The sequence below is a fragment of the Peromyscus eremicus genome, chromosome 7, assembly GCF_949786415.1.
Source record: "Peromyscus eremicus chromosome 7, PerEre_H2_v1, whole genome shotgun sequence".
Lineage (NCBI taxonomy): Eukaryota > Metazoa > Chordata > Mammalia > Rodentia > Cricetidae > Peromyscus > Peromyscus eremicus.
Genome location: NC_081422.1, coordinates 85,527,475 through 85,599,563, shown reverse-complemented (window position 1 = coordinate 85,599,563; position 72,089 = coordinate 85,527,475).

Genomic DNA, 72,089 nt, shown 5'->3' with positions numbered 1-72,089 from the left:
CCTTGAGCCAGGAGGTGGCGGCGTATGCCTTTAATCTCAGTACTTGGGAGGCAGAGGCAAGCTGATCTCTGTGAGTTCAAGGCCAGCCTGGTCTACAGAGTGAATTCCAGACAGGCTCCAAAGTTACACAAGGAAACCCTGTCGGGGAAAACAAAACAAAACAAAAAAGTCCTTGATTTCTTTGTTCGGTGTATGGCATCAATATCTCTGAGTGGATACTGAAAGAAGGAAATGATTTAATATATTGTTGTGATTAGAGATTTTGCTGTTTGATACTAGTTGAGCATATTTTTGCTCTACTCCATTTTTACTTTCAGTTTCTCTGTGACTGTCATTTAGAGAGAGTTGAGCAATGGTTCTGCATCTGGAACTCTAGCAGCAGAGGGATTTTTTTTTAAGTTAGTGAGTTTATTTGTTAATGTGCATCCTCTCCCTTCACGGATATCACATTACATTTTTTCAGGGGCAGGAAACACTATTTTTTCACAAATATTTATTTAAAAATAAGTAAGTTCATTGCCTGTGTTGTAAATCAGTATGCTATTGTTCAGAAGCAAGCTATCTTAGCTACCAAGCCTGCGTTGAATTATGCAGCTCCTTGAAACTGTTGCGTTTTTTGTTTGTTTGTTTGTTTTGTTTTTTCCTGAATGTTGGATGAAATAGAAGAAAACCTGAGAGGCAAAAATGACCATTATCATGTTCTTGGCAACTAAGACGGTATGGGAATGAATATGGGACAGAAAAAGGAGGAAATTGTCTTTAAAATAGTATTCCACTTCCCAAAATCTTGTACTTATCACACACACACACACACACACACACACACACACACACACACACACGTGAGCTAACATAGGCACATGCACAGAACAAGGAAAGGAATAACAAGGAATTTACCCAGCGAACGTATTCCAGTTTTAGCTTGCATTTGGAGCTCGGGGAACTCCTTGCAACAGGGGGAAGAGAGATTGTAGGAGTAAGAAGGAATGCAGACATCAGGAGAATATGGCCCACTGTATCAACCAAGCAGGGCTCACATAGACTCCGAGGCTGAAGATGCAAGCACAGGGCCTTCTTTTCATTGCACAAGATTGGCTATCCGCAACTGGCCACTGGAGCTGATGAGTGAATACATTTCTTCTCCTCTAAGGTGTGTATCAGTAAAATTCCTAATTTCATTTATTAATGACCATGTCAAGAATTAGAGGAAACTATTTTATCTGTTTGTATAAAATTTGACTTATTTAAGGTGTAAACAATATGTGTTTTCTAAACTCTTAGACTGGCTTTTCAGCTTTGCAAATATTTTAGCCTGCTTACTCCTTTCCTGGTCTGTCATTAGCATTGCTGTGTCTTATTAGAAAGAGGGGCTTTGTCCTCAGGAGTCACAAGGTAATATCATCTGGCACTATGGTGTCCTCACCATATGTAGAGGAGGTAAAAAATATGTTAGTTAAACTTTGTAGAATTTTTAAATTAAATTTATTTATTTATTTTACATCCTGGCCACAATTTCCCCTCCTTCGTCTCCTCCCATTCCTTTCCCCAACTGCCCCTCTATACCCCCCCCAAATCCACTCCTCCTCTGTTTCTGTTCAGAAAGGGGCAGCCTTCCCATGTATCAACGAAGTATGTTATACCAAGCTGTGGTAAGACTAAGCACCCCCCACTCCTGCACCGCCTTGTATTAATGCTGGACAAGGCAATCCAGTGTGAGAAATAGGTTCCCAAGAGCCAGGCAAAGCATTAGGGACAGCCCCTGCTCCCATTGTTAGGAGTCCCACAAACAGACCAAGCTACACAACTGTCACATATATGTAGAGTTTGTAGATCAGATCCGTGCAGCCTCGCTGATTGTTGCTTCAAACTCTGTGAGATCCTATGAGCCAAGTTAGCTGTTTCTGTGGATTTTCTTATGATGTCTTGACCCCTTTGGCTCCTAAAAACCTTCTTCCTTCTCTTCAGCAGGATTTCCTGAGCTTGGACTAATGTTTGGCTATGGGTCTCTGAATCTGTTTCCACCAGTTACTGGATGAAAGCTCTCTGATGACAATTGGGGTAGTCACCAATCTGATCATAGGAGATGACCAGTTAATGCTACATATCCATTATTGTTAGGAGTATAGAATTTTAAATTCAGCCTTCTTTTCCCTCCTGCCTGTCTCAAGTCTTATACATTGATTTTCAGATTAAGTTAGCATATTTTTATCTTTGTTGGATTAATTAAAGTAGTATGTTCTTCAGATCAAGCTGAGAGGTTATTTATGATGGTTTTATCTTTTTCCCATAAAGTATGCCATATTTTATTTCCTATCATTTAATATGACCAAAACCAGCATACGTTCCAAGCAGACAATGGGTTATGTAACACATTTAAACTGTCTTTTGTTTATAGGCACAAAAATTTAGTAACTTTGGTTTATGCCATAGGACTTAGAGAGCATTGTCAAAAGTTTTAGAGAGTTAATAAGACCAAAATTAAGGAAGTCTTACCAAATCAACTGGTCCCTGAATCCTTATTTCAGCATTTAAAAAGTAACAACATTGAAACAGATGCAGCTACAAACCCTCCACAATGAAGTAGCAATGGGCTCTTCTTGAGGCCTGGGCTTCCTTGACTTGCTTGAAACTCTGTAATTGAAACTGAAGGAAAGATGGACTTGTGACTGAAGTACTTTATGTGACATAAAGCACCATGCATAAAGGACCCCAGCTATGAAATAAACCGGAAAACCATAGTTTTGATGAAGACTCCAATAATATGTCTGTTTGTTAAACTTTAGTCTGTAGGCTGATGTCTCCAATGAGACCTCTTGCAGAGCAGTCATAAATCAACATGCTTCTGGAAACATTTTTAAGGTTCAGGTATGTTAAAATCACTGCCATGTCCTTCAACTTCACTGAAATTAGAAACAAAACCTATTTTATACCTTTTTGACATAGTTGAAAAGTACTTAGAAATTCAGTGATTTTTGAAAATAACAAAATTTTGTAGTCTAAATGCCATCTAGTTCTCGTAGTCAGTATTTGATTAGTTACTTAACTATTTCCTCTCATGCTAACTGAAATTATTTTCTTAATTCAACCAAGTCACCTTAATGCAGTTGTCTGATTTTTGAGTCTTTCAGTCAGCTGTGAAGCTAAGTTTCTTGGTTGTCAGAATGAGCACCATATTGTCGCCATAAATAACAATGCACTGGGAAGCATGCATGTCACAAACATAAAAGTATGATACAAAAGACAGTTTCAAACACATGTTGTTTCATTTCTGTTCAAATAGTCTGGATATCCTGTTAAGATGCTCCAACTTCCTGTGATAGAGATTGAAATCATTTTTCTAAAAAAATGTGTCCCTCTTGGTTATTTAATGTAGCAGAACAATAGCAAAACAAAATACCAGTTGAATATTTGATAATTTTTTATTGAGGAAACAGGGAAGTTAGGATGAAATATAGTACTCTTCAAGTTAACAGGAAAATACACTTTCAGCTTTCAAACCCGCCTAAAGATCTTCTACCATTTATCAAAAAAAAAAAAAATCTTCAATTTTCAAAAGCCTTCTAAAGACCTCCTGGGACTGTAAACAAAGGCTGTATTATATCCTTGGCTGAAGCTTGTTAAGTGGCTCATGAATAACACTAAATGCATCCTTCCCATAAATCTCCTTGATGTAGGACTCCTGTTACCAGCCACAGACTTCACTGGCATCCATCATAAACTAGGAGATGGGAGATTTGCAACCTGCATCTCAATAACCAATCCCAACATAGTCTCCATGTGATTCTCTAACACTGCAAGACAGAGATGGAGAAATGCTGGCACTTTTATTATTATTATTATTGCAATGAGTTGGACACACATTTAATGTACTTTGGGAAGTAACCAGGACTTACATTTGCAGCACTTCATTCAAATAAACTGAAAAGAATGAGACCATGGAAGTTATTGCAGAGATTATATTCTCTAGTTCTCTCTTAAAAAATCTTCTCTAATTTTTAACAGTAATTTTTATTTTTTGAAGTTACAATACAATTACATGGATTCTCCCTTTCCTTTCTCCAGGCCCTCCAGGCACCCTTTTATCTCTCACAGATTCATAGCTTCTTTTACTTTGTGTGTGTGTGTGTGTGTGTGTGTGTGTGTGTGTGTGTGTGTGTGTTCCAAAATATATGCAATAGGCCCATTCCAGATAATGTTTGTTACCTGTAGGCATATGATCTCAGATCTGACTACTTGGTATTGTAACCTCTTCCCTGGAGAAGACCATTTTCCCCCACTCTCAGTATTCCCCAGTTGTCCGTAGTTATTTGACTAGGAAATCACAAATGATGTCCTTAAATGTCTACTTAAACAGACAACAATTTGAAGGTGTCCCTTCTAATGAATTTTTAGGTCTTAAATTATTAATGCTTTATATGTGCTAAACAGATCAGGCCCTCTGGATAAGTGAGGCAGTTGATTAGCTTGGTCTGTTTGGGAGGCATCCAGGCAGTGGGACCGGGACCTGTCCTCAGTGCATGTGCTGGCTGTTTGGAACCTGGGACTTATACAGGGACACTTGGCTCAGCCTGGGAGGAGGGGACTGGACCTGCCTGGACTGAATCTACCAAGTTGAACTCAATCTTCAGGGGAGTCTTGCCATGGAGGAGATGGGAATGGGGGGTGGGCTGGAGAGTAGGCGGGGGAGGGTGGCGGGAGGGGTGAGAACAAGGGAATCCATGGCTGATATGTAAAATTAAATTAAGTTATAAAATAAAATTTAAAAAAGAGATGAATGGCAAACAATACTGAAATCTCTCAATGATATTTTCAGAGAGAGGAAAATGGAGACATTACTTACAAAAGTCCCTCTGTGATTATCAAACCTATGTGATAGTTTTACTGACACTTGCATGAAATATTGCTCATGTCTCCTTGAAACAGTTTATCATGTAATCTACAGTTGTATGAAATAAATTTGTTAATATCTTAAACTTTTAATTTTCAAACTAAGATTGAGCAACATATGAAACTTTTAGTAAGAGGAAGGAATGAAAGACCATTATTGCTTTTCATCCACTGTCCTGTGATTTAGATCTAGTATGGAAACTTTTTAATAAGAAAATAGTATTTCAATTCCATCCTTATTTTTTCCAAGAACTGTGGATAAAGCTGAAACTACTTTGAAGTATGTTAATGTTTGTATATACAATGGGGCTCACTGAGTGAATCTTCCCCGCTTTCCTTCTCCCCCAGATCCACTCTTCCTCCTTTCCCTTCAGAAAAGGGCAGGCCTCCCAGAGATATCAACCAAACATGGTCTATCAAGTTACAATAAGACTAGGGTCAAGTGTCCACAGCAGTAATGGGTGGAGTTGGCTGGGGTAGACAGATTTTTGTGTGGCAGTTTAGGTTCTCTGCCTGAGCATGGGAGGTAAGGGATCTCAGAGGTACTGAATGGGATTTCACTACCTGAAAACAGGATGATGGAAAGAGTTGGGTGGTGGGTTGCTAGTGTTAGTCTTGTGCCTAGGAGAAGAGTGGTTTATGTGGAGGGTATATGTGGAGTTGTTATTGGTGGGTAGACTTGGTATTGGGAATCTCAGCTCCCTGCTTGGAAATGTGGGGCCAAGTGTGCTCCATGGGGTGGATGGGGTTGGTGGTCCTAATTGAGCCTTTTTATCTGTAAAAGATGTGCTGTAAGGGCACATGTGGAACACATGGTCAATAGACTGGCTTTCTTTTTTCTTTTGAGACAGCTGGAGTTGTATATGCATATAATTTTTATAATTTTTTGAGATTATATTATAGTTACATCATTTCCCCTTTCTTCTCCCCTCATTTAAATGCTCCCATGTACCCCCTCTCCTTTCTCTCTTTTAAATTCATGGCCTATTTTTCTTTAATTGTTGTTATACAGGTATATATATATATATATATATATATATATATATATATATATATATACACACACACACACATACACGTACATATATACAGTATAAGGTTGCTTGTAGATACATGTGATATATGTTCTCAGGGCTGACCATATAGTATTGGATAACCAATTGGTGTGCTCTTCCCTAGGGAGGATTATTTCTTCTACTCTCTGCATTACTTAGTTGCCTGTAATTCTTTGTCAAGAGTTGAGGCCCCAAGAGCTTTCCCTCGTCCACCTTAGCATGTCTATTGGTCTTGTCCTTGTTTAGCTCATTTTAGGCAGCCATGTTGGTGAGACTTCATGCCTGTAGCTTCTGACATTACTAGGGGTCATAACCTCACAATAAACTTCTTGTTCTGGCTCTTACAATCTTTCCTCCCACTCTTCTTCAATGATCCCTGATCCTTAGGTGCAGGAGTTGTATTATAGATGTATCATTGGGACTAGGATTCACAATTCCACATTCTGACTGGTTGTGGTTTTCTGTAATGACCTCTATCAGTTGTAAAGATTAGTTTCCTTAATGGAGGGTAAGGACTGTCTTATTTGTGGGTATTAAGATAATCTTTTAGAATGCAGTTAGAGATTATGCTGGTTTAGCAAAGTGGCAGTTGTAGGTTCTCTACCAAGATCCATGACTTCACTAGCCTTGGGTAGTTGGCTAGGTCTCCAGTACCCAGCATGATTTCCCACTTGTTGAGCAAGCCTTAAGTTCTATTAGAGAACTATTAGTTACTGCCAAAGTATGCTTACCACTATTGTACCCTTATGCATAGAATCATAAGTGCCTTAAGCAGGTTAATTTTATTTAATTCTTCTATAACTTAAAAAATATGGGTGCCGGGTGGTGGTGGCGCACACCTTTAATCCCAGTACTCGGGAGGCAGAGCCAGGCGGATCTCTGTGAGTTCGAGGCCGGCTTGGGCTACCAAGTGAGTTCCAGGAAAGGTGCAAAGCTACACAGAGAAACCCTGTCTCGGAAAAAAAAAATTATGAGTTTTCTTCTTGTTTCTATCTTATATAATAATTGTGATATTTTTGATTAAAAGAAACTATCAAAGTTTAGAATGTTCTTATCAAATTAACTTAAAATGATAATTAAAGTACTTGCTGGGATAGACCAAGAATATTATGATCATTGAAGATTATTTTTATTAGCACTTAGAGAATCAGGTTCAGAAGGAATTATGTATGAACACATTTGTAATATGATAATGTTTTTGTTTATTCACTAAGATACTTTCTAAATGCTAGAGAATGATATAATATTTATTTTAATAACTTACTATAAAGAAGTACGTTCTTTGTTTAACAGGAGACAGCTCTCCAGTATTTTTTTCTTATACTGATTATGGCTAATTTAGTATTTATTTTGAGTTCCAAATCTTTTCTACTTACATAAATACATACATACATGGAAGAAAATTACATTTAGAAAACTGAACACACTTCTATATGTTCAAATATTCTATAGAATCATAAGTTAGGGAAACATAATTATACTTTTAGCTCAGAGGGATATTTTCAAGCTATGCTCATGTATGTTGGAGGTCATATTGTGCAACATTAACTGAGTATGTCAAACTTGATATGCAATGTCAGCTGCATTCCAAAATAAAAGAAGATTCGGTTGATACAGCTGTGGAAGGATATGATTTTCCTTATACAGAAGCAATTGCTTCTTTATTGAACAAAATCAAACCGTGAGGGATAATGTAATCTATATGCACAAATTTACCACATCTCCAGAATACATCTAGATGCTAGCAATATGCACTAAACTATTTTCTTCCTGCATGTTAAAAAAATGTGAGAATGAATACAAATTTGTTTGTGAGTATGTGGCAAAGGTAGCTATTTACCTAAAACCTGAGGTGATAATACTGATGGTGTTATTAATAGGACAGTGTTTATTTTCCACTAATGATACCTATTAATTGACACTTAGAAAGTTTCCCTTGTAAAGCAGTAGATGGGAAGTTTTCCCTCAAGAGGTCTAGAGAGCAAATGCTGTAGTCTTTGACAGTCATTTAGTTTCCTTGCAACTGTAGCTCTGGTATTGAAACAGAAAACATTATTAGACTACTACACAAATGGGAGAGTGTGGGCTTGTCTTAGTTAGGGTTACTGTTGCTATGATGAAACACCATGGGTAAAAGCAAGTTGAGGAGGAAAGGGTTTATTTGGCCTATACTTCCACATCACTGTTCATCATCAAAGGAAGTCAGAACAGGAACTCAAGCAGGGCAGGAATCTGGGGGCAATAACTAATGCAGAGGCCATGGAGGAATGCTGCTTGCTGGCTTGTTCCTCATGGCTTACTCAGCCAGCTCTTTTATAGAACCCAGGACTGCCAGCCCAGGGGTAGCACCACCCACAATGTGTTGGACCCTCCAAATCGATCACTAATTAAGAAAATTCCCTACAGGCTTGCATACAGCCAGATCTAATAAAGACTTTTTTTTTTTTTTTTTCCATTTGAGGCTCCCTCCTCTCTGACTGCTGTAGCTTGTGTCAAGCTGACATAAAATTAACCAGCACAGGGCTCAATTTCAACAAAATTTTATCAACTTTGTAAAGAGTTTTGCACAGAATATTATCTCTTTCAACAATTTGGAAACTATTCTTAGTTTGTGGGACTTACAAAAGTGTGCTTGGTGGGATTTGGCCAGCAGACAGTGGTTTGCCAGCTCTTGTCCTAGGGCAGTGTATGATTTTGCTAAGATTTCCTTTTGTTCTGTTAGTGAAGAGTGTGATATTTCTTAATTGATTCAAAAAAGAAAACTAAGCTAATGTGTTTGATTCAGTTATCACAGATTTTATTTTTTATTTTTACTTTTTTTTTTTTTCCGAGACAGGGTTTTTCTGTGTAGTTTTGGTGCCTGTCCTGGATCTCACTCTGTAGGCCAGGCTGGCCTCGAACTCATAGAGACCCGCCTGGCTCTGCCTCCTGAGTGCTGGGATTAAAGGCGTGCGCCACCACCGCCCAGCTCCACAGATTTTTTTTTTTTCAATGCAGGGTGTCTTAGATTTCTTTTGTTGTAATAAAATACCATGACCTTAAGTTGGGGAATAAAGAGTTTTATTGGACAGCTTGAAACCCGTCATCCAAGGGAAGTCAGGGGAGGAACTCAAGGCAGGAACCTGAAGGTTAAATCTGATGCAGAGGCTATGGAAAAGCGATGCTTACTGGCTTGTTCGCAACTGCCTAGGGGTTGGACCACTCACGCCAATCATTAATCAAAAAACTGCCCTAAAGACTTGCCTACAGGATGATCCTATTGAGACCATTTCTAGATTAAGATTCCTTCTTCCTAGATGAGTCTAGCCTGTGAAGGTGACGTAAAAACTAGCCAGCACACCATGTCTTGTTGTCAGCCCAGGCTAGTCTTGAACTCACAGTTCTGCCTCAGCTCTTCTTGAAAGATGTTAAGGTTACAGGCATGTGCATCATTTTTCCTGGCATACAGTTAGATAACAGCTACAGGGAAGTTAAATGACAAATATTTTATTTATACATTGAATTGATTGATATATACTGTATGTACAGACTTATTAATTATTATTTTTCTTCAGTGGAGTTTGTCAAAGTGATTAAGAGTTTGGGCTTGAGGCTTGGGGTTAGATATTTCTATCTCTTTTCAGTTCCGTAATTAGTGGCTTTGATGAAAACAGCTTGACAATCCTATTCACAAGGCACACCCACAGCTCTCACAAGCCTCAAATCTCTTGGCAGGTTTTGATTATATAGTGACTCCTCTAGCAGATGGGTCAGTATTGGATAGGAATTTCAGTTCACTTTTTAATAATATGTAACTTGGAGGACAAGGACTGGGTACCATCTCAAGAGAGTACTTATTGTTTAAATGTGAGCTACTTAGAGGACCTGAGAACTGGGAATAGCCACAAGTCAGGGAGTCCAAATTGGAATGGTTACAGCCTATAAGAGACACACTAGGGGCACAGTTGTGCAAATCAGATAGGCAAGATGCTGACAAGTCCCAAAATACAAGAATTAAGAGGCTCAATGCAGACAATGAAGTATGTAAGGACCTTTAGCTCCACCCTTGGTGGCTGGGAGCAGATCTCATGAACTGAGAATAATTCTGGAGTCTTATAATCTCAAGTTGAGTCTGAGGTTAATGTGTGTGAAGATCTCGATCCCTGGAGCCACCCATTGCTGTTCACTGCTGTAGAATCTGAAAGTTCTGAAGTGCCAGCTGTTTACCTGGCATCTACAACTGCATCCCTCTAGCATGGTCTTTAATACTTAGGAGGTTTTCAAAGTCCAAAGACATCCTTCAGCTTTATCTCAGTTGTTTGGGTACTGAGCACATTCCCAGGGCACTTAAGAGATATTGCCTCAGTTATACAATTACCCAACTTAGGGAGTATTATCTGGGGAGTCTCAGAAGGGTGAGAGAACTATCCCAGGCCACAGACTGCAAAGTTAAATGTGGCCAGAAGAGGTTCACAGGTGAACAAAGAAGGGAAACGATTAAAGTAAAGACATCTTTGGTAAACAATAGATACATGTTCAGTACAGACCCAGCAACAGCCTAAACCATAGAAAAGAACAGATGTTTGTAAGTTTAACTAACTTATTCTTGCCCCTATAAACATAATCGGTAGTTTTCAGTTTTCAAAGACCTGGAAAGAAGCCATTTCCACTTCCATTTGTTCTACCAAATACTCTTAAGCAGTACTTTTACCTTACCATACATTAAAAAAATGCTTGAATTTTTTATTCCCACTTAGACATTCAAGTAATTAGCTTACATTATGTTCATCTCCTAGCACAGCCCCTCCCAGGAGACCCACCCCTTCATCCCTACCCTCCTCCATTTCCTGCTTTCTACACTATCTCTCAACATGTCCTCTGTCTACTACAATCTTTCCAACCCCTCTTCCATGATGTTCCCCTAGTCTTAGGTGTAGGGATTGTGTAATAAGTCTATCAGACATACATCCCATAGTCCCTTGTTCCCTGTATTTTGTTCAGTTGTGGCTTTCTGTAATGGTCTCTGTCTGCTGCGAAAAGAAGCTTCTTTGACAAGAAAGTGAACTCTGCACTTATCTCTTAGAAAATCTTGCTACTTGGCAGTTGGTCATTGCTGTGGTTCATAGCTATTAGGTATATAGGACTGGTGATTGTTATTCCCACTAGGAAGCTTGCATAGCTCCTTCTTATACTATGAGAGGAGGAGGCTTCCAGGTCACAACAGCTTCTTCAAGTCCTGGATGCAAACTGTGAGGTATCTTCAGCAATCAGCTCTTACCTTCCCTTTCTGAGAGGCAGTCAAGGGCTATAGCAATAGCCTTCATTGTGTTTGGAGTCTCTTGGACTCCCCTAACCAACAATTCTAGAGGAAATCTCCCATGCCTGGAGTTTCTGCCAGATAGTCTATGGCTCTTGACTAGATCGTTATCTTCCCATGTGGCACAACTTCACTGAAATGTATGTATAAATATATTTATGCATTGATCCACAAACACATATAATATATAATATATATTTTTAAGTAAACACAAAATGTATGACCCTAAGAGATTTTTCAGACATTTTTTAGTGTCATTTATTCCATCACCCTTCCTGCCCTTCTGCATTGACTTACTAGCCCTGTCCTCCACTAAAACCACCACCACGTTTTTGCCGTTTCTCCTTTCATGTCACATTTTCCTCTAGTCTAGCACTCTCACCTCTTCCCCACACCATCCATACCTTCCCTTGTTTCTGAAGTTACTTCAGGATATATACTCACATCTGAAGATTTGGAGTTAGGAGTTAAGAAAGAGAATGTGTGGCATTTGTCTTTCTGGGTCTGAGTTTTATCATTTATTATAATATTTTCTAGTTCCATCCATTGTGCTGAAAATGTAATGGTTTCATTTGCCTTAGGAGCTGAATAGTATTCCATTGGTATATGTAACACACAGTCATTATTCATTTATAAGTTGAAGGACATTGAGGCTTTGTTTATTTTCTAGTTATTGTGAATGAAACAGGAATAAACATGGTTGAGATAGTATCCATAGAGTAGGATATTGAGTTCTTTGAACATGTGTCAAACAAAAGAATAGCTGGGCAATAAGGTAGACTTTTTAGTTTTTAGAATTCTCCACACTGGTTTCCACAGAGAGTGTACCAGTTTGTAATCCCACCAACAGTGAATGGAGGTGGGTGGTTCTTATTTTATCACATCCTCACCAGCATTTATTGTCAGTTGTTTTCTTGATCTTAGACATTCTGACTTATATAAAATGAAATATCAAGGTTCTTAGAGTTTGCATTTCCCTAATTGCTAAGGATGACAAATACTTTTTGGGATAGTTCTTAGCCATTTGTATTTATTCTTTTGAGAATTATTTTTAGACCCATAGCCCCCTTTTTAAAGTTGAGTCATTTGCTTTCTTAAGTATTTTTTAATTCTTCATATATTCTGGAGATTAATCCTCTGTTATATGGAAAAAATTCTCTTCTACTCTATGGGTTTCTTATTCACTTGGCTGTTTTCCTGGATGTGCAAAAGTCTTGTAGTTTTATGGGGTCCCCTTGTCAATTGTTGGCCTTAATTCCTGAGCAAATGAATTCTATTCAGAAAGTCCATTTCTACACCTATATCTTGTAGAGTACTGCCTTTGTTTTCTTCTAGAAGTTTCAGTGTTTTTAGATTTCCCATTTAGATCTTTGATTTATTTGTAGTTAATTTTTGTTCAAGGTGATAGACACAGTTCTGATTTCATTCTTCTACATATGGACATCCAGTTTTTGAAGCACAGTTTTCAAAGATGCTGTCTTTTCTTCATTGTAGGCTTTTAACATCTTTGTCAGTATCAAATGACTGGAGGTACTTGTACTCATGTTTGGGTCTTCCATTTTGTTCCATTAGTCTGCATATTTGTATCTGTCACAGTACCATACTGTTTTTATTTATATAATTTTGTTACATTTATTCATGTCTAGGATGGTAATCCCTCCCACATTATTATTATTACTATTATTATTATTATTATTAGTAGTAGTAGTAGTAGTAGTAGTAATAGTAGTAGTAGTCAAGACTACTTTAGCACTCTGGGGTATTTTGTGATTCCACATGATTTTAGAATGATGTCCCTCTCTTTATTGTGGAATATTAGTTGAAGATGTGTTATATTTATTTATGCTGTGGAACATTTGTTTAATGATACAAAGATGTGTTGCATTCTTTTATGTTGCATTTGTTTAACTCTGTGAAAATGTGTTACTTTGCCTGTCTAAAACACCTGATTGGTCTAATAAAGAGCTGAAAATCCAATAGCTAAGCAGGAGAGGGATAGGTGGGGCTGCTACTCAGAGAGAATAAATAGAAGGAGAAAAAGAGAAGAAGGAAGAGCATGAAAGGGAGAAGGAGAGGAAGATGCCAGGGGCCAGCCACACAGCCAGACATGGAAAGAAAAGATATATAGAAATAGAGAAAAAATAAAAGCCCCAAAGGCAAAAGGTAGATGGGATAATTTAAGGTAAATTTAAGAAAAGCTGGCTAGAAACAAGCCATGCTAAGGCCAGGCATTAATAAGTAAGAATAAGTCTCCTTGAATTTTTTGGGAGCTGGGTGGCAGGCTCCCCAAAAAGCCAAGGAGTAAAAGCAACCAACAACATTTTGGTGTACCAACTTGGGGCATGAATATCCCTAGGGCCTGAGAAAGCTTTCTTTTTAAAAAAGGATAAATCTCCTTTAAAAAAAAAAACTCTGCCTTATAGCAGAGCACTTAAACAGTCCCTTTTACATTAAATAGAAACAAAAAACTAAGTAAAAAAAAAACACAAACAACAACAAAAAATCTCTCGCCACAGTGCAGGGCACTGGCATTCCAGAGCTGGGAGGAATGTGGTTCCAGGTCAAACAAACCTCCAACCAGGCTGTGCAAACTTAAGGCTTAAGGCCTTGACTGATGACAGTGTGCTGTATGAACTGGACATGTAGGACCCACAGGAAAGCGACTGTTGAACTTTGCCAAAACAAGGCAGGACAGTCCTTTGAGATTCTTGCTTCACATAAGAGTCTGCCAGACATTCTACAGGACATAGTGGAAAGTGACTGATGAACTTTGCAATACAAGGCAGAACAGTCCTTTAAATTTCCTGTTTCACTGAAAAGTCTGCCAGATACTCTAGGCCTGTTTACCAAAGATGGGTGCCCCAACATTGTAGAGGAACTTTGGATAACTGTTTAGGCAGCCAAATGTCTCTGTTGTTACATAATATTACATCTTTCTGGGTCTTTGATGAAGTAGAAGATTAGATAGTTATAATTACAATTTTCCTTAGTTATGACAGAAAGTAAATTAGGAATAAAACTTGGACTCACTATGATAGGCTAGATAATGGAGTATTTTCTTTACATTTGCCAGACACGAATGGACTGAAGATTATGAATGTAATCCTTACTTGATAATTTTTCTTACTGTGTATAGTTTTACTAAGTTAAAGTTAAAACCTTTCATTTTTATTTAGAAAAAAAATGGAGCAATGTTGTGGAATATTAGTTGTAGATGTGTTACATTTGTTTATGTTGTGGAACATTTGTTTGATGATGCAAAGATGTGTTGCATTCTTTTTTTGTTGCATTTGCTTAACTCTGTGAAGCTATGTTACTTCTGATTGGTCTAATAAAGAGCTGAACATCCAATAGCTAGGTATGAAATAGATAGGTGGGACAGTTAGGCCCATAGAATGGGAAAAAATTGTAATTTCCAAAGAATATTGAGCAGGAAAAGGGAATTTGAAAGTTCTGTTACTTTAAGTAGGTTGTCCATTATAGATCATATTGAATGTGTTATGCTTGAGTTTGTACATTCTTGGCAGAAATAACACAATTATTACTCTGCTCTTTGGAAGAGAGCTGTTGTAGGTAAAGGTGAAGTCCATGCGAAGACGTTGAGGAGGACAGTTAGCTGTGTTCCAGAGACAGCAAAGGAGACAGGGATAAAGCAGAGTGAGCAAAGGGAGGAGAATTTGCTGGAGAAGTCTGAGAGACCATGTTGTGTGAGACCTCAAGAAGTATAAAAAGCTTGGGTTTTTCTATCACTAAACTGGAGAATTATTATAGGACTTTGAGGATAGAAAAGCAAAATCTGACATATAATGTAAAGCATCACCCTTGACTCAATGTGCTGTGTAGTTGGTACAAGAAAAAGGACAGAGAGCCTGGAGAGAGGAAAACTTAGTTAACTGCGATGCAAGGAGGTGTTTTGTTGACTTTAAATGAAAAACTATGATTGCCTCCAATAGAATCTATCTTAACTCGCAGAGGATTATTGTTGGTCATATTGACATGGAATTGAATAATTCTAGTTGATTAATGCTTGGGGTCAGTGAATGAATCTATATCAAGAAAAAGGATAAGCAAGCAGGGGAGTGATTCAGTTTGCAGCTGTCCACTGTCCTGGAGTCCATTAATGTTCTCCTGTCAGAGGTGCCAGAGAGTTTGTAAGAAAAACAACACAACAGTTCCTTCAGCCCAAACTGAGCTAATTAAGTCAGAGTTCTGTGGTTGAGGCTTTGTCATATTTTAGAAGCTCTCCAAGCAAAAACCATAAATCCGAAAAAGCAGAGAAATGGAAACATTTGAATTGTGGAAGACTTTCCTTTTTCAGTCTCTCTATATCAAAATAGCATTTGGAGAGATCTTAGTTAACTATGATAACAAAACAAAATCAATAGAATTCTTACCTCTATGTCCTGCTAAAGTTATAATCTTGGCTTGTTAAATAGACAATCTTGTTATCTGCCACTTTCCTCTACTAGAGATCCACTGCTACCTTCTGTTATCCCCCTTAGTTTCTCTCTGAACTCCTTCTTTCTAAATAGTCCTCAAATGGCTACAGCATTACAGAAAATCTGCCCCCAACCTCTCTCTCACACATACACATGCACATGCATGTACACACACACGCACACGCACACACACACACACACACACACACACACACGCACGCACACGCACACACACACATACAATATAGAAACCATTAATAGTCAAGAGCTTCTCTGAAATGGGTAGATCCTCAGTGGGCACTTCCTCTAGCCACCATGGGATGTTAAAGTACCCAATCTTGTACAGATATCTATTGCTGTTATGTGCTCATAATTTCTGCATGGCAGCATTTCATGGTAATCTTGGATGAGTGGTTGGTATAAATATCCTGTTTAGTTCTGAGTGCTCATCAATCACTTGTTCTTAGCACTTTGGATAGATGTGAGTCTCTGAATAATATCACCCTGTTCAAAACGAACTTCTCTGCCCTAGACTGAGAACAGCATTAATCTATGAATCTATGCTATAAACGTAAGTACCGAGAAAGAAGATTAACAACAGATTTATTTACAGAGACAATGATAGTATGTTCTTCTCTGGGTCCATGACCTCACATCATAGGCTTTTGACCAGATTCATAGTTCAACGTGAATATCCTTTTGCATGAAATATGCTCCAATCCAATCACAAAATAATTGGTTATCCTCAATATAGACATACCACTATTACATCAGTGGGCACATCTTGTCTGACAGTTGTTCTTATAGCAAACATGGTCTGCAGCTGCATGAGACTGTTGATGAGATTTTCTTTCCTAACAACCTGCATAATACATAGTGTTCCTATGAACTCTAGTGAACAGAAAGGGAGTTTTCAGTTCAGTTTTAACTTCACTTTTCTGTGTTCTGTAACTAAAATCTGTGATGTCATGAAAAACGTTTTCTTACCATGTAGTTCTGGTGGATATCCATGTAGGATGGAAATAGTCTGTATTGTTTTGGGAGGGTATCTGGTAACTTTCTGATCAGTAACTTACAATAAAGTATCCCACTGGCACTGAGTTCTTATCTAGAGGTCTATTACTCTTGGAAGCAACAGTAGCTACACATTAAGGGTAACTCCATTCCAAGATGTTATTGTTTTGTTATAGGTTGTAGTTATAAATCAGTAGGTTTCTAATCCGTTTCCCAACATTCCTCCATCCCTCCAGCCTAACCCAGCTTAAACCTTATCATGTCTCTTCCTACTTTTCTATCTGCCATGTTTTATTGTATCTCCCTCATTGTCTCCCTACCTACCCATGATTCCTTTCTGACTTCCTGGTCTCTATAGCCACTCTCATTTAACATAGATGTCTATAAATTTGAAGCTAGGATCTGCCTATGATTTGAAAGAGAACATATATGATTTGTATTTCTGAGTCTTAGCTACTCACTCAACACAATATTTGCCATGTCTGTCTGCTTTCCTGCAAATTTCATTTTCGTGGTTGGATAAATGTAATTGTCTGTGTCACATTTTTCATTGTCCATTCATCAGTTGATGAGTATATTAGTTGGGGTTCTCTGGAGGATTTTCTGGGGGAACAGAATGTTTAGAATGAATCTTTCTGTGTGTGACACACACAGAGATAAAAAGAGAGAGAGAGAGAGAAAGATGGAGGATTTATTAAAATGGCTTGCAGGCTGTGGTCCAGCTATTCCAACAATGGCTGTTTGACAATGAAAGGTTCAAGAATGCAGTGGTTGTTTAGTCCATGAGGCTGGAAGTGTCAGCCAGTCTTGAGTATATGAGTCTATATTAAATAGGTTCTAATGCCAGTGAAGGAATGGAATTTTCAGAGAGAGCAAGAGCAAGCAGGAAAATAAGAGAACAAACTTCCTTCTTCCCTGTCCTTTATATTGGCTGCCAGCAGAAGGTGTATCCCAGGTTAAAGTTGGATCTTCCCACCTCAAAAGATATGGATTAAAAAATGTATCTTTCAACCTCAAAAGATCCAGATTAAAAGAGATCTTCCCACTTCAAAATATTTAATTAAGAAAAAAAATCGCCGGGCAGTGGTGGCACACAACTTTAATCCCAGCATTTGGGAGGCAGAGGCAGGTAGATCTCTGTGAGTTAGAGGTCAGCCTGGTCTACAAATTGAGCTCCAGGACAGTCAGTACTGTTACACTGAGAAACCCTGTCTTGAAAAACAAATGAACAAACAAAAATGCCTCACAGATGTGCCCAGCTTCTTGAGTGTTAGTTAATTCCAGATGCAGTACAGTTGACAACTAAGAATAGGTATCACAATGAGCATGTGGATTATATTTTTCTAACTTCTTTGAATGAAACCACATCGAACATTATGCACAGGTATCTCTGACATAAGGTATAAAGTACTTTGGATATTTGCTCAAGAATGACGTAGTATGAAAGTTCTGTCTTTAGCTTTTTGGGAGTAGTTTCATTATACTTGCTCAAAATTGAATAAGGATCCCTCTTCCCCTTACAACCTCATAATACTTATTGTCATTCTTTTTTTGATAAGTCATTCTTACTGGAGTGAGATGGAATGTCAAAGCAATTTTAATTTGCATTTGTTTGATGGATAATATCTTACTTTTCTGTTGCTGTGATAAGACACCATGACCATGGCAACTTATAAAAGAAAGTCTTTATTGGGGATTACAGGTTTAGGAGGTTAGAGTCCATGGTAGCAGAGCAAAGGCATAGTAACATGAATGGCTAAGAGTTTACATCTTCATCTGCAAGTAGAGAGCAGCCACTGCTGATTCAAATGGTGTGGGTCTTAAAACCTCAAAACCCATCCTGAGTGATATCCCTTCTCTAACAAGTCCACACCTTCTATTCCTTCCCAAACAATTCCAAATGTGAACCAAAATTTCAAATATATAAGCCTGTGATCTCCATTCTCATTCAAGCTATTTATTATAGCTAAAAAATACCTTTTCAAGTTCTTATTAGCCTTTTGTATCTATTTCTTTTAATGCTCTGTCAAGTTGCACAGCCCCCTTTATGACAGAGTTGTTTGCTTTCTTGATGTTCAGATTTTTAGCTAATTGTATAGACTAGATATTAATCCTTGAAGACTGAGCAGGAGAAGACACAAAGACTGAGCAGGAAAAGAAGACCCACATGCCCTTCCTGGGCTCTCTGGCCTGGGTTGGGAAGAGAAAACACAAGCCTGCTCAGACCATTAAGACTGAGTGGGAGAAAAATATCCACAAGCCCGACCGGGGGCTCCCCACCTTGTGTAGTGGGGAGAAAACATGGGCCCAGGCCTTGTGACTCAGAGCAGCCAGCCAGTATTATGGTGAGCAAATACATGGTGGGGTATGGAAGAGAGAGATAGAATGATTTATATCCTGTGGGGAGAGGCAGCTCTGAAGAGGTGAAGGTGGTGAGGAGTGGGCTGAGGTGGGTGATTTGCTTGCCAACCGGGGAGTCATGGATGTCATGGTGACTTCCAGGCCTGGGCTGCTGCTAAGGACCATGTCTGGGCCCATGGCCCTGCCTCAGCCACAGTATGTGTCAATGTCCCTGGCTCCTTTTATCACCTAAGACCAAGAGGATAGAGCTGAACAGAGTTGGCCTTATCCCTCACCGGCTACAGCACTAGGAGAATTAGCCCTGACCCTCATCCACTGCAGCACTCAAGAAAGCAGGTCCTGCACCTCACCTGGACAACACAACAGAGCAAACCCTGTTGGTAGAGGCACAGGCAAGCTGGCCTTGAGGGCATGAGAGTGGGAGAACTGGTCCTGCCCCCTTCGTCTGCCATGTGGTGGCAGGCGTGAGGGAAAAATGTCCCCCCCCCATTGCTCCTTGCCACCTGCAGCAGGTGAGAGAACTGACACAGGCTACTACCAGCTATAGCATGAGGGAGAGCAAGCCCTGCATCTTGCCTGAGCAGCACAGTGAAGCTGATCCTGTTGACAAGGGCACTGGTGAGCAGGCTGGAGAAAGTGAGCATGGGAAATCTGGCTCACCCCTTATTTGCCATATGGTGCCATGAGCAAGAGAGAGATGCCTTCACCTTACCCCTCACTGCTTGTGACAGGTGAGAGAGCTAGATCTGAGGTTATGAGAATGAGAAAGCTGGTCCAGCACCTCATTGGTTGCAGCACGCAGGAGAACAGGCCCTGGACCTCACCTGGGCAGCACAGTAGAGCTGACCCTGTTAGCAGGGGTGATGACGAGCCAACTCCGAGACTGTCATGTGACAGTGTGGATGGGGTAGAGATGCCTCCCTCTTGCCCCTGCCACCTGTGGCAGATGGGAGAGCTGGCTTTGAGGTCACAGAGAGAGAAAAAGTTGGCCCTGCCTCTCACCAGCTGCAGAACTTGGGAGAGTGGCCCTTGCACCTTACCTGGGTACATAATAGAGCTGGCTCTGATGGTGTAGGTATGGGTGAGCTGCCCAGGGTGGGGATGTGTGGCAAGAGCAGAAGAACTAGACCCGTCCCTTGCTGCTTACTGTATATCATGAGCTGGCGTGGGCAGTGCTGGAGAACTCACTTTGGTGGTGAGGATGAGGGAGAGCTGTTGGGATGACAAGCAACCACCCAGGCTCAGAACCCAGGCCCATCCCAATGTCCACTCCATCTATGATCTGCTGGAGCACATGAAGGGGCTAGTTGTGCAGACCCAAAGCTGCAGCATCTTCATGACACAGGACAACAACAATAAGATATCCAAGAGAAGTCCTGGTGAGGGCCCAATATCAATAGTGTGCAGAAACCAAAGGCCTCAAACCAGATCCATGACTCATTGTAATGAACACTTGCAAGTAAAAATGTATGTGCTAAATGGTACACTGTGTGACTCACTGTGTCACACTACAGTTTCCACAATGAGATTTTTTTCTTTCTTTCTTCTTTAAAATTTTATTTTGTTTTGTCTTGGGAGAGTTGCAAAGACAGAGGGTAGATGCTAAGGTATGGGGAGATGAATTGGATCCATATGAATGATGTGAGATTCACAAAGAATCAATAAAAAGTTTAATTAGAAAAACAAACAAACAAATAAATAATCAATAAAATATATTAATTCTCTGTTACATTGTGACTGGAAAAAATTTCTCTCATTCTGTCCACTGCCTCTTTACTTGATTTAGTTTTCTTGGCTGCACAGAAACTCTTTAATTTCATGCCTACTTGTTGACTGTTGGTTTTATTTCCCAAATGACTTGAGTTCTATTTGAAATGTCTTCATCTATCCTATACTGTGCGATGTACTCTCTAGTCTTTTTTTTTCTCTATCAGGTTCAGAAAATTTAAGGTTTTATGTTGAGTTCCTTATCCATTTGGAATTGATATTTTTTTCAGGGTGAGAGATTAAAAGCTTCATTCACATGTGAATATCAGGGTTTCTTTCACCATCTGTTGAAGATGCTGTCTCTCTTCAAGGGTCTATTATCTATCTATCTATCTATCGATCGATCGATCTATCTATCTATCTATCTATCTATCTATCTATCTATCTATCTATCTATCTATCTATTTTCTTCTTTGTAAAAATCAGGTACAAAGCTGAGCATAGCAGCACATACGTTCAATCCTGGCATTTGGGAGACAGACAAAGGTGGATCTCTTGAGTTCAAGGCCAGCCTGATCTACAGAGTGAATTCCAGGCCAGTAACTGCTACATGATGAGTACCCCCAGCCCCACTGTATTTGCAAGGGCTTATATCCAGGTTCTCTATTCTCTTTCTTTGATGTCTATGCTTGTTTTTGTGCCAATACCATGCTGTTTTCTTTGTTGTTGTTGCTAGGTGTTGTTTTTAAACCATGATTCTATAGTATCAGGCACAATATTACCTGTAGCTGTATTCTTTTTGCTAGGATTATATGGCTACATATAAAGAATATCATTATTCATATATTGCTTTTGGTAAGTTTTTTTTTTTTTTAATCTTACTTAAGGTTTCAATTGCTGCGAAGAGACACCATGACAATGTCAAGGCAACTTTTATGAAGAAAAACATTTAATTGAAACTGACCTAATAGTTTTATTGGTTTAGTTCATTATTGTCATGTTGGAAAGCATGGCAGCATGCAGGCAGACATGGTACTGGAGAAGGAGCTGAGAATTCTACGTTTTGATCCACAGGCAAAAAGTTAACTGTCACATTGGGCATGACTTCAGCTTATATGAGACCTCAAAGCCTGCTTCCACACTGTCACATTTCCTCCAACAAGGCCACACCTACTCCAACAAGGCCACACCTCCTAATAGTGCCATTCCTTATGGGCCAAGCATTCAAACACATGAGTCTATGGGGGCCATACCTGTTCAAATCACCACCAGCAGCTATTTTCACCATACTAATTCTTTTAATGGTGGGTAGGTGTTCCTGTTTTCTACTGCATTCCACAATTTCTTTCTTTAGTGTTTTAAATTTTTCACTGTAGAAACCTTTTGCTTCCTTGGTTAGTTATATTCTCTCTTTTTCTTTTTTCTCTTACTTCTTTCTTAGTATGTTTGTCATTGTTATATTTAGGAAGACTATTTTGTATGTTCATTTTGTATCTGCCACTTTGCTGAAACTATTTGCTCTAGGGGGTTTCTGATTGGATCTTTAATGAATTGAAACATATTACTGAAATAGGGTAATAAGGTATTTTGACTTCTCTCTTTTATTTCTACTTCTTATTATTCTAGCTAAGACTTTAAGTACTATATTGAAGAAAAGTACAAAGAATAAATGCCCTTAACTTGTCCCTGATTTTGATGAGATGCTCTGAGCCTTTCTGCACAAACTCAAGCCAGAAAAATCCCAACACAGAGGAAAGGAAGTAGGAACAAAATCACACTCCTAGCCAAGAAACTATCAATAACTTATAACTTCTGGGAGAAGGAAAATCAGTGTTCTTTGATGAAATGAACCTGCGTACTGAGTATATCAACTACACTATAGGGAAGGCACCATGATTAGGAGTAGTCAGTCACTACAAACTAAACTCCGTGTTGTTTATTTGTTTGAGCAAGAAAGGATATGAAGTTGGATGGATAGGAAAGTGAAGGAAGGTTTGGGAGAAATTTGGGGAGGGAAAAGAATATGATCAAAATATATTGTGTGAAGTTCTCAAAGAATAAATAAAAACACGGTTTTAAAAATTCTTAGTATTCTTAATGAATAGCATATCAAATTTCAGGAACAAGCAAGAACTATTTCCCCATGAGTAATCAGGTTGTCTACCTTGGGTTACTTCAGCAAATGTTTTTCCATTTATTCAGAACTCCTTAAATTGGCTTCTCTTGTCTTCAGATGGGTGAGAAATTGGCTTGATTAGAGCTAAATGGGTATAATTTTCCTAATGTAGCTGTTATAACATCTGCTGTCATTTATTTTTTTGAATAAATTGTAACTGGTGAGGCAGGCTAGAAGCTTAATGATAGCATTACTGCAAAAAGCCCATTCAATTTCCCATCTAAATGCCAAACTAACTACATAGGAGTAGAAAGGGGTAGGTTAAACTTCAAGATCCCCAACTGGCAAAATGGTGGACTATGACACTGATCTTCTCAAGCAATTGTGAATCAGAACTGTGGTGTTTAAGATAATTTCCATACTTCAATTTGTAAAATTTTATGGAAGCTATTATATTCTTAAATTGATTAAGAGCATATTAAAAGGGAAAAATAGGTGATAATGGGAAAGAGGATTTTTGCTCATCTATTTTTTTCACATTGATAAACCATTAATATATTTCAAGAAGAATATGGGAGCTAGAGAGATGGCTTAACCTTCTGACAGAAGACACAGATTTGGTTTTCACCATTCACATGGCAGTTCACTGACATCTGTACATCCAGTTCCAGAGGATTTGAGCCCTCTTCTGATCTCCCAGGGCTTCTGCACACACGTGGTGCACATACATACACTCAGAGACACACATATACTATAAGATAAAATAAATAATATTTTAGCAAAGAAAATGTTAAGAAATAAAAGATTATCTTAAAGAAGGTAAGGCCATTGTGGTATTTTAGAAATAAGAAGAGTGTTCTGCTAAATCAAAGGTTTTGTTTAAAAAGGTTTCTTTATTTTTTTTTACTTTCATACAATGTATTTTGATCATGTTTTCTCCTCCTCAAACTCCTCCCTGCACCCCCACATTGATTTTACTGTTAAAGAGATTTTTACCATTTTTATTAAGTATAGCAGGGGTACTAGTGACCATGTAGGAAATCCCTAAGTTTGTTTCATGTAAAAAAGAATTGAGCACTTGAGAAAGATGTAAGACCCCACCACAGAGAAGGTGGAGCTGGCAGCTTTATTGCACACAACTCCCTTTGAGATAGGAAGAGCCCCAGAGCTGAGAGTATTTATTAGGTTCTAGGTTGAGTGTTTCATAGGGACCCTGGGTTCTCAATTTCCCCTATTGGTCTCGTTTAGATACCAATCTTCCTAGCTCCCTAGTGCCTTCCCATAGCCTCTCCTTACAATGTTCTTTGGGAACAAGAAATGACCATCTTTTGGGACCCACTCTCCTTTTCCCTGTCTACTAATGTTCCTCTATCTCTCATTAGTACGTGTACTTTAAAAGAAGAAACAAGTAATTCCATTCCTACAGAAGGAAAGCATTTGAACTGTATCTTCTTGTCTCCTTGAAAAAGAAGTCATAACTCACTCACCGACCCAGTGAGATAATTATGCTATCCATAATTTAAAAATATGTCTCTCTTCAACAAATGATCTTTTTTTTAAAAAAAAATTGAGAGGTAATGTTTCATAAAACATTGAAGATGCAAAGCTAAAGTGCTAAATGGCTCTTTAAGCATCATTGCTTCTAGGTCAGGGGTCCCCTCACCCTGCAGCTACCATCTTATGGAGATACAAATCAGAAGCCTAAGGTATTCCCCCAGACATCTGTTAGAAGTATTTGGTTTTTAAAATATAGTCACACATTACATATAAAGCTAATTTACTATATTGAAGTTTTCAACTCCTTTCAGAGATCAGGTACTTTATTTTAAGAAACAAAGTATGTTAAAATCAATTGTATTTGAGAAGTGTGGGTCCTATCTATTAGTATAGGTTTAGTTACTAAGGGACGTCATTGCTAACGCTAATCCAAATGCATCTTGTATCAACCATGAAACTATGTGTGGGATTTGGCTCAGATGTAATATGGTATCCTTAAGCTTTGAAGATATTGGAATTAGATGTTTGTAAATTTTTAAATTTATATAACTTTTATTCTATGAAAGTTTAAATATGTATTTCCAGCATATCTATTCTTTAAAAAAAAACACATAGTTTATATTTAGTATCTCAACTATATCTAGGGCATAAACATGATTAAAAATGAAGAAGGGCTTCTTTTATTTATATTTTTACCTAGACAACTAGTTTGTTAGATGCTGAACCCCATGAACACTGTTATGGAAACTCCCAATCTAAAGATGATCATATTTGTACTAGTTGTGGTGACATGTAGCAGTATGCTTGCAGACTCGGGTGGCTGAGAAAAAGATAAACACTTGAGACCTGAAATTTGAAGCCCATGTGGGTAGCACAGCAAGACCTCATCTCAAAAAGATTATCCTACTCACGACAGTATATTCATCTGAACAATCAAAGAAAGAATCGGTAGCTAGAGTGAAAAGCGAGCAATTAGCTGTATCCTTACAGAAAATTAAATGCAATAATGAAGAATATTGGTAGCATGGCTCCAGACAAATGCAGATGTTACAAGTTGTCTAGTTATTAGTATTTCATCAGTCTCAGAAATATTGTCAGTATTTTATCCCACTGCATCAAAATAATAACCTGATCACATAAGTTTATGTATGTGTTTATAGTTGCAGAATGAACAAAGGAGTATAGTATTGAATTTTTAGAGGTCATCTAGTGGAAATTTAGATTGCAAAGGGAGGCCAAATTCGTGTAGTAAAGAGTGATCCTCTTCCAAAATTACTACAAGAAATTACTGTAAATGATATCGGCTTCATTTAGTCTTTTTTATAGTTTTAGTTCATGCTGTATTATTACACTAATTCAAACACAGCCACAGTTGAGAATTTATTCATTTATTTTTTCAAAAATAATTACATAAAAGCATTTTAGAAAAATTATAAATCACATATTACTGTACTGAGACAATTTCCCAGATCCAGAGGAGTACTCACTTTTTAGGTATTAATTCTGCCTTATTTAAATATGTTTTCCAAATTAGGACTATAAATTATTTTTGCCAGCAGTCTCTTGATACATATACACATAAGTCAGTTCAAGAATGATATTAGAAATGACTATAACTAAATAGTAAACATTATAAAATGAGATTTTAACAAATAAGTCTCATGAATGTCTCTTTAGCTTTTGACATCAACATCTTTAGTATAATGTCAAATACAAAGTAATCTTCTATAAACATGTTGGAGAAATGAGGTCACTGTTTTTCAAGAAAATGGAATGCCTTTATTTTTCTAAGATTAGCAAGTGGATTCCCTTATACTTATAAACAGACAAATTCTTATTTAGAAAGAGGCTCCCCAAACAAATATTAGTGACTCATTAAATGTCTCACATTGAATTATTGTCAGGAGTTTCTTGTCATTATTGCCCTTGAGAAGAGAATTCTGGAACAGGTCAATCCCCAGCAGGCACCTGGGTATGATGGGGGTACCAGAGTGTTGCTCTGTCTCTGAAAAATAGTCTCAGGGACACATGAACGCACCAGGGGAGAGGAGGTTTAAATGTGACTTTAGAAATTCCCCTTCTTAAGCTTCCTGATCCTCCTATATCATCATCTCAATGACACGAACAGTTTACTTTCTGTCTATGTAACCTCGTGCACAGCTAGGAAATAATGATTTAAGACTTGAAATTTAAAACATAATGGTATTTTCCCCTCGTTCCTCATTTTACTCAACACCCCTGCAGAGCTGATGCAAGTCCTGACTTCCTTTGAAGTCAGCTGGCTTCATCTTTGATGGAGTATAAAGCAATGGGAGATACTGACTGCAGTTTTGAGGCACCTCAATTCTCATCTCAAATGCTTCCATGTATTTGTCATTAAATCCATGGTGGGAGTAAATCCTTGGGAGAACTACCACGCAGTTAAAATGGGCAGCCACCACCTGTGCATATGTGCTATACAAGACCAGGAAAGAACACATTAACCTGTTTTTAAGGCAATTCGTCCCATATTCAACTTCAGTTATTCTCATTTGCAAGAGATTCTATAACAAATTTTTATGACTTGATTCAGAAAAAAATTATGTTAAAGATATACTAGACACCAAATAATTTTAAGACCATGAAGAATGGTGTTCTTCTTTGTCTATGTAACGGAACAGACCAGTAACTGTGGGTGAACATTGTTAGTGTTGGCTTTTCAATATGCTTTGCTCTGGTCACTAGTTATGTTCTACCTGGTGAAAAACCGAGTAAATCACAGATAGAGGAAAAAGATTGGAGAATTTGACTGTGGAAATTCTATCCACACTTGTGGCAGTTCCTCTAGATATCACATTCTACGAAGCACACGGAAAAGTTGTACTTCTCTGCCCCCTCTTTTAACCATGTGAATTGTTTGTTGTGCATTTGTGTGCACGTGTGTGGCATGTGCTCATAGTGGAGACCAGAGGTTGATATCAAATATCTCCATGTTTCTGTACACCATATTTGGAGATATGGTCTCTCACTGAGTCTGAGGCTCACTTATTTGACAATGCAAGCTGTCAAGCACACCTCAGTAATTCTCTTGTCCCTCTCACCCAAAAGTCATTTGAAGACCACTTTGTCATGTATATTGCTGGGGATCCAAACTCGAGACTTTACGCTGACCCTGCAGGCACTTTATCAACTGAACCATTGCTCCAGACCCCATGGTGCATTTTAGCCAATACTATTTTGAGCAGAGGGACTGTGTGAAGTCTTTTAATTACTTGAACTCTCTTCCTGCTGTTGTTGGGAAGCATCATGGAAGCATACACACTACTTAGAAAGTGAGTTGGAATGCAGAATGAACATGTGGCACACAGCCGTGGTAGTGAGAGCTCAAGGATGCTGCAGGGGACTTGTTTGATTAAAACTTTAACTTTTGAGTAGTAAAATGGCAGAGTGGGACAGAAAACATTCGCCCACACCCCCCCATACGACTGAAAGAAAACTTTAATCCATGGCTTCAAAATGAAGAGGAAGCATGGAAAGATAATAATCACAGTAAACAATAGATGGTAAAAGATCAGATTAAAGCACAGAAATATTGGACCTCACATTTCAAAAAGAAACTGAAAACCTCTAAGCTAGAGATGCATGAATAAAGCAGTAGAGAATAGGGAAAAAAAATCCCTCAATCAATGGGTCCAAAATGATTAGAAATGCAAAATTGCAGAAGATGAGAAAATGAAATGAAATTATGGACAGCAAAGTGGCAAGCTCTGTGAAGCAGGGGCCAGAAAACCTCCACCCAGCATCAATAGGTAGTATGCTTGGGTAAGGCAGAACAGATCCTCAATGAAAGAACCTTGCTGGGAAGAGTGGAAAACTCATTACAACCATGTCTCCAAACTCCAAATCACCTCTTTTACTTCCACTAAGAAGAGCTACAGACCCAGTGAACCAGAGAACCATGTGAACACTCCACAGGGACTGAATTCACTGAAACTCAATGAAGCAAATGTTCTCAAACTAAACCCACAAACACTGGTAGAAAAAGGGGCTTGAGTCCTGGTAAGATGGAACTATTCAATTGCAAAGTAAATACAAACTTGAATGGGACCACATCAACTACTTGGATATTGAAATCTAGCCATTATAACCTGGGACATACATGCAGAAGGCATAACAGGCCAGGTGGGAACTGTGCTGAGACAACACATCACACTAAGGGCTGAGAAAATCTTAAGGGAGGGTTGACCCCTGCTGACACCCAAGCAGAAATTCCACAGGTAACTGAGATGCTGCATATCTAGTATTAATTAATCTTATCAAACAGGTTTTAACTGGACATACAAGCAGTAGCCTCCCAAGAAGCTCTGAGGCAACTCAAGAAGGCAGGACGTAATATTCACTGAAAAAAGTAAGAGAAATAGATTGAAACTTTAGTCTCTTTATTTTTATTATATTTTGCCTTTTTTGCTTAATTTTTCAACTTTAGTCTTGTGAAGTTTGATTTTTATTTTATTTATTCTAATTTAATTTTTGTATTTCTTGATTGTCATGATTGTTATTTTTTTACCAGTTCTATTGAGTTTCCTCTATTATTACTCTAACCTACAAATGACACATTTTCCCCATTTCTTTCTCTTTTTATGTCTTAACCCTAATTTTCTATGTTTTCAAAAGTTTGCAAACTCCATTTACCCTCCATATCCATATTTTTCTGTTACTCTAATCCAAACCATAGTCTGAGTTTATCTTCTTTCCATTCCTACATATAGTAATTAGTGTTTTGTAAACACTAGGTGATACTTATTTTTTTTACTCCATCCCAAATTTATTTGAGTTTAAAGAGAAATTATTTTAATGATCAGTATGGTATTTCATAGTGAACCTATAAAAATATGCATCACATTATAACTCAAACACTAAGGACACAAACCAGCCTGGTGGTGGTGGCTACCAAACCAAAGAATATTGAAAGCTCCAAGAGAGAAGCAGAGAGCCACATACCAGCAACTACATAATAGCATATAAATGCTGGGAGGGCATGAACAATGCACTCCAAGCTCTGAAAGATGAGAGCTGCCACCCATTATTACTACAGCTAGTAAAGCCATTCCTCTTAAATGAAGGGGGGAAAAGGGAGTTTCATGATAAACATCAATAAAAGGAATTCCTAACTAAACTGGCATTACAGAAGGAATCTGACACACTGAAGTGAAGGATAAATGCATCTACAAGGTTTCAAGAAAGGAGAAATGACCTATAGCAGTAGTAAAGATAAGAAATATTGAGAAAACAAAAGAAGTTTCACAACAAAATGAAAGAGTTCCATACACATCCTCAGCAACAACTCTGAGTGTCAATTACCTTTGTATCCTCATCAAAATACACAGATGAACGGCTTGGGAGGGAAGGCTGGTGGGGTGGGAAGAGGGAAGAGGTGGGATCTGTGGTTGGTATGTAAAGTAAATAGAAAATTTCTTAAGAAAAAAAAGAAAAGAAAAAATACACAGATGATCAGATGGTATAAAAATATGATCCATCTGCTAGTTGCCTACCAGAAATGCACTCCATGACCAAAGACAAACATATCTAAGCAAATGAAACTAAACTAAGTAAAACTAGAATTATAGGATCAAATTATGTCACTTCCAGGTATACACACCCCAAAGTCTCTAAGTCAACATATCATGTCAACAATTGCATGAGTTTATTGTAGTTCTATTCATGATAGTTAAGTCAGAATCAACCTAGGTGTCCATCAACAGATGAGTAAATAAAGAAAATGTGGAATGTCCATGCAATGGAGTTTCATTCATCATAAAGAATGAAATGCTATTTGCAGTAAAGATGGATACAATTGAAGATCATCACACAGTGAAATTAGACAGATGTCAATAAAGAAAAATCACAATTTTCTTATATATTTCTTTTTACTAAACCATGTTGATTTTAGGGTGGTTCATTATCTTGATAGAACTTGGTCTATTTTGAGTATTATGTGGGGACTCTGTGTGTGTTTGGGGCTATCTCTCTCTGTGTGTATGTTAAAAATAAATTAAAACAGCACAATTTTTTTAGAAACTGATAAATGTTTGTAAATAGTCCATAACACTATTATGATTCTTGTAGGCCCCAGTGGAATTGTATTATTGCTGTTTAGTAAATGTCTCTGGGCTTTCTCTAAGTATTCATATTTTGTTATCACTAGGACTATTCTATTATTTTTTATTGACTTACACTCTTCTATAATTAGAATCCTTAAAAATCATATCTCTGTAACTATGTGAATAAATTGTATCCTTTGGGTGAAAGAATATCAAAGGAGAGAAAAGGGGTTACATCTTCATAGGAGCTATAGGGAGATTTTGTTTCAAGGGATTTCTTTTGAGAATATCTAGCTGCTTGGGACAGTTGGTTCATAATATAAGATGATCTGAAGTAGAGAAGAGAATTGTGGCAGAAAATGAGTATACAATCACTTTCCTGTGTTACTTCACACCTATATATCATAGCAAGAGACTGCATTCCATTAAATTCTAAGTTTCGATTAGAAAAACAATCCAAATCCTAAGAGGAAAATGCTGGATACCAGAGTTATGAAACTCTCAGAGGGCTCGGCAGATTCCTGCTAACTGCAGACAGACATCATAGTTCCCTTTGAATAGGTAAATTTGGTCTTTCTCCTTATTTTTCCTTCTAATTTCTAATTGTTCATTCTTAAGTAAAAATTTAATTTTATGTGGTTGAAGTGGAAAAGTCAAACTTACATGTCACACTGGAGGGGGAGGAATTTTAACCTACTTTTAATAGCCCCTTTGAAAGATACCTTGAAGACATGACTTACTCTCATAGCATGTTGACTATCTGAAGAATGAATTATTATATCCTTGTCAAATTTTAAATATCATGCTGTTAAAAATATTAGTCACAGAGGGGGCTGTTTGACAGTAGTGTCACAGAAAAACTCTGGTCTCTACTAACAGGCAGACTCTGTAACTTAATATCATGGAGTTCCATGGAGCTCTGCCTTCTACTGACAGTCTCTGGCTCAGTGCCGGGGATCGCTTCAAGTTTCCTTGGAATGTTGGCAGGACTCCGCCAGCCTCATTCTGCTTGCTGTTTTAGCCAGCTGAGGAGGCCTTGTGTCTTTCTCCCTGCCATAATCTCCCAGCAAAGGTTTAGAAGAGAGTCTAAAAGAAATGAAAAAAGCTATCATTTCAAGCAAGGAAGAGTTTTATATTTCTTAAAAAAAATATATATCCAAGAATTGAGAGTTGAGATCTAGACTAGAGGTTGAAAAAAAAAAATGATCCAAAGAATTTCTTTTAAAAGGCGTTTGCTTTTTTAAGCCTTAAAAATAAGATTAGAGACTGGCTTAGACGAGCCCAACTGTGATTAAAAAATAAACCTTTTATAGTTGTCAAGATTTACCCCCCTTTTTTGTTCTTTGACTTTTTCCGGCAGGGAAAGGGGCAATCTTTACCTAATCAGAGAAAAGCAAGATTCACTGAGGCAGCAGAAGCTTCCTGTGGGTGAAGGTCAGGCCAATTTCCACCCAAGCAACGCTGTTTCATCACTCCTCTGACAAAGATCGGGATCTTTCTTTTCTTGATCCTTTTGTGCTTCCCTATTACTTTTACAGATCTGAAAAAAAAAAAAACCAGAGATTTTTTTTTCATCCAAAAGTGCTATTTATTTTAAATCCTTCAAATTTCATGTCTCAATGGTGTAGCAACTTAAGGAAGACTCAAAACCCACAGGTTTAGGCTAGACAGCGAAGGTAACTAAAAACCAACACAGAACGCAGTGGATTTTTTTTTATTAGGACTGAGCCATTTCTTTAGCTCTGGACTTTATGTCAGTTCTACTACTACAGCCACCTTTTAGTTCCAAGGTTTCTGTCTTCTGTATCTACAAAACATTCCCCCTGTTGATGAAACATTGGTTACAAACTGGATGATATTACACTTGGCAGCTTGGAAAGAGGATGGGCTGAGAAGCCAAGACCATAAAAGAAATACTTATCCTAGCGATGTGTGGTGCCCAAAATAGATGTATCTTATACGATTTTATTTTTAAACATCAGCAGTTTTTTTTTTTTAATTTAGAAGATGCACCATTTCCTAGACGTGACAGTTTGACTCTGTGTTGTTTTCCTGTCTGAGTAACACTAAATTATCCTTGTGTGCTTGCTCCTTTTCTTTCTCTTCCTCGTGAGTCTTATTTTCTCATGTCTTTACTTGCCAGTTATTTCTTTTTCTCTTGTTGCTCTTATATCTCACAAAGCCCAGCATTGGAGTCAACAGTTCTCTGATTGAGGAATCCATCTGGACACTTTACCCCCTAAACAGACTTGTATTCTTAAAGCTAAAAATTACATAGTTAGCACTAAAGATGTTAAGGAATTTGTAAGGATTCCCTAAACACCAGCCGCCTAATTTAGTAATTATGAAGATATTAGCATCTCTACTTTGGTTATTTCTGAAAATGTGCCCAGTTGACCTAGTTTTTTACTTTGAGGTTTATTATTATTATTTTTAATTATGTGTTTGTGTGTGACTGTGTACATATGAGTACAGTATCATTAGAGGCTAAAGGCATCAGATTCTCCAGAGCCATCCATTGTGGGAGCTGGGAACTGATCCTGGGTCCTCTGCAAGAGCAACATGTACTCTTTTTTTTTTTTTTTAAGATTTATTTATTGATTATATACACAGTGTTCTGACTTACATGTATCTCTGCAGTCCAGAAGAGGGCACTAGATCTCATTACAGATGGTTGTGAGCCACATGTGGTTGCTGGGAATTGAATTTAGGACCACTGGAAGAGCAGCCAGGGCTCTTAATCTATGAGCCATCTCTCCAGGCCTGCAACATGTACTCTTAACCACTGAGCCATCTCTCCTACCTCGAACATTGTATAAATCAATGATATTTTACTATTTGAACTAATGGCAAAAATATAGGAAGCTGCCTCCCCCAGCATTTGCCATCTCATCTCTGGTAATACAACGGATTACCTTGTATTCTAACATGCAAGAATAAGATTGTGAATGAGGGAACACATAAATCCCTAGACAGGAGAAAGGTGAAGTTGCCTGTTCAAAGGAGCTTTGTACACTCCATCAGTTAGGCCTTCCTGATGGTGTCTTTCTGGGCTTCCTTCCCCTGTGCTTCAGATCAGCTAGCATTCACTCTCACAAGCTCAAGGTCGCTTGACATTGTTATTCATCCACCACGGCATACTGGTGGTCCCCTTGCCTCTGCTCTCCCTCTATACTGTCTCTTTCACCCAACCTGGAATAAAGCCACCATTACCACCCCGCAGTTCAGCTTTGGATATAGGAAAGTCCATCCTCACTCATTTAAGAGTCAAGACCCAGCAGAAAGTTTTTCTTCCCCTCAGCTGTTCAGTTTGTTTTTCCCAATTTTCCTTCTTCTGTGCCCTTTGACACTGCATATTTGTCTTCTAAAAATGAAAAAAAAAAAGCAAATTAAAGGTACAAATTAGATAACAGGCCAGAGGAGTGCAATCAGAAATGATCAGTAGAGAGGGCTGTATACTTACACGGTTACTCACTCTTCGGGCTGGAACTCATGACCAGCTATTTTATGATCCAAGATGATTGACATTCATATTAAATTATGAACATGGTGTATTCACTATAAAACTCTAGAATTAGTTGCTGCCATTTTACCTGTAAGCTGGTTCCTATTATTTTCTTTTTTTTTTTTTTAAAAAAAGAAGGGGTTAAAATACCCATTTCTCCTTCATCTTGAGATTCAATTTCTAGCCTCCCTTTCCAATCAGAGAACATCCACTCTGCATGCTTCTCACTCTCTAGGTGCTCAGATATTTTTAAGTGTGACAATTTAAAACCATGGTATTTATTATTATTTTTATTTAAAAGTTCAGCAACTTCCTATTTTATCAAAAACATGGCTTATGTAAAAAAATATTACAAAGTCAGCGTATTTGGCTGAGTCTTCGCATGGCTTTCAAAAAACAGTGGCATGCAATTTCATATCAGCTACACTGAGCAACAAAGTTCTTTAATATGCTTAGCTGGTGTTTGTCTGCTGGGCTCACCAGCCCTTGCATGGTCTGTCTCTTCTAAGGATTGTAGAGAGTTAAAAGCAGCAGACGTGCTATGACAGTGCTGTTGCTATTGAGGACATTCATTTTCTTGAGTAGATCAGTTCACAATTACTTCAGGGCAGTCATATAGGCCATTTTACTTGGTCATTAATTAAGCAATAAGACATGACAGGCAATATATTTCTGGGCCATTTAACATATCTCTTGAGGGATTTTTAAAGCTAGAGGCTAAAGGTCAAGTGACTTTAACCACTTGAGAAGTTCGCTGCCAGGATTTTTTTAATACTACAAAAACTTGTATATAAATGATTGAAAATAAGACAATTATAGGGATTTTTTTCAATGTATCACATCAAAAATTAGCATATAAAGTCAAAATAATTTTAAATAAATATATAAAGTATTACACACTTGTACTCTGTTTTATTGTTAAGTCAACTAATTTTCCTATTAATTTTGTGAAATGCTTATTATCTCCATTATACAATACAAGCATGCAGGGCTCAGGGAAGTTCTACAGCTATGTTTTTGGACTATGATTGAGGATTACAAGTTATTGACTTAAAACATTGTTCTCAACCGATTTCTATATTCTTTTGATGAAGACAAATAACATTTCAGAAAGTACGCTTATCTCAGAAACTAATTATTTCTCTTGATCGCATTATTCTTTTTAGTGAATTATGAAAAGTTAAAAACATGGTTTATTAAGTCAATAGTTAATAACATATATAAAATAATTATAATAGCTGAAGGATGTAGTTCAATGGCAGAGTACTTGACCAGCATGTATGAGTCATAAATTTAATCCCTGGAAATGGCAGAGTTATTTAAATTATATACATAAATAAATAAATTGTAGATAAACTTGACAAACTACTTACAGAAACTTTTGTGCTTTCCTAGAAGATGCATAAGATTCTTCCAGAATCTGAACCAGTATGCTGAGGTTCTTTCTTCTGTCTCCTTTGACCCACATACCAGGTGCCCATTTTGCCTCCTGAATTCCCTGCTCCTGTTCTCTCTCTCCATTCTCTGTATTAATATTTTATTATGAAAAAAATTCTTGAGCCGGTGAGATGGTTCAGTGGTTAAAGACACTTGCCACCAAACTTGATCTCGTTTGTCAATACCTGGGAACCACAGAGTGGAAGGGCACAACTAACTCTGTATTACACCCAGCTCCTATCTTGGCACGTGTATGCACCAACATACTAAATAAATTAATTAATTTTTAATGAAAAAATAAAGGAACATTCTCAGTGCTCTTATAGCCAGTTGGACAATTTCCCCTAAATTATTCTACTCTGGGTGCTTTCTACTTGATCCCTAACTTTATTGAGGTTTTCCACTCTATGTATTCTCACCTTTCTCTTCTTATTGTTGTTACTAGAAATATTATGACAATCAGATAACTAATTTAATTTCATAACATATATTCATATCACAACACATGTGTGACCAATAAACAATTATTCAGTGTATATATTGATATACAAATTTCATAAAAATCATTAATTGCAAAAATCTCACACTATATCCAAATATTCTCCACTATATATCTTTATAATAATAAATAAACAATTTTTTATATTATGTATGATATCTTATAAGTGGATGTTCTCTGATTGGAAAGGGGGGCTAGAAATTGAATCTCAAGATGAAGGAAAAATGGGTATTTTAACCCCTTCCTTTTTTTTTAAAGAAAGAAAATAATAGGAACCAGCTTACAGGTAAAGTGGCAGCAACTAATTCTAGAGTTTTATAGTGAATACAACATGTTCATAATTTAATATGAATGTTGATCATCTTGGATCATATATATCCACCTACTTTATAAGATAGCATATTTCCATATGGCTTTTTCAAACAGTCTTAGTATTAGCTGCCCCTACCCCTCCTCCTCTTTACCCTCCCATCTGTCTCCCTGCTTAAACCTCCTTCCCCATTATTCCTCCCTTTCCCCTTCTTGTCACCTGTGTTCTACTCTACTTCTTCCTAAGACCTTTCTTTTCCCTCTCCATCAATGATTCCCTTATAGTTTTCTGAATTCTACAGGTACTCCAAAATTAAACATGCAAAGACTGCTTGCTACTATAGAAACACATGTTCATATCTGCTCTATTCACAAATAGCTGGAACACGAAGGAAGGCTAGTTATCCATCAACTGATGACTAGATAATGAAAATATGGCACCTACATACAATGGAATTTTATTCTGATGCAATGAAAAATGAAATTATAAAATTTCATGTAAAAGGATAGGGCTGGAAAAAATGTGCTGACTGTCCTCACTCAGACCCAAATCCAGAATAACCAACATTATATGTTCTCACCTACCCAGCTTTAATTGGAACATTCTGAACTTTACTTCACTTTAAATATACATGGACTATTAACTAGATTTTATTTTTTGTTTTTACAGAAACAGTTTCTGTCAGCTTGTAGTACTTATTTTTATGATGTTTAATTACTATAATCATTAATTTATTTAATATTTATCAAAGATTGACTGTGAGTGTCCTTTTTTACTCACTCTCAAAATTGGAGTTTTGGCATGTCTAGTCTACCTTGAGTGGCTTTATAATATTGTGATATCCCCTCCTATATTATTTCTCAGTCTTAGTTCCCCAAAATTCTAGAGTTTTAATATGTGTATATGAGTGTGCATCATGTGTACATATATAAGTGTGTTTATGCTGTGAATGTGTCTACACGCTTGCATTTATGGATATGTTACTAATAAGAGTTGGTTGAGAAATAGTTTTCATGAAGATGAGGTCATCTTTTTGAATAAACTCTTAGGAAAACATCAAGCATGGTTTCTGGTCTAAGAATAACATCTATGGCCATTGCCTAACATTAAGAACCTGGTAAAGTCCTCAGGACTCTTACCTGATAACATTGGCATAGGAGACTGCTTCCTGAATATAACACAAGTAGCACAGACACTGAGAGAAACAACTAGTAAATTGGACCTTCTGAAACTGAAAAGCTTCTGCAAGGCAAAGGACACGGTCAATAAGAAAAAGCAGCAGTATACAGAATAGAAAAAGATGTCCACCAACCCCATATCTGACAGAGGGCTGTTCTCCAAAATATATAAAGAACTCAAGAAACTAGACACCCAAATACCAAACAATCCAATTTAAAAATGGGCTACAGAGCTAACCAGAGAATTCTCAACAGAAGAATCTCAAATGGACAAAAGAGGTTTAAGGAATTGCTCAATATCCTTGATCATCAGGGAAATACAAATCAAAATGACCTCTGAGATACCATATTACACATGTCAGAATGGCTAAGATAAAAAACAATGATGACAGCTTATGTTGGAGAAGATGGGGAGCAAGGGGAACATTCCTCCACTGTTGGTGGAAGTACAAACCCGTACAGCTACTTTGGAAATCAGTATGTCAATTTCTCAGAAAATTGGGAATCAATCTACCTCAAGACCCAGCAATACCACTCTTGGGCATATACCCAAGGAATGCTCAATTATACCACAAGGATACCAGTTTAACTATGTTCATACCAGCATTATTCATAATAGCCAAAACCTGGAAACAACTTGGATTCCCCTCAACTGAAGAATGGATAAAGAAAGTGTGGTACATTTATGCAATGGAATATCACTCAGCATCACAAAGTTTGCAGGCAAATGGATGGAACTAGAAAATATCATCCTGAGTGAGGTAACCCAGACCCAGAAAGACAAACATGGTATGTACTCACTCATAAGTGGATAGTAGATATAAAGCAAAGGATAACCAGACTACAATCCACAGCCTTAGAGAAACTAAGTAACAAGGTGGACCCTAAGAGGGATGCATGCATTGCTCTGGGAAGGGAAAATAGATGAGATCTCCTGGGTAAACTGTGGGTGTGGGGAGTAGACAGGAATGGCTGGGGGATGGGAACATGAGGGATTGAAATGGTCAAGTAGGGGAAGGGACCTACTCCCTATGGTGGAATGCCTCCCTCAGCCTTGATGCAGGGGGAGGAGCTTGGTCCTGTCTCAACTTGATACACCCCACTTTGTTGACTCTCATGGGAGTAGTCCTTATCCTGTCTGAGGAGTGGATGAGGAGGGTAGAAAGTAAGTGGGAGGAGGGAATGGCAGGATAGGAGGGAGGGGAAACTGTGGTTGGTATGTAAAATAAATAAATAAACAAATAAATAGCCTGGTAATGCCCATTTTACCCTTTAAACCTGTGTTGATTTTACTAAAATAATTAATCAGGGATCTCTTTCATTTTTAGATATTATTTTATATTTGCTAATTTCACGTTGGAGGTGATAGTTGTTTGCACTTGCTCCACGGCATATATGTGGAGATCTAAGGACAACTTTTGGGAGTTGGTTCTGTCCTTCTACCATGTGCTTCCCAGGGATTAAACTCAGGGTTTCAGTCTTGTTGACAGGTACCTTTCCCCAGTGAGCAATCTCGCCGATCCCTATTTTGAGTTTTTGAGAGAATATTTAGATTTGAAATGCTATATAAGGAGCAGCCATTTCTTCAAGACATGCAGAGGGGAGGTATTCACTGCTGGAACTGCTGGCAGAACTTCCCAGGGCTGAATGGTGGCTTCTGAGAGAGATTAACCTAAGAAAGAGAACTGAGGCTGGAACCTAGGAGAAGACCTGAGAGGTTGAACTAGGACACCACCTTCTTTGGTCATTCGTTGGACTTGGAGACGCACTTTGCTCCCAATGCAAGTATTATTATTACTCATCAACTAACATTGATTCCATGTAAAATTTTTCTTTAAACCAGCTTGAATTTTAACGCATTATTTCATATGTATCACTTGTGACTAACATATTAGTGATAAGAAATCTGTAAGAGCTTTTGAAATCACCATAAGTCACAGGTCTCAAATTACCCTCTCAAAAAGCTGGTATATGAAAAATTGACTCAGTATATTTATATTCTGCTTGAAATAAATTTGAAAACTGAAAGCTCTATATAGTTATTGATGATATTTAGTCTCTGCCCATATTTACAACCATTTAAATCCTGGATTAGGTCCTAAAGCTATATATATATATTTAAGATGGTAGATGAGAAGGTATTTCCAAAATTCATTACTTTTCTATTCTTAGCTGTATTTCCAGTGAGTAAAATATAAACTACCATAAGTATGTTGAGCCTAGATCAAGTACAGCTCTTTAAATATAAATTTATAAAATAACCTGTCTCTTTTAAAATCCAATCCTTTTAAACTTCAAAATTGCTCAACTGTGGGCTCCTGTTAAATCAAAAGTATATTAAATACTTTCTCACTTTAATAGGGAAGAACAAAGCACAGTCACAAACTGAACAAAGTAAATTTGAACTCCAGAAGTGTGAATCACACAATGTCCAATTATTTGGAATTTACTCACCGATCTTCTGAATTCCTCCGAAAAGCTTGAAATCTGCCTAGAATTTTAATGATATGCAAACATAAAACATTTTATATGTATGTATGTGTGTGTGTCTTTACAAAAATGAAGTAAAATTTGAAAAAATAAGTTATACTCCTATGATCGGATATGTCAAAGCCACAGAAGTCTTGGTATATCTATTAATTTATTATAAAATTGTATATAGAATTAAATAGTCATATACAATTTTTTATTCATGGCTAAGTAAGTGTATGCAGCTTGATTAAAAAAAATTGGATTCAAGCATAGAACTTAACAGAGGGAACAAAATTCTAAAGAAGTGGTTAGAAACCTAAAATCTCATTATTTTTCTAATGGTGTGAGTACTATCAAGTATTACAGTTTTAAATAATTGAAAATATGAACAATATATCAAGTATGTGAAAATTAAAAAAAATAAATTTCAGAAGTCTGTGAAAAAAATAAATTTATAAAGAAGTAGGCGTCTAGTAGTTTCCACAGAATCATTTTGTCAATATGGATTAAGTTAAATGTTTATCACATACCCCCTTTTGCTGTTGAAGAAGACTCTTAACTATACAATTATGGTATCACATAAAAATTCACTTAATAAAATCTTCTTGTGAAAAATTCAGGCAAAATAGTGTCCTGGTGATGAACTGTGAGTGTTTCTTCCTGTTTGAATGGAGATTCATGAAGACTATGCATTTTAAGGTCCAATATTGAGACCAAACTTCAAGGGCCATTTTGTTAATACTTTTATGGTCATTTGAGGTTTGCAAAAAATTAAGCTTTTATCTTTAGAATGCTTTTTTAGACCATTGCCAAGAAGGTCTGATCCACTCTATTACTGCAGATGGCTCTCTCTAATATACCAACAGTTATTAAAGGCTCAAATCATGGGTTCTTAGACTTTCCCCCTCCGTTTTCCTTTTTTTATTTATAAAAGGCTTCTATATAAATTACTGTACATGCACAAAAAGACCCCATTTAGAAAATAGTTTGTGAATCCCATTCTGTACAGTAATGGTCCATGCAACTGTATTAAGTCAGTTCCTTTAATGGGGAGAGTGCCTTTTTAGTTGGTGAGAAATCTGCTCCTGCTGAGATTTGAACCAGGAACCCTTAGATCTAAGAGCATTTGCCTTACTCTTTAGATAAAGTGAAATCTTCTTAGAAAGGGTGGGGGTGGGGTGGGTGGGGGTTTTCTTTGACTTTGGAGCTCTATCTTTGACAATTTTATTCTTTCTGAATTTTTTTTTCCTCAGTCTCTTTCCTTCACCATGTGTTTTGTCTGTTCTCATTTTTCTGGTTTCATCATTTGCCTGACATAGGCTTTTAAAAAAATATGAATATGAACTTCTGCGTCTGAGACCAGCATTTAATATCTATTGTTGTAACACTGTTTTAAAAAGCTGTAAATATTCAAGCCTCAGGATTGAACTGGAGATTCTCTACCATTCTTCTAACCTGTAGGAGTCTGTGGGTCTAAGTTACTTGTCTCAGGTCTAATACTTGATTTTCTCTCCATGGGACAAAAAAAAAAAAAAAAAAGTCATGCGGTCCCTTGAATGGCTTATTCTCTGTACATTGCCTGATGATGTTCATTCCTTCAATAAGGCTTCTAGAATCATCTAAAAAACACATGTTATTGGAGTCTCATATGCTTACTGAGTGAATCCCAGTGAACTTCTGATACAACATTCTATCACTGTTTGCAAACCTCATCATATTCCCTAAGGTTTAGCACACATACAGTTAATTATGAGATAAACCTGTTTTACTTTTATTTTGTTTGGGACAGGATCTTGTACAGCTCAAGTTTGCCTTGAAATCTTTATGCACCTGAGGATGACTTTGAACTTCTGATCATCTTACCTCAACCTCCTGTGTGCTGGGATTTTAGCAGTGTGCCATCATACTTGGTTTTATTTTCAAAACTAGATTTGTTCTAAGTGTTTCCTAAGGAAAGCTGAGTGTGATCCTCTAAAGCACAGGGCAAAAAAGGCAGCAGGATGTGATGCTACAAGCACCAAAGCGACTTTCTTCTCTCCTCTGTCCCATGAGCTGCTACTGTTTCATCATCAAACACTTTCCAAAACTCAGGATGTCGGGTGCTTTATGGAGCATATGAAGATTCCCTTGCATGGAAGAAAATGTTTGTTTAAGAGTGATTTTAGACATATTTAAATGCTCCACCTGGAAATCTATGTATAGCAAAAGGGGTACTTAGTAGCATGTGTTCTCATTTTTGCAGTGTTAGCCCCAGTTGTTCACTGATAGCTCCCATTGAATAGAAGTCAAATTTTAAGACAGGGTACTTTCTGTAAGATCAGAATATTATGATCTCTAACTTAATAGGGTCTTTAAAAAAAACAACAGGAAACAAGTTTTTTTTTTTCTTACACAGGCAACAACAGTCCACAACTAAATTGTTAATTCACTTAATTGTCCTAGAATTATGTCATCAATAGCTAGGTCCTTGAAGATGAAGGATGATGTAAAATTGAATTGGAGAATCATCATGTCCAAAAGCATTGCAATTTTTGTACTACAATAGGAAATCATTTTGAAAAGAAATATTCTTTTTATTTTTTTCCCCTGTGGTCTGTTTAATGTCAGATTCGTTGCAGGGGTGTATATCCATTAAAATGCTTGCAGGATAGCAATCATTCAGAAACTCTCTGTGTGATAAAGGGAGTGCCAGTGATTGTCATAAGAAAACATAAAGCATGATGCCTGGCCATAAGACAGTGATATGAACATATGCAAACCAATTTATAATTGAGACATGTGCAGTCAAAATTTCTGGTTTCTGATTAGCTTTTACACACTATAAAATGTTAAAGACACTTTTTTTTCTTCATGGAATGAATGATTTTTTTTTCAGTTATAGGGACAGTAAGAAAATTTGGGTGAGCCTCCATCAAATGACTTATCCATTTTAAACTGCTTCTGTCAGGGTTAGACTTTCCTCACCAACCCAAACAAGCAAGGTAAGAATACATGGCTGCTTTTGTGTGTCCCTGGGACTGAGCCTTGGGGCAATGGATTCATAAAGGAATTAAAATAAATATCAATGAAATGATGCAAGATTGCACAAAGGGAGCATTCTATGTTTTAGATTCCCTGCTTCCCGAAAAAAAAAAGTATGCAGCTATTTGAAACAACCCCCAAGCAATGCAGTTGAATTTGGTTGTTTTTGTGTGATTCTGCTCTCCTGTTAGGTAGTGTAAACACCAGTACAACTCTCTCCAGGTAGTGATTATTGTTTCCCTAAATATGATTCCCTGTATCAAGACCTTTTCTTTCCTCCTTAAATTCTTCATTAAAGAAGTTTAATGATTAGCAAACGTGTTCTAGAGAACGGTAAGAAGACAGATTACAGTTTAAAGGGATGGGAATGAGTGTCCTCTTCTGTGTAATTGCACTGTCATCTCCAGAAATATAACTGACACCATGAAGAGGAAAAGCCAACAGGGGGCCGGGAGCACAGGCTGTTTCTCCATCATTCCACCTCCACCTCCACGTTTGCTTTTCTCTGTTTGCTGAAAGAAATCTGAAGCAAGCACTATAACTTTCTCAATTCATTTTCTGATACACATTCTGCACTTAATCTGGTAGCAATAAGTTCTCATAAGTAGTATACAATTGCCCTGTCCACGGTGAAATTAAACCTAACTTAAATTTTACCCCAGATCAAAGTTTTTCTTTTTTTTCCCCCACATACACTAATTTAGGCTTGAGACAGGGAGAAGGGCATGGCAGCTCTGTGCCTTTTGCTAGGGAGATGTGAAGGAACATATACTCACCCCTGATAGGGTAGCAGTGACAGGTCAAATGTACAGTTCCATCCAAGCCTAGCATAGTGAGCCTTTATTAGGGTTATTACCAGTAATATGAGTGAGGGGTCACTTACAGGAGTATGAATGACTTAAAAGCAGCTTCCTCATAAGAAAGAAAAAAGAAAACCTACCCCAGATGAGTAATGACTCAGTAAAGCTGCTCCAGGGAGCTCTCTGAAAAGCTCACAGGCTTTCATGTACTGAGGTCTCTCTTCTACCCAGCAATGTGTTCATTGCTTTTATAGCCTTGAAGAGAGGCCTGAAGAATCATCTATCTTTCTTTTATTTTCTTTCTTTCTTTCTTTTTTGTTTTTTTTGGTTTTTGGTTTTTTGGACAGGGTTCCTCTGTGTAGCTTTGCACCTGTCCTGGAACTCACTCTGTAGCCCAGGCTGTCCTTGAACTCACAGAGATCCACCTGGCTCTGCCTCCCAAGTCCTGGGATTAAATGTGTACGTCACCATCGCCCGGCAATCATCTATCTTTCTTAATTTCGTAAGTTTCATGAACCTTCTGAGCCTTGAAAGTTTCCATTAACTTCTTTGGTTTTGTGAGCCTCCCTCCCCCTTCCAGGAAGGGTGTTTCAGTTTTAAGGAAACAGCTGGCTCCCATTTTCTTTCTCATCGATCCCCTACCCCCACCACCTCCATCTACTTCCATGTTCTCACAAAGTGAGAATAATGAGAAGTTAAAAAAGCCAGTTATCTACTGAGTCATCAATTTGTTCCAGTAATGTTCTTAGGAAACACATTCAAAATTCCTGAATTAGTTATTTTTCTAATGTGCTAAAATATGCTATTATACCATGGCTGAGGCAGTTTACAGAAGGAAGAGTATATTTTGACTTACTCTTCTTGGAGACAAGAGGCCATCGTGGCAGGGAGACATGGTAGCAGCGGGCAGGCATGGTGGCAAGAGCAGGAAGCTGAGAGTTCACATCTTCAAGTGCAAGCGTGAAGCAGAAAGAGCGAAATCGATGAGGAGTGGGGCTTTAAACTCTCAAATCTCACCTCCAGTGATGCACTTCCTCCATCAAACCTTGCCTCCTAAACTTCCCCCAAACAGTATCACCAACTGGGAAATCAGATATTCAAAGAGCCAAAGGAGTGCTCTACATAGCATTCAAACTACCACAATTTCTATTCCAATTTTGCCAGATGTGTTTCCTGGATTATTTGGAGAAGTGCCTGCTGAACCTTCCAAATGTGGTGATCTCATGTGTTGAATATGAGAAACCTCGGTCCTCAACGAATGGGACTGCTCCTCACAGAGACCTCCCATATGAGACTCTTAAACATTCCGAGAATCTCTTTTGCTGGTGTCCTTTGCTGGCTGACTTGACTGTTGCTTTTCCCACGTGGTCCACACTTGATCTATAGTTGTTACATCGCATCTCATCTCTCTTCCCTCCTGCTAGTCACACACCTCTTATCACAGCTTTTGATTTCTTTAAAAAATTTAAAGATGTACTAAATTTTAAAACAAGTTTTTATATGTATAATTGTTTTGCCTTAATGAACCTATGTGCACCACATGAATGTTTGGTGTCTGTAAAAGCCAGAAGAGTGTGTCACATACCCTGGAATTGAAGGTGCAGACCGTGGTGAATTGCCATGTGGGTGCTGGGTATTGAACTTGAGTCCTCTACTAGAAACAAGTGCTCTTAACTGCTGAGACATTTTCTTCAGCATCTAACCTCTGTTTTCTAAGATGCAAGTCAAAACTCATATTCTGGAAGATGTAGATAAAGTAACTGAGTGGTTTCTTTACATTCCCTCTAGCCATACCGTCCCTGTGGGAATGACAGGCCCTATATGTGGGTATACAACATCAGGTGATATCTCTTCCATATATTCTTGTTTTATTTTATCTTATTTTCTTCTTCTCTCCCTCTCCCTTTCCCTTTCCCTTTATTTTTTTCCTTTCTTTGTTTTGAAACAGCCTCATGTAGCCACTGTTGGCCTAGAATTCACCCATGTAGCCAAGAATAACAACTTCGAATTCCTGATACTAGAGTTTCTATCCTTAAATTCTAGTATTATAGGCATATGCCACCCTGTGAGGCTTTTTTTTTAAATGATACTAGATCTTGCTATCATCTATAATGCTTTTGCAGTCACAATCCTTATGCCACAGCCTCTTTAAAGTACTTTTATTAATTAAATTTGATATTTCACAATTCCACACATGTGCAAAATGTATTCTGACCAGTTTCACCCTCTACACTTCCTCACCTGTCTCAATTCTTAAGTTCTGGGATTACAGGCATGTATCACCAAGCCTGTTTCTATATTCTCGGTTTTGACCAAGACATTTTCTGCAATGCCCTTCCTCTCTTGTGTTAGTTCTTGCCAATTTATTCCACTTTCCACATTATTTTGTAATTGTTTCTTTTCCTTTCCGTTCTTTCTTTCTTTCTTTCTTTCTTTCTTTCTTTCTTTCTTTCTTTCTTTCTTTCTTTCTTCCTTTTTTTCTTTCTTCCTTCCTTCCTTCCTTTTTTTTTTTTTTAAAGAAAGGGTTTCTCTGTGTAGCCTTGGCTATCCTGGAACTGACTCTATAGATTAGGCTAGCCTCAAACTCAGAGATCCCTCTGTCTCTGCCACTCCCCTGCTGGGATCATCAAGGCATCTTCAAACATATGTATCTCTCTACTTTGTTCAAATCCAGCTATCTCCCTTGCTATCCTCTTCTGTGTTGCCGCTTTCTTCCTTCCTACACACCCAACTCTCTCTCTCTCTCTCTCTCTCTCTCTCTCTCTCTCTCTCTCTCTCTCTCTCTCTCTCTCTCTCTCCTCCCTCTCTCCCTCCTTCCCTCCAGCACCCATCACTTGCTGCTAAGGGGCACATTTGTGCCTCCTTGCTTCTTGCTGGGATTTTAGCTCCACAGGTCTTATTCATGTGTGCATTCATGTGTACAACTGCTCTGTTGTATCTAAAAAACTTTCACTGTAGGCATTTATAGTTTCTGGGACCTATAATCTTTCCATTGCCTCTTCTGCACTGATCCCTAAGCCTAGGGGGAGAGATATGAAATAGATATTCTATTTAGGATGGAGGACTCTGAAGTTTCTTTCTCTATATACATTGACCAGTTTTGATTCTCTATGTTAATCATCATCTTCTGCAAGAAGAAGCTTCTCTGATGGAGGTTGAAAAATGTTCTAATCTGTGATTAGAATGAAAAGTCATTAGAAATCAGATTAATAATGTCCATTTAGCAAAATAACAAGAAGTAGCCTCTCACCTATGGCCTTACAGTTATCTGGATGTGGGTTCTTATATCTTAAAAAAGTGTCAGGTATGAGTTGCATCTTGAGGAGTGGGTCTGATTATATTTGCTCAGAAAGTGTTTGTTCACTCCCATAATATTCTTTCTAGTATTACACCAGCAGCCATATCTTTGTCATGCCAGCTATTGTACCTTGCAGGGTTTGTGACTTGGTGAGACTGGGGATTACTTTTTTCTCGGGTGGTATGCATAGTAACTTCCAGAACAATTAAAGCTGGAGAGTAGGGCTAAAGCTTCTAGGCAAATACCATCATGATTTCTCACATTCCATGACTCAAGTATATGATGCATTCAGCAATAGAGTATTTGTGGACAGAGTAGCAGTAAACACAGATGAGCATGTATCTCTGTATAAAAACATAGAGAACTTTGGGAATATGGCCAAGAGTGATGAAGCTAGTTCATGTGATAAATCTATTTCTAATTTATTGAGGAACCTCCACAGTGATTTCCATAGCGGCTGTACCAGTTTGCACTCTCCCCAGCAGTCAATATGTTTTCCGTTTTCTGAGTGTGAGATACATTGTTATAGTAGCATGAGACTTGGTTTAGACCTGGGGAACAAAGAGTGAGATTATTTTCTATGGCTTCAAGATTTATGTCATTAAAGTGTAATTAGGCAAAGTAGGAGAGGAGAGGCCACATTTCAAAAGTAGCTGATGACATGGAACCAAGTATGACTTGGAGTTTAGAAGGTTTGACCTTTTGAGATCTAAGCAGAGGAGTCAATTGAGTCTGCCCTTTTTGATATATAAAAGTCTGAGCTAATAAATGGATGTCATTTTAAGCTTCTAAGTGCATGAATATCTGTTATATAACAGTAGACATTTAATATAGTTAGGTAAATGGAATCAAAGAACACACAGTCATTTGATACAGGCTTCTTTTAATCAACAAAATTTTAAAGAATGAATATACAACAGTTTGCCTTTCCAAGCACTTAAAGTACATTTGGGTTGTACTTTAAGTACAACCAGCTTTTGGAGGTTATGTAAAACTTACCCTCATCATTAGTGGATATGTTTTGTGTAAGATATAATTTAATTTCTCTTATATAACTACCTAAGAGTAGGTATTCTACATCACATTAGTATATGTTTCCATTTATAAGCAACAGCTCATCTGTTTTCTCAAGGGTTCATTTGTATTTTCACTAGCAATATCCCAGTGAGTAATGTCTGCTTAATTCATGTTAACTATTCTAATAGACATAAAGCATACACTCTTGTTGAATATAATTTCAAATACAGTTACTCCAAACTCTGGAAGTTCTGCACAAATTGTCATTTTCAAAAAACACGAGAGTATGTTTTAACTTGTTCATTTAAAAGGCACACTTTTTTTAATTTTTAATTTTTTTTATTTTGCAATACAATTCAGTTCTACATATCAGCCATGGATTCCCTTGTTCTCCCCCCTCCCGCCCCCCTCACCTTCCCCCCAGTCCACCCCCCATTCCCACCTCCTCCAGGGCAAAGCCTCCCCTGAGGACTGAGATCAACCTGGTAGACTCAGTCCAGGCAGGTCCAGTCCCCTCCTCCCAGGCTGAGCCAAGTGACCCTGCATAGGCCCCAGGTTTCAAACAGTAAAAGGCACACTTTTAATATATGTGTGATTTACTATCATAGTTTTAGATATTGACAGTTCTCTAAGGCTATATCGATATTTGGCTAAAGATCATTGATTATTTAATTCTTATTGATATTAGTTATAAACTATGTACTAAGAGTGGTGCTAAGGATGGCAAAAGAGATGAGTTATACAATATGGCCCCATCCTTCAGAAGTTCCTGTCCACAGGAAAAGCAATTACATGATTTATAACTGCAATGTAGCATGTAGTTGTCATAACGCAGGTACATAAACAATGCTATTATGTCACAAGCAAGGGAACACAGGATTGGATTGTGCTTGACAGAGCAGGAAGTGATATGATGAAATATGACTCTAGGCACACAATGACTGAGACTGAAGGCTGAACTGAGTGGAGTATTTACACAAACTAAACTTCTGGTGTAGGGTTTCTGATGGCAGGGCTGTTTTCTCTTGACACTTTTTATGTTTTTGGACTTTTCCCCAAATAACTGTATTGTATACATCGTTAAGAACAATATGTATAAACCCTCCTCATTCTCGCTAATTGGACTCCCAGAGATCCACCTGGGGCCTAGTCATGGATCTCTGCATCCAGATCCCTCAGTAGTTGGATGAGGTTTCTAGCACGACAATTAGGGTGTTTGGCCATCCCATCACCAGAGTAGGTCAATTCGGACTGTCTCTCGACCATTGCCAGCAGTCTGTTGTGGGGGTATCTTTGTGGATTTCTGTGGGCCTCTCTAGTACTTTGTTTCTTCCTATTCTCATGTGGTCTTCATTTACCATGGTCTCCTATTCCTTGTTCTCCCTCTCTGTTGTTGATCCAGCTGGGATCTCCCACTCACCCAAGCTCTCTTTCCCTCGACCCTCGCCCTTCACTACCCCCACTCATGTCCAGGCTGTTCATGTAGATCTCATTCCATTTCTCTGTCATTGGGCGATCCCTGTGTCTTTCTTGGGGTCCTGTTTTCCAGGTAGCCTGCCTGGTGATGTGAGTAGCAGTCCAGTCATCCTTGTTCCACATCTAGTATCCTGTGATCTCCGGGAGTCCAATTAGCGAGAATGAGGAGGGTTTATATGAGAGAGAATTGTTGAGACCAAGGTCGGATAAAGCACAGAGACAAATAGCCAAACAAACGGAAACACATGAAATATGAACCAATGGCTGAGAGGTCACCAACTGGATCAGGCCCTCTGAGTGAGTGAGACAGTTGATTGGCCTGATCTGTTTGGGAGGCATCCAGGCAGTGGCACCGGGTCCTGTGCTCATTGCATGAGTTGGCTGTTTGAAACCTGGAGCCTATGCAGGGTCCCTTGGCTCGGCCTGGGAGGAGGGGACTGGACCTACCTGGACTGAGTCCACCAGGTTGATCTCAGTCTGTGAGGAAGGCTTTGCCCTGGAGGAGATTGGAATGGGGGGCGGGCTGGGGGGAAGGTGAGGGGGGCGGGAGGGGGGAGAACAAGGGAATCTGTGCCTGTATGTAGAACTTAATTGCATTGCAAAATAAAAATTAAAAAAAAAAAGAACAATATGTAACAGATTTTTGTGGATTCTCAGAGGAAAGTGTCCTATTCTTGCAGGTGTGTTTCCACAGAAGTAAGATGTTGGGTACTGACCAACACAGGTGCTCTGGAGTTCTGTTTAAGAGGTCCTAATTAACCCATGCTTCTTGGCAAATTATTTGAACTTCGGTGTCTTGTATTTATAACTGTTTTGCTATTGTTCCTAGGCTATGTTCTTGCTGTATAGTTTAGCATGTTCTCAAACTTGTGGGCCTCCAAAGTACTAACAATATGTCTATACCATCATAAGCTCTCCCCGCCTCCTGTGTGTGCATGAGCATGTGTGCATGCCTCACACTTATATGCCATGCTGGGTGGCTTCTGTAAAAGATACAACCGAGCTATCTTATAGAAAAACAATTTATTCACACTGAATTTAGTAATGCAGTGTGTTTTAAACATAATAAATGGGTTATGTTGTTTATATCTTCAGTGCTTCTTATATCAAAGGGCAGAGCATATGTGGTTTGATATACACATGTGGAGCAGCTGAGAGGAGATAAATGCTGCCAAAAATAATGGGATGCTCATAGAATGAATCTGCCAAAAATTAGAAAAATATTTTTTTTTTAGAAATGCATCCTCATATGCAATGTCTGAGTCTTAAAGAAAACATTTGAGTATTTTTAGTTGTATTTGATTTAACTTTCAGAAGAGTTTTCACTGGGGTAACAATTTACTTTTGAGGTGTGTAATCAGAGCTCAGCAGGTTGTAATGAAATAGCCTTTGATGTTCTCCAAGGCTGTTTATAAACTGTGCTAGGGATGGCAACCCAATGTCTTCAAGGAAAATTCAGAAACACGGGATACCTTTTTGTCCTGTGCATGATAATGTCTTTGCTGCTTGAATGTAACCAAGTACCTGTTAGAAATGTAAACAAGACTATTGATGGATGAGGATGTTATTATTATTCAGGTATTGAAAGCCATCATATTTTAGGTGAAGCTTTTCTAAATCTGCCTGAAGCAGGAAAGAAACATCAATTTGACAGAATTATGAAAGATTTGTGTCTACCAACACCTTCAAAATATTAAATATATTTTGTTTTGATTCTAGCATTTATTTATTTTTATATTATTTTTGCAGCCCAGCAGCTTAAGCTAGGTTTTTGAGAACTAGAGAGACACCATATTGTAATTTTTTTAGAACTCTGCCTTTGATAGCATGCAATAAACCACATAGGGTATTCCCACAGAGGGAAAAGAAGTTATAAACTGTCTTGAATATTGCAATTTACATGATTTGGAGCTTATGGATCTCTTGTTTAGACTTTTTCTCCAGATAATCACATTTTTTTTCTGTTTTAAAGACAATGACTTGAATGCAAACCAACTTCAAATGACACAATAAAGCAATTTCCACAAACTAATTAATTTCCACAAAGAGAGGCTTTCACATGCTCTGAATTTGTTTCTTAGGGTTGTTCAAGAATATAGACTTCATTTGCACAATCCGTCAAATCCAGCTTCACTGGTGAGCAGAATAGAGCTCAATGGCTTGCATATCAAGATGACATCTTTGAAGGTAATACTGTGAAAGTATGCTCACACTCACTGAAAAGAGGGAATTAGGAAGTGTCAGATGAAAACACTTCATTTAAAGAAAACTAAGATAAAAAAAAGGTTTTGCTTTTTATAAAACTATTGATTTAGGATTTTAAATAATAGAGTTATCTGGATTTCAGGCTCATTTTCACTTTACATTTTCAGTTTTTAATTTATTGTTTGATGCAGTATATTTTTGTGCAGTATATCTTTGTATATTCTTCCCTTTCCTCCAATACCTCCCAGATCCCCCCCAACAACCTATTTCATGTTTTTTCCTATCTCATGCAGAAAGGAAAAAAAGCCAGTATACAACATGAAATCTGATTTGTATTGGCCAACTACTTTTCAGCATGGGGCCTGCCCTGGAGTGTGGCTCATATGCCAATGTCACTTCATTAAATAAAACTGATAACTGCTCTCCTAGCAGCTATCATTCATGAATACCTTCTTGGCTAGGACTTTGTACCCACTTCCATTCCTTCATGCTGGGATTTTGTCTCGCTTGAGCTTGTCCAGGCCTTGTGTGTGCTGTCACAATCTTGGTGAGTTCATATGTGTTTCCGCCCTGTTGTGTCTGGAAAGTGCTGTTCCCTTAATTGCCCACTGCCTCTGGTTCTTATAATCCATTCTGGTCCTTCTTCTGCATAATTCCAGAGCCTTTGGGGATGGTTCTGATGAAGGCATCCAATTCAAGACTGAGCACTCTAAAGTCTCTCCCTCTCTGCATATTATCCTGTTGTAGGTCCCCGTGTTAATTAACATCTACTTCAAGATGAATTTTCTCTGTTTAGAGTTGAGTGATGCAATGGTTGATGAGTATAGGAATATGCTCATTAGGAGTATTAGGAGTCATTTTATTGATGTGTTAATTTAGCAGAATAGTATGTTCTTTGTGTGTTCTCTGTGGCCCATGAACTACGTGATTAAGAGTTTAGGAATCTATCTCGTTTCAGATTCTTGACTTCAATAATGATATCAGTATGGTTTCCATCTCATGAAGTAGACTTAAATCATGATTGGTTATTCCTCAAACATTAATGCCACTATTGCTCTTGTGGGCATATATGATAGACGGGTCATGATAATAGCTTGCAAGGTTTGTAGCTGAGTGAGACAGATGATTACGTTTCTCCTCTGGTAGCAAATACAGCACCTTCTAGCACTATGAATGTTATTTAGTAGAGATTTAGTCTCCAGTTGAGTACCAGCTTGATATTTTTTCTGTGCTCCATGCTATAAATACGTGGTGTCTTAAGCAACAGGATACAATCAAGTTATGGAGGGTACTCAATAGCATTAACAATAGCCTATATATAGTGTTTGGTGGGACTATGGGATCACTTTGGCCACTGACTAGTAAAGATATAACCAATTTCTGGCACTGTTGGTTTTATCTGGTGGAATATGACGCCTAATTGGGGTTTGTCTCCCCAGTTATATAGTGACTCCATTTAAATTCCTTGTGTATGTTGTGTAGGAAGCTTCTACAGTAGTAGATTTTCATATGGCTTTTCAAAGGGCCATTAAATTGGTTATTCCTCTCATTTCCCTCCTCTGGCCTGCCTTTCAATTTCCTTCCTCATTTAGTCACCCTATTCTAGTTTCACATTTATTCTTTTATAATACTGTATTTTGTGTCCCCTTCATAGAAGGATTCCTCCTTCCTCCTGTCCCCTCACTAGCTGCCTAACATCTGTGGGTAGTATAAATAAAACACATATTTAAAGCATAAAAGCTAACACCCACCTATAAGAGAAGCATGCAATATTGGTCTTTTAGAGTTTCATTTACCTCCCTTGGGATGATTGGTTCCGGCACCATCCATTTACCTGCAGATTTCATAATTTGGTTTTTCTTTACAACTGAATAACATCCCATTATGTCAATGTTCCAATTTGCGTTATGCATTCATCGATGGACATTTAGGTTGTTTCTGTTTCCTGTGTATTGTGGACAGAGTAGCAGTAAACACCTGTACCTCTGTATAAAAATGTAGAGCACTTGGGGTTTGTGGCCAAGAGTGATGTAGCTGTTTCATGCAGTAAATCTATTTCTAACTTTTTGAGGAAACTCCACAGTGATTTCCATAGTGGCTGCACCAGTTTGCAATTTTCACCAGCAGTCAATAAGCTTTTCCTTTTCTGAATGTAAGATATATTTTTACAGTAGCATGAGAGTTGGCTTAGATCCAGGGACTGGAGAGTGAGAATATTCACTATGGCTTCAAGATTTATGCAGCTGAAAGATAAAGACCCAAATAACAGAAAAAAAAAAAACTCTTACAAGTAATACTAAGAAGCCGAGGAGTCTCTGAGAGGAGCTAAAGGCAGAATCCTGTGAAAGCTAGCGGAAATACCAAGAAGGTAAGGAAAAGTAGCGAAGCTGAAATAAGAGTCTGTAAAAAGGCAAAGAAAGACCTCAGAGTACTACTACAAGGGGAGCAAGTCTGGGTCACTGGATGAGTTTGAGAGAGCCACCAAAGGTTAACAAGCTGAGAGTACTTTCATAGAGAATTTAAGAGTTGAGGCTCTGGCCAATGGGCAGGCTTTAAACCCTGGGCAAGAAACCTTGACTTTTATGATAAGCTTGGAGCTATACACTCTAGTTTCGAGATTTAGAGTTAAAAGCTTCAGGACTAGAATTCTAGCTGTGAGCCCCTGGAACTCAAGGCCATGACATTAAGAAGCTGTTCCTTGCCTATATTTGATTTCTGTCTGGACAGAATTAAAGAACCACGAGTCAGTTATTTCAACAAAATAGGGTCTATCAGCCCGAATGGTCAGAAAAGACACTTTTAAGAAGTAATAACTGAAAGGAAGCCTAAAGGACAAAATTCAGGACAAATAAAAATATATCAAAGGGGAAATTAGAGGATAGAATCACATATTCAGCTACATTTATTATTAAAAAATAGTTTTACTTCCTATTTATGACTAGATGATATGCATGCTTCTATAGTTCAAAAGAAATATTGTTTACCAAAAGAGCACTAATTATACATCCAATGTCACAGTACTCACTGATATGAAGCAAGAAGCAATAAATGGTGGCATTTCAATAGGAAGACTCAAGACATGAATGAGGCTTAAATGATTGTGGCTAGAACCTGCAGAAAAGCAAACACTGGAAACCTGAGGAGAGAGAAAGAAATAGTAGTGACTCTTGTGCATAGATAGAATGACAGACTCAAGGCCCTCTCCAAGAAAAGGAGCCTATACCCAACACTGCTTGAGTAACCAAGAACCAGGGACTAGATAGCCCAGAGACCTAGGGTAAAACCAAGCACTAATGATCTAAAAAAAAAAAAAAGCAATAAAATGATTCTCAATGATATTCTGCTATACTCATAGATCAGGGCCTTATCCAGGCATGATCAGAAAGGCTTCTGGCAGCAGATGGAAACAGATGCAGAGTCCCATAGCCAGACACTATGAAGAGAGAGTCTAAATTGGAGGTCTTCATCAAATCCCTCCACTCAGAGCTCAGGGAATCCTGTGGAAGAGGAGGTGGAAAGATTTTAAGAGTCGGAAAGAATGGAGAATACCAGAACAAGGACCTCTGAATCAGCTAAGCAAGGCACATATGCATTCACAGAGACTAAGGCAGCAAGCACAGGGCTGACTTGAGTCTATACCAGGTCATCTGGGTATATATTATAGCTATTAGCTTAGTATTTTCATGGAACGCCTAACTAAGAGAAAGAGTGGGTTTCTGACTCATTTGTCTGAACCTGGGATACTTTTTTCTTTATTAAGAATTTTTTTTTATTCATTTTGCACACCAACTACAGATTACTCTCTCTTCCCTTCTCCTGCCTCCCCAGCTTTCTGCCTCAAACCACCCCCATTCCCTCCTCCAAAAAGGTAAGGCCTCCCATCCCTATGGATGTCAGCAAAGCCTGGAACATTCAGTTGAGGCAGGTCTGTAGCTGGAGAGTTTATCTCCAGCTCCCGCCAAGCCCTGGCAGTCCTGCAGCCCACTTATAAAATAAACACACAGACTCTTATATTATATAAACTGTTTGGCCTAATGGCTCAGACTTTTAGCTAGCTGTTCTTATATCTTAAATTAACCCATTTCTATAAATGTATATCTTACCACATGGCTCATGGCTTACCAGTATCTTACATGTTGGTACTCATGGCAGCGGCTGGCAGCGTCTCCTGACTCAGCCTTCCTGTTCCCAGAATTCTCTTCTCTGCTTGTCCCGCCTCTACTTCCTATCTGGCTACTGGCCAATCAGCATTTTATGTATTAACCACTTAGAGCAACATATTCACAGCATAGAGAACATCCTACCACACAGGTCCAAACCCCTCCCTCTGCATCAAGGCTGTGCAAGGTGTCCCACCATAGGTAATGGGCTCCAAAAAGCCAGCTCATGCACCAAGGATGGATCTTGATACTACTGCCAGGGGACCCCTTAAGCAGACCAAGCTACACAACTGTCTCATTTATACAGAGGACCTAACAGTCCTATGGAGGCCCCATAACTGTTTTTCTAAAGTTCATGAGTTTCCACTAACTTGGTTCAGTTGTCTCTGTAAGATTCCTCATCATGATCTTGATGCCCCTTGCTCATAGAATCTTGTTTTCAACTGGAGGCCTGGAGCTTGGCCTGGTACTTGGCTGTGGATCTCTGCATCTGCTTCTATCAGTTACTGGATAGAGGCTCTGTGATGACAGTTAGGCTATTCACCAATCTGATTACTGGAGTAGACCAGTTCAGGCACTCTCTCCACTATTGCTAGTAGTCTAAGCTGGGGTCATCCTTGTGGATTCCTGGGAACTTCCCTACCACCAGGTTTCTCCTTATATCCATGATGTCTCCCTCTGTCAAGGTATCTCTTTCATTGCTCTCATTTTCATTTCATCCCACTCCATCCCTGTTCCACCTCTACCATCCCATTTCTTTATGTTCTCATCCACCATCCCCTATGCTCTGTTTCTCCCCTCACCCCCATTTTACTCATGGAGAACTCATCTATTTCCCCTTCTCAGGGCGATTCATGTGTCCCTCTTAGGGTCCTCATTGTTAGCTAGCTTCCCTGGAATTGTGGGTTGTAGTCTGATTATCCTTTGTTTTGCATCTAGTATCCACTTATGAGTGAGGACATACCATGGTTGTCTTTCTGAGTCTGGGTTACCTCACTCTGGATGATATTTTCTAGTTCCATCCATTTGCCTGCAAACTTTGTGATGTCATTGTTTTTTACAGGTGAATAATACTCCATTGTGTATATGTACCACATTTTATTTATCCATTTTTCAGTTGAGGGTCATCTAGGTTGTTTCCAGGTTCTAGCTTTTATGAATAATGCTGCTATGAACATAGTTGAACAGGTGTCTTTGTGGTATAATTGAACAGTCCTTGGTTATATGCCCAAGAGTGGTATTGCAGGGTCTTGAGGTAGATTGATTCCCAATTTTCTGAGAAACTGACATACTGATTTCCAAAGTGGCTGTACAAGTTTGCACTCCCACCAACAGTGGAGGAGTGTTCCCCTTGCTTCACATCTGCTCCAACATAAGCTGTCATCATTGTTTTTGATCTTAGCCATTCTGACAAGTGTAAGATGGTATCTCAGAGTCAATTTGATTTGCATTTCCCTGATGACTAAGGATATTGAGCAATTCCTTAAATGTCTTTTGTCCATTTTAGATTCTTCTGTTGAGAATTCTCTGTTTAGCACTGCAGCGAATTTTTTAAATGGATTGTTTGGTGTTTTGATGTCTAGTTTCTTGAGTTCTTTATGTATTTTGGAGATCAGCCCTCTGTCAGATGTGGGCTTGATAAAGATCTTCTCCCATTCTGTAGTCTGTAATTTTGTCTTAATGACCATATCCTTTGCCTTACAGAAACTTCTCAGTTTCAGGAGGTCCCATTTATTTATTTATTTATTTATTTATTTATTTATTTTTTTTGGTTTTTCGAGACAAGGTTTCTCTGTGTAGCTTTGCGCCTTTCCTGGAACTCACTTGGTAGCCCAGGCTGGCCTCGAACTCACAGAGATCCGCCTGGCTCTGCCTCCCGAGTGCTGGGATTAAAGGCGTGCGCCACCACCGCCCGGCGAGGTCCCATTTATTAATTGTTGGTCTCAGTGTCTATGCTACAGATGGTGTACTTAGGAAGTGGTCTCCTGTGCCAGTGCATTCAAGGCTACTTCCTACTTTCTCTTCTATCAGGTTCAGTATAATTGGATTTATGTTGAGGTCTTTAATCCACTTGGACTTGATTTTTGTGCATGATGATAGATGTGGATCTATTTGCAGTCTTCTACATGTTGACATCCAGTTATGCCAGAACCATTTGTTGAAGATGCTTTCTTTTTTCCATTTTACATTTTTGGTTTCTTTGTCAAAAATCAGGTGTTCATGGGTGTGTAGATTAATGTCAGGGTCTCTAATTGGATTCCAGTGGTCCACATATTGGTTTTTATGCCAATACCAAGCTGTTTTTATTACTATAGCTATATAGTAGAGCTTGAGGTCAGGGATGATGATGCCCCGTGAAGTTGCTTTATTGTAAAGGATTGTTTTAGCTATCCTGAGTTTTTAGATTTTCTGTAAGAAGTTGAATATTGTTCTTTCCAGATCTGTAAAGAATTGTGTTGGGATTTTGATGGGAATTGCGTTGAATCTATAGATTGCTTTGGTAAGATTGCCATTTTTACTATGTTAATCCTATCTATCCATGAGCATGGGAGAGCTTTCCATTTTCTGATATCTTCTTCAATTTCTTTCTTCAAGGACTTAAAGTTCTTGTCATACAAGTCTTTCACTTGCTTAGTTAGTGTTACGACAAGGTATTTTATATTATTTGTGACTACTGTAAAGGGTAATGTTTCTCTGATTTCTTTTTCAGCCCCTTTATCATTTGTATATAGGAGACTGATTTTTTTTTGGTTAATCTTTTATCCTCCAAATTACTGAAGGTATTTATCAGCTGTAGGAGTTCCCTGATAGAATTTTTGGGGTCACTTATGTAGACTATCATATCATCTGCTAAAAATTTTGACTTCTTCCTTTCCAATTTGTATCCTCTTGATCTTCTTTTGTTGTCTTATTGCTCTAGCTAGAACTTCAAATACTATATTGAATAGATATGGAGAGAGTGGACAGCCTTGTCTTGTTCCTGATTTTAGTGGAATCACTATGAGTTTCTCTACATTTAATTTGATGTTGGCTGTTAACTTGCTTTAAATTGCCTTTATTATGTTTAGGTATATTCCTTGTATTCCTGATCTTCAGGACCTTTATCATGAAGGGGTGTTGGATTTTGTTGAAGGCTTTTTCAGCAACTAATGAGATGATCATTTGTTTTTTTTTTCTTTCAGTTTGTTTACATGTTTCATATATTGAATCATCCCTGCATCTCTGGGATGAGGCCTACTTGATCATGATGGATGATTTTTTTTTTGATGTGTTCTTGGATTCGGTTTGCCAGTATTTTATTGAGTATTTTTGCATCAATATTCATGAGGGAGATTAGTCTATAATTCTCTTTCTTTGTTGCATCTTTGTGTGGTTTGTTTATTAGGGTAACTGTAGCCTCGTATAAAGAGTTTGGTAATGTTCCTTCTGTTTCTATTGTGTGGAATAATTTGAAGTGTATTTGTGTTAACTCTTCTTTGAAATTTTGGTAGAATTCTGCACTGAAACCATCTGGTCTTGGGGTTTTTTTTTTTGGTTGGGAGACTTTTAATGACTATTTCCTTAGGGATTATAGGTTTATTTAAATTGTTTATCTGGTCTTGACTTAATTTTGGTGTGTGGAACCTATCCAGAAAATTGTCCATTTCTTTAGATTTTCCAATTTTGTGGAGTACAGGTTTTTTGAAGTATGACCTGATGATTCTCTCAATTTCCTCATTGTCCTTTGTTATGTCTCCCTTTTCATTTCTGATTTTGTTAATTTGGATGTCCTCTCTCTGCCTTTTGGTTAGTTTGGATATGGGTTTGTCTATCTTGTTGATTTGCTCAAAGAACCAACTCTTTGTTTCATTGATTCTTTGTATTGTTATCTTTGTTTCTATTTTATTGATTTCAGCCCTCAATTTGATTATTTCCTGGTGTCTATTATTCCTGGCTGAGTTTGCTTCTTGTTGTTCTAGAGCTTTTAGGTATACTGTTAAGTCGCTAGTGTGAGATTTCTCCAATTTCTTTATATGGGCCTTTAGCGCTACGAATTTTCCTTTTAACACTGCTTTCATGGTGACCCATAAGTTTGGGTACGTTGTACATTCATTTTCATTGAATTCTACTAAGTATGTAATTTCTTTATTTATTCCTTGACCCATTGGTGATTCATTTGAGCATTGTTCAGTTTCCATGAATTTGTAGGCTTTCTGTAATTTGTGGTGTTGAATTCTAACTTTAAGCCATTGTGGTCCAATAACATACAAGTCGTTATTCTATTTTTTTAATCTGTTGAGATTTGCTTTGTGATCAAGTATGTGGTCAATTTTAGAAAAGGTTCCATGGGGTGCTGAGAAGAAGGTATTAGGATGTTGGGGTGGAATGTTCTGAAATATCTTTTAAGTTCATTTGAGTCATAACATCTGTTAGACCTCTTATTTCTCTGTTAAGTTTCTGTCTAGCAGACCTGTCCATTGGTGAGAGTAGGGTGTGGAAGTCTCCCATTATTAGTGTGTGGGTTTTGATTGCAATTTTAGCTTTAGTATTGTTTCTTTTACATGTGTGGGTGCCCTAGTATTTGAGGCATAATTGTTCAGAATTGAGGCTTTATCTTGGTGGATTTTTCCTGTGATGAATATTTAATGTCCTTCCCAATCTCATTGGATAGATTTTAGTTTGAAATCTATTTTGTTAGATATTAGGATAGCTACACCAGCTTGCCTCTTAAGTCTATTTGTTGGAAAGTATTTTCCCAACCTTTTATCCTGAGGTAGTGTCTGTCTTTGAAGTTGGGATTTTTTTTTTTTTTTTTTTTGTATGCAGCAGAAGGTTGGATCTTGTTTTCATATCCATTCTCTTAGCCTGTGTCTTTTTATAGGAAAACTGAGTCCATTGATATTAAGGGATATTAATGACTAGTGATTGTTAATTCTTGCTATCTTTTGACAGTAGTGTATGTGTATTTCCCTTCTTTGAGATATGCTGATATGGGGTTATCTATTGCCTGTGTTTTCATGGTTGTGTCTAACTTCCTTAGGTTGGAATTTTCCTTCTAGTGCTTTCTGTAGGGCTGGATTTGTGGATAGATATTGTTTAAATCTGATTTTGTCTTGGAATATCTTGTGCACTCTGTCTATGGTGATTGAAAGTTTTGCTGGGTATAGTGGTCTGGGCTGGCATCCATGGTCTCTTAGTGTCTTGCTGTTGTAGAACCATTAGATTTTGGTGGGATGCCATATTGCTCTTTATGTTGTCATAAGTATTTTTGCACTGGCATCTACCCATCTCTTCCTCTAGTTGGTGCAAGAGGTGTATGTGTCTGAGGAAGCTACTCTTGGTCCAGTCTGTGCTTGCTGTGTCTGTGTCTCAGGGGGCCACTCTTAGTCCAATCATAGCTCTTTGTCTAATTGGAACTGGTGGATTCTGTGTCTCAGGGAGCTACTCTTGGTTGGATCTCAGCTCTTGGTCCACTCAGAGCTGGTAGATGTTGTGTCTCAGGGAGCAGCTGAGGTTGTACTGGGATGGGTAGGTTTGGGGTAGGGAATGGGTCTTGTAGCTTGCAGGGTCTGGTAAGGGTGCTGGTGGCTAGGCCTGCCTGCAAGAGTCTTCCCTGCTGCCCCACCACTGGGGCAGCAATGAGTAGGGATGGGGGTACACAAGTTGTGTCCCAGGGCCTAGGTCATAGAGGCAGGACTCTCTGGGTGGGAGAAGAGTCACTCATCTTGCACCTGGGAATCTTTTCCTCCTATTGGGTTGCTGTGTTCAAATTGAACATGAAAGTTTTTGCTTCATCTTATTATGTTTTATTTTGTCGTGTCTGGTTGTTATTTCTTAGAAGCCTATTCTTTTCTAATGAGAGGTGAAAGGGAGTGGAGAGGAACTGGGAGGAGCAGAGGGAGGGAAAACTATAATCAGGATATATTGTACGAGAAAAGGATCTATTTTCAGCTAAAAAAAATTAAAGAAAGAAAGAAAAATTGGTTCATTGTAATCCAGGTGTTGTGGTGAAGAGGAAAACTTGGAGAGACACTCACCTTGAAAACCAGACAAGCAGGTTCATGATACGTTTGTTCAAAATCTTGGAGCTATGCTTAATTTCTTCATCTAGTTCAGTAGTGAGACATGCAGGGGCTGCCTGTGATGTGCTTTCTAATTTATCCAGCTTTCTATCTACTAAGTTAACCTTCCTACCATCTTCTCTTGCCTGAACTAAGCCATGTTCTCTTTCCCCACTCTTGTCTGACTAAACTACATCCTCTACATAATGCCTGGAATAGTGTTTTTTGGTTTTGTTGTTTTGTTTTGTTTTCTGTGAAGCCCTAGCTGTCTTGAAACTTGCTCTGTAAACCTGACTCTGCCTCCCAAGTACTGGGACTAAAGGTGTGAGCCACCACTGCCTGACTGCCTGGGATAGTTTTATAAACACAAATAAGATATGGCATATATATCTTTGCTGAAAAGTTTTTGCTAATGTTCTTTTAAATTTAGAAGAAAATTCAAATTTTTTATCCTATCCCAAAAGTTTTTCACAAGCAACCTGCCTTTTTCTTTCTCTGAGCCTTTTACAAGGACTCATGTCAGTACATTCTAGCTACTCCCATATATTTCTAACTGTCTGGGATTTATGGGGGTTATGGAGGTGGCTCTGGATTCTATTTGATTTAAATATTTCTCACCATCTTCACATAGCTTTCTCCTTTTTCTCTACACTGGACTTTGAATATATAATGGAGGCTGCTCTTGACCATCATATTCAAAATTCCAGTCCAGCCACACAATATTTATTACCCAATTGTCTTGTTTGCTTAGTTTTAATTATCATGTGAGATCACTTTGTTTAGGAATGTATGTTTTGATTTGCCATCTTCCTCTGTCAGGCTTCTAAGCACCATAAGAGCAGAGGTTCTGTTTATCTTGTTCCTTACCATGCCGTGAGAACCTGAAACCCACTCCTACTGATATATGTTAGTTGAATGAGTGAAAACAAGGGATGCTTAAAACGTGTAACTTGTTCATGTGAAACCAGGAAAGTGTATTTTCAAGTAGTTTCTCGGGGAGAACCTAGAGTAGCTCTGCCTTGAGAATGAAGAAGTAACAACTAGAATAACTTATTAATTTATTAACAACTTATTAATCAAATAAACCAAAGGGACTCACTGACATAAGACAGAGAATTATAATGAAAACAAAGGAGAAATCCAAGATGATTCTAATCATCAGTCAAAATTAACTCAGACAGATTCCAGATTTTACATTAAGTAGTTTTCTACAGGGTGTTAGTAATTAGCAAAGCTTGCTCTATGGCTTGGGATAATTCTGTGCACAAATTTGTTTGTCATTTATTTGCTGCTCTTCTGGCATTTTCCCCAATATTATTTTGATCTCATTACGATGCATTTATTTTCAATGTGGGCCAACAACGAAGTGTGAACTGCTCCCCTGGAGTAAATTAAGCACTTTTGGAATTTTATAGTCTGTATTTGGAAGCACTGGTGTATCACTTACGGAGTAAGCAACCTTAGCCTCCCTTTACACACACAGGCTTTTCCGTGGTCCTTGAGCCCTGAAGACTCTTCCAGCTGCATCCTTGTGCACCAGCTGGTGTGTGTCACAACACCTCCTGCTCTGAGATCCTGAAAAACCTACTGGAAGAAATAAGTTATTGTGTACCATGGAGTCATTTTACACTGCCAAACACTTCATTGGTTTGTTTTTGCGACAGTCTCTCTGAAGTCCAGGCTGAGTTGGAACTCACAGTGTCTGTAGTTCAGACTGGCTTCAGACCCACAGTGTTCTTACTGCCTCAGCTTCCCGGGTGCTGGGATTATATCCTGAAAATTAGCAAGGACCTCAAGAAAGGCTTGTTTTGTGACTTTTGTTTGAAGGTACTAATCATAGAATAAATGGAAACAATATTCTTGCAAGAGAATAGAGAATTAAATGACATTGCTAGTGCATAGTGTTGCTTAAAATGTGGTTTTCTGATTTTTCTGGTTTCTGCAGGTAATCTAAGTTAAACTAGAAGTTTGAAATTAAGATCCACATATGAGAAAAAATATGCAGCATTTATTTGGGTTACCTGTTCAGTATAACTTTTTTTCATCTATATACCTGTAAGTTTCATTTCTTTTTTCTTTACAGTTGAATAAAATGCTATTGTGTAAATATATCGTATTTACATTATCCATTCATCTACTGGTAGACATTTGGACTGATTATATTACCTAGCTATTTTGAATATAGCAGCAGTGAACACAGATAATCAAGTGTCTTCTTAATAGGATATAGAGTCTTTGGGTATATATGTCCAGGACTGCTATAGCAGGGTTGTATGATAATTCTATATATTTTTTTTTATTTCAGAAAATTCCATGATGATATTTATAGTGTCTGTAGCAGCTTACACTCTCATCAAAGGTGAATAAGAGTTTCCTTTTCTCAAATCCTTGCCAATGTTTGTTCTCATTTGTTGTCCTGGCAGTGGCCAATTCAACTGTGGTGATAATCGCAAGTGCATTTTAATTTGCATTTCTTTGCTGATTAATTACACTGAATACTTCGAAAAACATTTAAAAATTATTTCATTTCATTTATTTTGTGTGTTTATGTGAGTATATTCCATGTGTGGGTACCATTAGAGGCCAGAAAAGTGCATCAGATTCCCTGGAGCAGAAGTAACATGTGATTGTTTGCTGTTCAATGTGAATACTGGGAACCAAATCAGAACCTCAGGAAGAACAGCAAGTGCTTTTATCCACTGAGAATCTCTCCAACTCTTTGAAAATGCTTTCTTTCTTTTTATATTTTTTTCATTTATTGAAAATAATTTTTTTCTCATACAATATATCCTGATTATAGTTTCCCCTCCCTCTACTACTCCCAGTTCATCCCATCTGGATCCACTACTTTTCTTTCTCTCATTCTCATTAGAAAAGAACAGGATTCTAGGAGACAACAACCTAACATAACAAATTAGAACATAATAAGATAAAACAAAAAACATCACATCCAGGCTGGGCAAAACAAGTAAAGAGGAGAACAAGAGCCTCGGGGCAAGCACAAGAATCAGAGACCCACTCATTCACACATTAGGAGTTCCATAAAGGCACTGAGCTGAAAGCTGTGGTGTATAGAGAGGACCCGGTGCAGATTTATTTAGGCCCTGTACTTGCTGCTTCAGTCTCTATGAGTTTGTATGAGCCTTGCTCAGCTGATTCAGAGGGCCTCTTTTTCTTGGTGTCCTCCATCACCTCTGACTCCTAAAATATTTCTGCATTCTTTCCTGCAGAGTGCCTTGAATCCTGAATGGAGAGATTTGATGGAGACATCCCTTTTAGATGAGTGTTTCAAGATATATCTCTCTGCACAATATCTGGTGGTGGGTCTTTGTATTTGTTCCCATCTGCTACAGGAGGAAGCCTCTCTCATGATGGTTGAATAAGGTACCAATCTATGAGAAGAATATCATTAGGAGTCATTTTATTGTTGTTTTTTTTAGACCAGTAGAATTTGGTTTTACTGTAGGTTTCTAGTTTCATTCTTCTATAGGTGGATACCCAGAATTCCCACCACCATGTATTAAAAATAATTCCTTTCTTCCAGTATATACTTTTGGGATCTATGTAGAAAATTGGGTATGTTAGAATTCTAATGTGAATTCATCTGGACCTGGGTTTCTTTTAACAGGACTTTTTAAAACTACTGCTTCAAACTTCTTGCTTGTTTTATGTCTGTTTCTTTCTCTCATCTTGGTTTAACTTTGGCAGTTCAGAAGTATCCACATATGTATCCATTTCAGGTTTTTGAGACTTGGTGGAACATACATTTTTAAAGTATTCCTTCATGGTTTTCTGAACGATTTTGGTATCTGTTGTGATGTCTCCCTGATCATCTCTAATTTTATTAGTTTGAGTCTTCTTGTTTTCTTTTACTTTGCTTGGCTAAGGAATTGTCAGTCTTGTTTCTCCCTACAAGACAACCAGTTCTTTATCTCACTAGCTATATTGCTTTAAAATAACATCAGATTTACATATTTCTTTACATTACTATTCAAACATAATTCAGAACATGAGGACAAAAAGAATGTGTCATATGACATGACTGCAAAGTTAAATAAAGTTAAATGCCCCTGAACCACATCGGCTCCATATGTATATGTAACAAATACAATCTTCACATTCATTCTTGAGGGGAAAGTTATCACTGTGTGAAGTCGTCAGGAATGCAGCCCTTTCAGCATTTCAGAAAACTGCTCATCTTAATGTTCAAGTTCTATTTCAGTCCCTGTGTGCTAGCTAGTCCAGTGTTGAAACAATTGGGAAAACAAATATTTCTTATACAGCTTTCATTTATACAACTATGACTTATTTTAAGAAGACAATCTCTAACGTGCTTTTCTAAAGGAACAGATGGTCTTGGGCTCTGTCTTGTTTTTGATCAGATAACACTTTTAAGGTTCCCAGCATCATGGAATATGTTTGACTTCTTTTCTCTTTACAGGCATGGGAGCTCTTGGATGGAACTCAGCTGGAAGCCATCTACCAGAAACCCTAAAAATTGTTGGAGTTGGGACACAGTAAATTAATTCTTCATTCTTTAATGAGGAACTTGCTCTGCCTCAAATTTCTTTTTGTTAAATTTTTTTAAAACAGCACAATAAAAACAAAAAATGAAATGTTAAGACACCCCCCAAAAAAACCCACACAGTTTGGACCATAATTTATCCTCACTTTAAAAAGGACTACTACAATTGAAAACTTGGAAACTATTACTATTCCAAATGAAAGCTGTTTCTGTCAAACACTAGGGATGCAATGTGTTAAGACAGGTTTTCTCAAATTGCTTAGTATATATACTCAGCATGGACTTCCTATTCTCAATGCTGCCAATTTAAACATTTAAATAAATACAGCTTGGAAAGCTTGTGTGAATAAGAGCCTTATTATCTAAGCTGTTTATTTTATGAGGTCCATCTCTTTCCTAATTCATAGTTTAAATATACACTTTCCCCCTTTTTTCCAACTTCATCCACCAGGACTGTTGCTTATATTTATAGATATTAAAATGTCACTCAAGTTCTGTTATGCTTGTTTTCACATTTCTGTTATCACATCCATTGAAATAAAAACTATAAAAATGTGAAAAAGCATTTCTTTATTTGATTCATGTGTATACTTAGAATTATATGCATATTTTTTTTACCCAGAAAGAAGATATTTTCCCATAACAATGCACCCAATAGTTTTTTTATTTAATTTCAAAAAATCATAATTAATTTTCAATATAAAAGTTTCTAAACAGGATCTGATTATGACAACAGCAATGTAATGTTCTTGTCATAAGTGGTGTTAATTGTCCAATAAATATTAAAGGTATGGGTATTAACCACAATAAACATTAAGGGTATGAGTACCAACCAGAAGAAAAAGGTATTGACTCCTTGGAACTGTCCTTTATAAATAAATATAATAGCAACTTTAGTGCAACCCCATTGGATAATTAGTTTTTGATTCAAAGGAAAGATACAGAAAGAAAATATAATTTTGACATTCATGAATTGGGCTCTATAAGGTAACTTTGGAGCCTAAATACCCAGAAAATGCTTTTAAAATCCAAGATATGCAAAATTCCCCTCTATTTCCTGACATATTGTTGATAGTTTTTTCCCTCTAAGGAAATAAAATGGCCAATTCACATAGGTAGTGGATCCTGAGCTAGTCTGTCTTTCTGGAATAATCTAAATTCAGAACATGTAAGTCATCAGTGCATTTTCACGCTAGACCACATATGCCACTGAATTCTCTGTAGCAAAACAGCTTATAAATTATATCTCAAAAATGAGAAGAATGCAGTTAGATCTATGCATTCAGCCAAGATTTCTAAATCTATTTAAGACTAATATTCCTTTAGAATTTCTTCTAGCTGCATTGCAAGCTGAGAATTAAAACCTGAACTTTGCACCTATGAAACAAGTACTTTCACTGAGCTACACCGGAAGCTCAAGTGTGTGACTCATCATATATAATTGTGTGTCGTGGCGCTTTCCTGTGTTGCCAATATTTGCAACAACAGTAAGATAATCACTCCCACTTAAATGGTTAGAGGCAAACAAAGCACAACAAAATATCCTATGGCTAGGAGAGGTTAAAAAGCCCACAGAATGCACAGCTCTCAGGGCTAAATTTGAGGGGACCTGGTTCAGGAGGTCACATTCCCGGTGCCCCAAACTCCTTGAGCTATTGACCTGGTACCACAGTGATCACAGAAGATTCACAGAGGCCCTTCCCAAACCACAAAAGCCTCATCTTCAGACATTTAAAAGCTCTGTGTTTAAGTGAAAACAGTGCTTAGGCATCTGAGAAGAGATAGGATTCTAAGTCTGCCTATAGATTTGGAATGTGAGAAAGGAAATCCTGGATCACAGGTAGTCAGGCTGAGAGAAATTATAAATTTAAGATAGAAAATGAAAATTATTGTTCTGACAATTCTACTACTGTCAAGATTAATGGCAATTGGGGTGAATTATAGGAAACGCAATTCTATGAGTGAAAAATGTTGATTGTAAGCAAGTTCAAAGGTGGCTAAATTTATCATCACGGATTTTATCATAAAAATAAGTCTTTAAATTGATGTGTTTCCTGTCCACTTTTAAAAATATACTCATCTAGTAAAACTTCATCAAATTAATATTGGTTTTTATTATTGTTGTTCACTCCTTTTTTCCTTACAGTACATCACGTATCAGAATCGAGGGTCACCTCGACCATTTAAATAATTGTCTGCCCTTTTTTTCACCCCCAGTAGAAATTTACTCTTTTCACACAGGAAATTACCTAGAACATTGGAAGAGCACAACAGATATTCACTGAATAAAATCATCTTGATGAATTTAAAATATGTAACTCAAATATTGACTTATTAGATTTGTTTTCTATTTTGGCTGTTACTATAAATGTACATTTCCAACTCTCCAATGTCCCCTTGAAAGAGATAAATTAATTCATTTCATTAGTGATATTGTGTTGCCTGTGGCATGACATGTCATAGTAGCTACAATAGACTAATGACTGGATAAGGAGAGTTTATTTATCATGAAACCAATTTTTCCCACTGAACTGAAGGATAAATAATGATATACCAGCATTAACACTAAATATTCTTTTAGAGCTTGTTAGTTGATCATAAATATCCTTTCTAAGCTGAAACAGCTGGTTGGTAAACATTATGTTCATCACACATAATGTGATAAAATAAAAGGTTAGTGGTTCTGTCTTAATCAAAAACTAAACATTGACATACTTGATTTTCATGACAGTGATTTTCATATGGCATATTTGAGGACCTTGATAGGTTCTTTTCATAAATTTTTATTTCTTAAATCAAATTATAAAGGATTAGGTATAAGCTCTCCTACGTCTACCCTTTAATTTCCACTATTTTCCCATCTTGCTTTGCTCTGTTGTCTCCCCATTCCTGCTTCTCTTAAAGCCTCCAGTTTTCACAGTCATATGGACTCCTTTTTCGGTCCTGGTCTTTATCCATTTACTCTCACCTGAATACACACATTTAACAATTAGAAGGTAAGATATTCATATTGTGTGGAATATTTGCTACTTGTTTCTCTGGGTTTGATTTACCTTGCTGAAAATAATGTTTTTGAGTTCCATATGTTTTCCTACAAATTCCATTTTTATAGCTAAATAAAATTCCACAGCATAGATGTGCCACATTTTCATTCAAGTGTTGATGGACATTCAGTCTACTCTGTTTCTCTGCTATGTGAAAAAAGTTTCAAGGAGTGTGGGTGTGCAGTAGGATGTAAAATACTTTACGTATATGCCCAGTAGTGCTATACCACAGTCATGTGGTAATTTCCATTTTAGCTTTTTTGACAAAATTTCACACTAATGTCCATATGGACTTTGAAACAGGCCTGGAAGAAATGAAAATATTCTAAAGAGATACTTGTGTTTTTTTAATCTATCAGGCTAGTGAAACAATGATCCCCAACGAAGTGAGAATTTCCCCAGGAATCTCATGCTGGGAGATGGAAATGAAGTAGTCAGAGGGGGAAATATGTCTTCAGGAAAGAGATTTCACACACTCCTAACAGTTCTATAGACCACCTTACGGGATGAGACTGAAGCCCAGGCAATGATAGGCCAATGGTGAGTGGAGCCACACTGTCCAGGACTGCTTTGATGTTCATATCCTTGGTTCTCTATGTAAACTTTAATTTCATGTCAGGGCCCACTGGATCTCTTTGTTCCTCTTCCCAATATAGCCACATAGAGTAACTTCCCCCCTTGGCTGCTTTAATTGATTTCTTGAGGACAGGTGACTGAACTTGACTGTGTGGCAACAGACTGTGACCCCAAGTTTGATAATAACTACTCTAGTTTATATACCTGTGAATAGAGTCATTAGTTCACTTGATGGAGGCTATTTTAACTGAGCAGCTTTAATTGGAATTTCTTTGATGACCAGAGGTGTTGAAAACTTTTGAAATACACATTGGTCAGTTGTATTTTTTTTCCTTGTAAGTATTTGTCTTTTCAGATCACTGGTCCATTTATTGACTGGTTTGTGCTTAATTTTTGCAGTTCTTTATACATTCTTATTATTAGCCCCTTGCCTGGGGTATAGCTTGCAAAGACTTTATCCTGTTATACAGGCTGTCCATTTATTCTCTTGATAGTTTATTTTGCTGTGCAGATGCTTTTTAATTTCAATATTATTTGTCATTTCTAAGGGCTATTTCTTATGCTGTTTGAGTTCTATTTGGGAAATGTGTTGCCTATACCTGTGGCTTGATGTGTTTTCCTTAAGTATTTCTCATTTTAAACTCAGGTCTTTGATCCAGTTTGAATTGATTTTTGTGAAAGCTGAGAGATATGGATCTAATTTCATTCTTCTGTTGGTGCATTTGATTACTTCTTTCTATCATTTATATTTTTGACAATATTTGGAAATGATAACAAGATTAGAATAAACTAGAAGAGATAAAGTTCATATTAATCAAAACAGATATTGTATTCTAAAGAGAAATTTTTATCTTTTTGACAAAATAAGTAGAGATCAAGAAAACACTGACTCCTATTAGTGCAACATTCTTTGAAAATATTTTATTACATTTATGCATTTATTTACTTTCTCTCTATCTCTGTGTATATGTGCATATCATGGTGTGCATGTGAAGACCAGAAGACTGCTTGCTGGAGTCCATTCTCTTCTACCATGTGGATCCCAGGGATCAAACAACAGTCATCAGTTTTGGTGACCATTTCCATTACGCACTGAGCCATCCCCAAAGCTCTTAATGTAACATTCTTTTTTTTTTTTTTTCTTTTTTTCTTTTTTTTTTTTTAATTTTTATTTTGCAATACAATTAAGTTCTACATACAGGCACAGATTCCCTTGTTCTCACCCCTCCCGCCCCCCTCACCTTCCCCCCAGCCCGCCCCCCATTCCAATCTCCTCCAGGGCAAAGCCTTCCCCACAGACTGAGATCAACCTGGTGGACTCAGTCCAAGTAGGTCCAGTCCCCTCCTCCCAGGCCGAGCCAAGCGACCCTGCATAGGCCCCAGGTTTCAAACAGCCAACTCATGCAATGAGCACAGGACCCAGTCCCACTGCCTGGATGCCTCCCAAACAAATCAGGCCAATCAACTGTCTCACCCACTCAGAGGGCCTGATCCAGTTGGTGACCCCTCAGCCATTGGTTCATATTTCATGTGTTTCCGTTTGTTTGGCTATTTGTCTCTGTGCTTTATCCGACCTTGGTCTCAACAATTCTCTCTCATATGTAACATTCTTGATTTTGAAGTATAATGTGAGCTCTCCCAAATATGAGAAATAGGTTTTTATAAACTTTCTGTACATCATTTACTTTTGATTTAAAAAAAAAACAATTTGACTATAAGATATATGTAATTACAACATTTATTTTGTAAAATGGCATTTCACATGGCTGATACTACTTTAATAGTGTTGAATATTTTCTTAGTCTGGAAAATCACAGAGACTGGGTATATTTTAAAAATAAGAAATGTATTAATATAAATCACTTAATACCTAGATAAAAAGCTTGATTGAATCTGTTTCTTAGGCTGTGGTCCTCAAAGCAGAGTTCCAAGTTCCGGTTTCTAAACATAATCTATCTCTGCAATTCATAATATATATTCTGAATACATCTGACCAATCAGGCCCAGATATAGTCCTCTCTTTCCAATATCAGTATTTAATATTGACCTATTTTAACTACATGCATTGAATTT